Source organism: Chionomys nivalis, chromosome 5, assembly GCF_950005125.1.
Source record: "Chionomys nivalis chromosome 5, mChiNiv1.1, whole genome shotgun sequence".
NCBI classification, from domain to species: Eukaryota; Metazoa; Chordata; class Mammalia; order Rodentia; family Cricetidae; genus Chionomys; species Chionomys nivalis.
The window spans coordinates 20510406-20562822 of record NC_080090.1 but is presented as its reverse complement, the minus strand read 5'-3'; the positions used below and the strand labels follow the sequence as shown (position 1 = coordinate 20562822).

The window sequence follows — 52417 nt, the reverse complement described above, 5'->3', positions numbered from 1 at the left end:
TTGTTCTTTGGCATGCTTGGTCTTTAACATCACACGTGAAACTTGTATTCTATACTTTTGATTTTACAGCAACACTCAAATGGCTAAAAGGTATTCCCAAGGAATCATTTCTTTATCAAAATGTGGTTTTATTTTTAAGTTTTATATGTAAAACTTATAGATTAATAAGTATAAAGATATTGACAGAAAACATAGAACTTAAATCATTAAAGGTGTATAAAGAATAAAAGAAATCACCATTTCCTAGAATTAAGGGCAGACCTGCTGATGGTGGTCCAGGCCTTTAATCCTGGAACTCAGGAGGCTAAGGCAGGTAGATCTCTGAGTTCATGGCCAGAATGGTCTACAAAGTGATTTCCAGGAGAACAATGACTAAACAGAGAAATCCTGTCTTGAAAAATCAAAACAAAAAGAGCTGGATTTCAAAGGTATGGTATTACAACAGTTCATGTATACATGTATTTTCTGGACTTGGATCTTATCTCCATAACCAGTATCTTGACATCCAGGTTTTCTGATCTGAATCAGGCTTGAGTGACTTTCTTTCAAACATTGACAACCTTAAAGAAGAAGATGATGAGGTCAGATCAAGTGAAATTCAAATGGCTCCACTCTCTACATTCATACTGACGAGTCCCTAAGGGTCACATCCCATTTCTCACTGGTCTATCTCCTTAAATGACTCTCTGTCTTTGGGGGTCAGCTTTCTTCCCTTCTTGGGACTATGAGAGTAGCTAGTCACTCCTACAGACTTGAGCACACATCTGGAAAGCCCGGTTATGACACAGAGCTCCAGAGGAGAGGAAAGAGCTGCCATCCCTTAGGTAGAGATTGAGTTGCAGAGTCTCATTGAACGGGCAGGTTGGGAGGAGGGAGAAAGGACTTTGCTGTTGCAGCTGCCATGGGGGAAGGTTTGAAACTTTGCCTGGTGGTGTGAGAACCATGGTGCTGTAAGAGAGTTTCTGTGTGAACTAACATATGATTCCTTCTATTTCTTCTGTTCACATGGTTATAGTGGCCTTTTTTAAAGTATAAAAAGAATCCCACACAATGTGTAAGTATGACAAGGATTGTGGATTTTAGCACATTGTGGTCTGATTTGCCCAGGGCATCCTTGGGAACTTATGATTTCTGTTCATCATGCTCTGCAACAGACAGTATTTGAATATTATAGATGAAGATTCCAAGGCTCTTCGTGTTTTAGTCTTTGCTCAATTTGAAAAATCAAAGAGTGAGAATATGAAACGAACATCTTAATTAACCTGAGTTTTCTCAAATTATCTCTCTGCTTTGATAAATGAGATTCTTCTTTGTCATTTAGCTAAACTTATAACAACTTTTGAATTTATATTCTTTATTATGATTTAGAAATATTTACTTAAAAGATACTAGAAGAAATTTTATTATTAAATGTGAAAAGTTTAATTTTTATTCTCATGTTGGATTGTCTATGTAATGCCAACAGTCAAGTACATTATATATGTATATATGAAATCATATATATGAATGATTCTTAATAATATTAAATTCCAGAGCACACACCTGCATGTTACTGTGTCTTACAGACTTCAGCTGCCATTTATCTTTGCTTGAGGACAATTCAAAACAGATGACTCGAAGTTTTTGGCCTGGCTCACACTTTATATCGGTCAGTCTTCCATAGACCACCACTTCCATTTTCCCTGTATCATCTTTAATTCCATAGTAAATGAAGGGATTCCTCTCAGTTTTCTGAAAAGCAAGTTAACTAACATTCATCTTTTAGGAAATGTGTCAAAGCTTGTCACCTCTATGAGGAATAAAGAGTGTTGGCACAAACCTGTCCCTGCCAAGGCAAGGATGGCTCTTAGGTTTAGAATCACAGGCACAAGGGCCAGTGAGATGGCTCAGTGGTGAAGGGGGCTTGCTGACAATCCTGATTACCTGGGCTCAATGAGCAGGAATCATGGTAGAAAGAAAGAACTCATTTGTGGAGCTTCTCTCCTGACTTACACAATACTTTAAAAGGTTTTGTGTTTCTTCCCATTCCACAAGACAAAATAAATAACTGAAAAAAATGTTATCAGGAACAAGAAAGTTTAAGGTGTTTAAGTGAACAAATCTTTTCTTTGAACTCCCTCTTGCAGCCTTGTGGGCCTAGCCTTAATGATTGAGTCATCACTGCGGCCCTTGGAAGCCACTCTTACGTGTCACCTAATTGATGATTTCTGCTGGGTGTTTTTAGAAAAAATGAGTATATTTCTAAGTACTACGGTAACATATAAGAGTATCTGAGATTTCTTAAGGGACAATAAATGAAAACAAGAATAAACAGCAAGAACCGTTTAGTTACCATTGCAGGTTTCTTAGGTATCTGCAGGAGGCCTGAGAAGAAGGCTACTTGTGGCTCATTGTCAACAATGTCTGAAAAACACTATTCTAAGTATTTTTTATTTAATTTATTTTAATTTTTATGGAAAATAAACTTATTTTAATGAAACCTAATCTGATCATAGTTTTTCCTTCCTTACTCCTCCTAGATTATCCTCACTTCCCTACCTTTCCAACTCCACAGCTTCTCTCTCTCTCTTAAGATAACAAACAGGTGAATAAAGAAGAAAACCAATAAGAATGAAACAAAACAACACACTAACAGAAATAATAAATAGTATGAGAAACAAATACAGAGGCATACAAATAGGGACTAACAGTCAGACAGAAAGAAAGACTGATAACCTCACTCACCACACACACACACACACACACACACACACACACACACACATACACCCTCCTTCTAAATGGATCACATTTGCTCAGTGCACACATTGTTCACTCTACTCCTTCCTAACCCCGTATGGGTTGAATCTACAGCTTTTAGTTCTGGCATTTAAGTTTATGTTCCACTTAGTTTACTTAGTAACCAAATTCACCAGCACAGTCAACGACAGCGTAGATAAAAGTAAAAGCCATGACTGATTCATAAACATTGAGTTATGAAATCATACACTTACAAGAATACTAACAAATTGGTGCATCAGCACTCAAAGAAACACTAGAAAGTCTTAGATTTCCTAGAGTTTTCTCACTTCCATTGTGCCTACTTATAAACTGTGAAATTAAACTAGACTGTTAAACTCCTCTTCCTTTCATTATTTAAAACATTAGTCACCCTATCAAAAGAGCTTGATACAATGTAAAGAATATTATAATAAGAACACATTAAAGAAATAATCTTGGCTTGTTGGTCATGCTTCAATCTGGAGCAGAATAGTGTTTTGTTTTTTATTCTCATCATCTCAAACTGTATGTAGGCTTTGAGTTTGGATGTTTTGACAACTGAGTTGCCAATAATATTGGTATGGAAGCTATCAAAGAAATAGAATCTAAAAGAAAAGTGTGCTATAAACTGAACATTGTCTAGGAATAAGATTGATATAATTGATTGTCATAGCCAGGAAAATGCCTAAGTTATTGATGAAACAATTTCTAAAGATTTTTCATGGTTTTGCCTTGTGGAGAAGAATAAGAGACTCTCCCAATCTTTAAATGAGAAAAACGTACTCATCTCTTTCTGATATGAAGAGCAGTTACTTCCTGTGTTAAATAAGTTGAGCAAATTCCAGTGACAAGTTAAAACTTTAAATCCCAGACTGCAAAAGGAATTTCCCAAGTATCACAATGGCTTACCTTGTACACCACAAATTCTCCATTCACATATGTCCCCTGTGCCTGTGAGAAAAGATCCCTAATTTTAGGAGTTGCATTAGCTCTTTGCCTCAGTGTTTTTGAGATATCCATTGATCTGCTCTTGTCTACATCAGACACACAAGAAGCTTTGTATATTTCCAGAAAGCCATTTAAGCCAAAATAATTTGATATGGCAATGATCTTATTTGGAATGAACTTGTTCTTTAGAACTGGGTCAAAAATCTTCACTCTGTAGAATTCATTCTCAGTCGCCACTGTGGCATGGAACATCCTTTTGTCATCAACCAAATCATAAGTAAATGGTTCTGTTACTTTCAAAACCATCACTTCTTTGGGTTCTCGATGATAACCTTCTTCCTTAGCAGGTTCGTTTGGTATGTTTCCCCTCCTTGGTTTCTACATAAAACACACAGGATAAACATGCATAATTCAGACAGATCATAAGGCACAATTCCACTGAGTACAGTGGAGAACATCTAAACAATGATTGCCATACTATAATCTAAATAAAGGGAGAAACGGATATTTACCTGAATTATTATCTAGTTATTCTAGTTAATATAAATGTTACTTGGTAGGTAAAGAGTTTATACTTATATTTGTGGGGACAGAATCCAAAGGCTCCAAACTCTAGTTAAGTTTTTATTCTAGGAACATTTGGAAGTGTTTGATTACAAAACCTGGACTAAATATTAGAGCTTTCTTGTAATAGGGATAGGTAGGCAGTCTAGGAAGATACCCTGAAATATTTCTACTCAGAAAGGGTTCATGCTAGTACCACTTCTTTTTCTATACAGGCATGGAGGAAAATCCTGGGACCAGAAAATGTTCATGAGGTCATTTTACTTTGATCACCTGCCTTCTCAGTATCCTAATCCATTTCTGAGCATCAGGAGAGCACTTCGAAATGGAGGCAACACTGTAGAACTGGCAGAGGAAGCATGAGGACAGTCAACGCCGACCTGGGTACCAGCAAAGGGAGGCAGCTGTAACTGAAGCATTCTCTGACCCTTGACTTGGAAACATGCAGACTTCACTCTGTGGGTGATGGGGCTTAACTGTTATTACCAACTGATGTGTTCTAACATCAGGAAGTACATTTCCAATATAATTGCAGCAGCGATTCACAATCTGAAAACAACACCTTGAATAAAAAGTATAATGTGCAAAATTAAATACGCACGTGACTCAGCATACTCTTTACAGAGTAGGCATGATCAGGTGATCACTGAGTCAGATTTTCTTAAGGGAATAGAATATAAAAAGTATTCTAAAATTGAATGTAGGGAAGGATCAGTAACTATTCACAAATACACAATAAAAATAGTGATTATTTAAGTAAAAGATTATGTGTCCATATAGATTAATGAAGAATCTTGCAAACCTGTGCTAGTCTTCGTCATTATACTGTGCGAGTAGGAAGCCATTACCTCGCATGAACTGCTGCTGGTAGTTGCTGGAGACACCATTGGAGTCAGGAGACTTTTGGATGTTGTTGGTGGAGCTAGGAGACTTTCAGATGTTGTTGCTGAAGGAATCTGGGGAGCCAGGGCACACCTAGGTACTTCTACTTTAGGACAGGGAAGAGCCTGACCAGTACTGGATGCTACTCCTTGATTTTCTTGAGTGGGGCACACACTTCTGGGCATTGTCAGTGGAGGAGCATGAGGAGCCTGGATGAAGCTGGATGCTGCTGCTGCATGCATTTGAGTGGTCTGGACTCTACTTGTCGCTATTGGTCTAGGCACCCAAGGATCTGGAAGACTGTTGGATGTTGTTAGTGGAAGTACCTGGAGACTACTAGATGCTGTTGCTGGAGATGGCAAAGAAGTCAGAAAATAAACAGGTACTGTTGCTAAAGGACCTGGGACCTGAGCATTCCTGGCTACATTTTCTCTAGCAGGGTTAAGAGTCTGAATGCTACTGCCTGTTGTTCTTTGAGGCACCAGAGTAGTGCTGACATTTCTGGGCACTGCTCCTGGAAGAGTGTGGGGCACCTGAACACTGCTGGATTCTGTTGCTGGAGGCGTCTTTATGAACTGGTCTTTGCTTTTCAATGTGGCAGGTGCACTAGGGCTTTGGGCACTTCCAGATCCTGTTTGAGGATTGTGAAGAGTCTGTATGCTATTGGATGCTGCTTCTGTAGGTAGGTGAAGGCTCTGGGCACTGATGGACCCTGATACGGGAGACATTTGAGGAGCACTGAGAGAACTGGACACCATTTCTGAACACACACTGGGGACCCAGACATTACTGGTTGCTGTTGATGAAGGTACATATGGAGTTTGGACAGGATTGGATTGTGTAAGGGTCACGGGAGAGTTCAGATGGATGCTAGAGTTTGATACTGGAGATACTAGAAAACTTTGGCAGGGTGGTGCTGGAGACCCTTGAGCCGTTTTTAAAGAGTCACATGTTCCTGAAGACGTCTGGGGAGTGTTGAGTCTGCTAGAAGCTGTTGCCGCGAGCCCCTGAAGAGTCTGGCCTTCCCATGCAGCTGAGGAGTTGCTGGTTGCTGACAATCCTAGAAGCTGGTGTTTGTTCTGCCAATCGTCTGTCTTTAGAGTACTCTGTTTTTGGTTGTTTGTGGTTTTCTGTTTCTAAAAAAAAAATAGGATTGAGATACTTTTAATACGGTTTACTGGTTTTTTGAAAATGAGACCAAGTGCTTCTATTCACTTTCCCTTCTGTAACGGGAACTTTTACCCTGCCAGCTTGCTCCTGGGGTGACGGAATTATTTAGAACATACTTCTAACCTTAGCCTTCACTCTTACTATTAGATATTACAGCTTCTCTTAAAAGTCCGGTATTGAATTTTCTCTGGTTTGGGATGGAATACTAGCTCAAAGTATCTTACAAAACTGGCCAAATATTTCTTGGTCAATTCTCAGTATCATTTCATGGGAAACTAAGCATGTTGTAAAATTGGCTATTTCTATACTTTTCTTCATGTAGACTTTCCAATCCATCAAATATTTGATCCTTATTGAGCACACAGGAAGCCAACCCCCACATACCTTCTGATGATGTGATGGAAATTGTGTGACAGGTATGCTAAAAATTGATTCATTTAGATGGATTTATTGAATTATGATGAAGCTCAGTTGACAGAGTAACTAAGATGCCTGAAGACCATCTGGACTCATTGAAACCTCTGTTTAGGTCTTTAAAATGACCATGACTCCAGTTAAATACAACTTCTACATATGTGAGAACTACTTTTAATTCAGGCAACAGATCTGATTAGAGCATTCACTACGCTTTCATAGTCTTAGCTGTATAAAACTGCAGCATGATTAATAAAAAAAACCCAGAGACGGAAACGGGTTCAACACGAAGGCCAGTAAAACAAAACAGCCAGTCACTGACTCTTACCTCTACCTCAGCTGAAATGGTGATCCTGCCTCCAGGAATCTCAGAATGAGACTGTCAGAGAGCTGTCTCCTCCTGTTTTATAGTCTTCTCCAGTGCTGGGATTAAAAAAGGAATGCACCACTACTGCCCACACTAGTGTGGCTACTGGGATTAAAGGTATGTGTCACCACTGCCTGATCTTTAGGACTAATCAGTGTGGCTGTTTTACTCTCTGAACTTCAGGCAACTTTATTTATTAAAATACAATGAAATATGACGACAAAAAATTTTAAAGACTATAATTTTGCTTTAAAAGCGAAGGGAAGTTCGTATTCAAATACCTTCGTATAACTGTAAAGGTCGCTTTTTACTGGTTTCTCTTTATGGTTTTGATCATACAAGGTAAAATAATTCTAAAATTCAACAATTGCTGTGAAGCTGATGCCATTCCAGCCAAAACGTTTACTAGCTGTATCCTATTTCCTAGACTTGTGTACATATCAATTGTATTGCTGTCATCATCTACAAACACAGCTAATTAGATGTGCCTAAGGAGTTCCCATGCTAAGTAACTCTATCATTTAAAAAGATCCAATGTTGGTCATAGCAAGGGTTCAGAACAATTGTACCATGCAAGAAAATAAGGACATTTCTGTAAATTGCAGTCATGATCTCAAAACACATGCATGATGAATAGACGACATATACAATAAAGTACATGATTAAGAGGTTAGTTCTTTCAAGGCTATGATTGTTGCTATTATATTAATAAGGCATCAAACTGGGAACAGGATTCCATTCCCTTTGATGAGGAATGTCTGGGAGAGTTTAGTGTATGCCTGGCAGGGGTCTGAATCTGACTCGTAGCAAAAATGACCACTTCAGTTCTACTGGTTAGTGATGGACAGGGATAAAGACTTCAAGGCAGGGAAACAGCATGCATCAAAAAAACATGCTAAGAGGAACACAGAATGACAAGAATAACCCCTGAAATTGGATCACCAGCAAAGGGAAAAGGGCTGAGAAGAAAGTAGGCACTGGGGATTGATATATTCCAGTGTTCATCTCCATCTGTCTCCTCTATACTTCCTTCTGAACCCTAAGCAGAAAGTTGGTTGACAGCCGTAGAAATCATTTCATAAGTACTTACCTTTTCAATACCACAGAGGCTCTGATACATAATGAGATAATGAGCTATTTACTAACATGAGGGAAATCTTTATAGTATGGGGTCAGTGAGACATTTTTCCAAGGCTGTGGTGAGTCCAGTGATAAGCTTCGGGAAGGGGCAAGCACTGGGAAGAGGAAAGTGGTACCTTGTTGGAGGAATTGCTGGATGGTGTTGGAGGCTTCTGAAAAGTCTGGAGACAACCTTCATCTTTCTGTGTGTTGCTCCCTGAAGGTTCTAGAGGCTGAGTCTGCTCTTGGTTAAGCTTCCTTTTCTTGCCATTTTCAGTTTCTGCAGTTTGTTTTTCCTTTTTCAGAAAGAAAAATGTTTTTTCTTTATTGATTTTCCCATGTACTGAAAATTGAACCCCAAGCTTTGTACATGCTAAAGTGTGCTTTTCTATACAGTTTTATCCCCAGTCTGTAGTAATGGCTTTAGTATAAGGAAACACATAATATCCTCAGAACCATAAGAATCTTTTGCTTATTATGGAGTTCTAAATATATTTTTTGTCATTGTGCATACCTCATCCTTAAAAGATGGACTGTATAGTGTGGTGGGTTGAGTAAGAATGGCCCCATAGACTCACAGATTTCAATGCTTCATCACCAGGGATTGTCAGTACTAGGAAGTATGGCCTTGTTGGGGTAGGTGTACTTTGTTGGAGAAAGTGTGTCACTGAGCTTTCAGATGATCAAGCCAGGCCCAGTGTCATTCTCTGTTGCTGCTACCTATGAAGATGTAGAACTCTCAGATAGCTCTCCAGCACAATATCTGCCTGCATACTGCCATGCTTCCCACCATGATATTAATGGACTAACGCTCTGAATGTAAGCAAGCCCCAAATAAATGTGTCCTTTTATAAAATAAATAGTAAGAATGTCTGTAGTTATGACATCTCTTCAGAGTAATGGGAACCCTAGGTAAGACATATAATGGTGTCTCATAGAGGAGTAGAAAAATTTCATTAATCTCACCCCATTTATCCTTGTGGTATCAGAAGAGTATTGGGTGCAGAAATACATAACCCGTATTTAGGATGAATCTTTTTAAGAGCTACATCTCAAAGCAACTGCTATTTCAGTAAGTGTTCTTTAAAAAGCCAGATAGTGATTTTTTGTTTGCATCCTCTGGTGTGTGTGTGTGGGGGTCATACTGCAACAGTTAGAGCTTGTTGTAAATATGACACACAGTGAGTGAGAGGTCACGATGAATTTGTTGACTTCAAACCTCGTTCTCACAGAGCCTTGGACGAGATAGGGACAGTCCTACATATTCCTAAAGAATTAAAAAGGGGTGGTACCTGAGTGGAAACATTGTTGGGCAATCAGCTACCTTACCTCTGAAGAGGGTGCATTACTGGAGCAAAGACCATGGGCACTGCTGGGCTGCCCTTGCTTTCCTTCCACTGCAGTTCTGTTCTTTCCTCTCTTTTGTTTTTCAACTATACGGATAAAGAAATCTCAGTAAATCCATGGAAATGGGTGAAAATGGCTGAATTTCAATAAAAATTATTTTCCTTTCAGTTTTCAAAACTGAAATGGATAGTTTATTCTACTTTTATTAAAGATTTTACAGAAAGACAACGAATTCATGTTGTTTTTAACAAAACCTCAACCATTCAGTTTTACCAATAAAGACTCAGGAGTCAGATGTTGGGGTGAAAGCCTGCTAGCTCACAGAAACAGAGAAAGGATCCAGCTGATCTTCCTAGTCTACTGCCATGCCATGGTCTCCCTTTTCCTGTATCAACTCAAACTAAAACCTCTCAACCTCAATTTCCCTCACTTCTACAGCCCGTGCTTCTCTCTAACCATCATGCTAACTCTCTCTTACTCTTGATTTTTTTTTCTTAAAAAATCTATGTATGCTTCCTGTCAACTGGTTGCTTGCTCTGACTCTTGACCTCTGGTTGACTTTATTTAATCCTGTTTAAAATATTCAAGCAGAAAGCTCTTGGATTAAAAGTGTGTGCTAGGGTTGAGCCACAACAAACCTGGAAATAGTTTTGTTTTTGTTTTAAGAAATAAAAACAGTAAATAACACAATTTCCAGGTGGAAAGTTTGATCAAATATTGTTTAACAATAACAAGAACTATTTCATCTCTATTTGTGTCTGTGCTTTTTCTTTCTTCTGCTGCAGAGACTCTACATAGACAAAAGGCCACCAGTGGTACCAAGTCAGATATATTCACACCTCAGGGGATTTTTGTGCATCCCAGGTGTAGTGGAATCAGCTCTTCCATCTTGGGAACTTCTGTTGATATCAGTATAACCCTCTCCCAACCCTCTCATCTCACAGGTTGATTTTAAAAGCATGAAACTTTTATGATAATACCAATAGGTTATGTTCTAAAGAAGATAATTACAAATCATAGAAAAAGAGAAAGAATTATGATTTGATATTTGATATAACAAAGTAGTAATATTGGATTTTGACTTCTATTTTGGGGATATATATTTCTATGTAACTCAGAGTACTTTTTCTATGTAAGTCAATCTGCAGGACTTTTTGACTGAGCTTCCTTATGCTAAATTCTTGGGTCAGAGTTATGTAGCATTATTTCCAATATTTTTTTAAACCTAGTGACTTTATAAAGAGAAACTATTTCACATCTATAAAATGAAGGCATCTACTTAAATATTAAATCACATTTCTTACAGAAAAGGAAAAAATTAGAGGGTATGTACTGTTATTCAAGTACTAAATTTTCTCTATTTAAATGCTTTAAATGAGTTTTTTTCAATTTTTACTCTATCATTTTCTTGTCTTTCTATCATTTTGGGTACACTAATCTATCTCAACAACTGCTTTTTGGTTCAGTTTCCTCCAAAGCAAGAGATGTTTACCCAGAAATATATCAAGTTTCTTGGTAAGAAAGGATTTTTCAAAATCATTGACTTGCTGACGTCAGAACAGATTCTACCCCCATAGTTTCTAAGGCACACAATGGGAAAGGGACATATCAACTCTGATCACTGCAGGGAGCTAGACATTTGAGAAGGATGGGGGAAGGATGAGTGTCCAGGGAGCTTCCCCTTGTTACCTTTTGCTTTCTCTGCTTTAAGATCTTCAACAAGGTATTTAAAATCTTTATTTTCTTGACAAAATTCTATCAGTATGCCGAGTCCAGCATCTTTTGGGAATGTATCCTCCATCAGGTCAGCAATCTGAATTCTGTCATAATCATTTTGCTTCCTTTCAGACAGGTGTAGATCTCTTCTTAGTAAGGACTTAATTATTCTAAAGTGGTAGTCTTCCATACGCTCTAATCCTTTTAGAAGAACAATTTTTTTGTATTCACTCATTATTCCTAATATTATGGACAGTACAAAAACATAAAAATGGACAAAGAATTACATACATATCCAGACAATTTCAAAACAGTCTTATTCCTGTGTGAGTGAATGACCAAAATTGATAATGTCCATAATTGCTTGTGTGAGAAAAACAGAGTTAAATACAAGCTGTACCACTGTGCAAAAATGGATATAGACCTTCTGTATTAATAAACAACTTTAGGAAATCCTTCCTCAGTAGCCATGTTAGGTGACTTAGGCCAATAACAGTTGTGGGGGAATAAAAGTGTTGAACACAATCATTGCTGCAGTGTTTAGAGTTTGCGTTATGAGTGTTAAAATCCTGTGTTCTTTTTCCATTCTTCTTTGGTGTCCACACAAGGACACATGAGAGGAAAAAATGATGAGTATGAAGAAAAGACATACTCTGTAAGCCCTAATGTAATGGATTAATAAAAATTGCTGCAGGGTATTAAAAAATTGATCATCTACATATTCAAGGAGAAGATGAAAACTGGTCTCAACAGTAAAACTCCCTTCTTCAGCATTCTAATTTTTACACAATACTGTTCTCCAGACCCCAGCGAAAATTACAATAGAAAGGTTTTTTGGGGGGTTGGTACTTGTGAAAACACAACTGTTTCAAACACAACCAGATAAATGATGGCAAAGATTATGTGTAATTTTTATGGATCCCATGTATATGAGAACATTCATTTTGATATTGAAGTGTTATTGCTTTTGAATTTGGACTAATCCCAACCTCAAAAGAATTTCCATACTACACAATACCATATATTTGTGTCACTGTGAATCTATGCTCACTAAATCCTGTATCAATATGTGTTCAGCCTCACTGCTAAAATGCTAAACACTTGAAATGTTCAGTCTCTTTCAAACACCTAAAATCTCTTCCAGATTTCAAAGCCTCTCTAAAATACCCAATGTCTTAATGAAATATCAAAGGATCTCAACTGTAAGCTCTTACAAAATAAAAAAATAATAAGTTAGCTACCTTGTCTTTCCAAGAGGGGAAAACCATGTCATAATTCCATTAAAATCAAAAGAAAATTAAAATTCTACAATATAAAAAGATTTTCTGATCTCCAATGAGCCTTGGCAACTCCGTTTCTTTTGCTCTTCCATCCATACACACACAGTGATTCTCCTACGCTTAGGACACCTCTCTCCACACCTGTTGCTATCCCTGTTGGTCATCGCACAGTACTGTCAGCTCAAAATACTGGGTTCCCCATTGTAGCTGGGTTATACCTTCATAAAGGGCTCTTCATGGCCTTTCACAGAAGTAAGCCACAGCTATTCCCTATGACTCCAGCAAGCCTCCAAAACCAGTACCATCTGGGTGAGTCTTTCACACTACAAAGTTTGTCAGCAAAAGTACAAGCTTTTCCTGCTCCGGACCACAACTTCAGTTCTGTGTACTGAGAGTGAGAAGATACTTCCCAGATTATTCCTCAATAATGCTGATCTCTTCTTAATCACAGCCAATTCTTCAGTATCAGCTGACAAGAATCACAGATTTGTAATTCAAAGTATTGAGTCGCCTTAGTAGTTTCTTTGTAGGACACTTATCCTTCCTTCTGATGTTCCCAAGCCAGGCCTCCAGCATCTGCACTGCCCCCTGCATTATGTTATAAGTTCCCACAGTAGTCCATTAATTTCTAAACACTCAATAGTTTTATATCCCAGAGTCACTAAGTTCATTCATAATCCTTCCTAAAACACAGTCAGGTGTGTCACAATAGTATTCCACATGACCAGTACTAATTTCTCTCTTAGTTACTTGTTCTATTGCTTAGATAAAACACCATGATCAAAGTCAACATGGGATGAAAAGGGTTTATGTCATTTTATATTTATACATCACAGTCCTTTATTGAAAGAAGCCAGAGCATTAATTCAAGGCTATAACCCAGAGGTAGGAACCGAAGCAGAAGCCATGAGGAACATTGATTCCTTGCTTGATCCTCATGGCTTGCTGAGCACTCAGGACCGCCTGCAGAGAAGGGGCAATGTTTCCAAAGGGTTAAACACTCACATCAATCACTAATCAAGAATATGACTTCCATACATTCTTACAAACAATTTTAAAGGAAGAACTTTCTGAACTCAGGTATCTCTTTCCAGATAATTTTGTCTAGTGTCAGGTTGACAGAAATCAACCAAAACATACCCTTCAAAAGAGATAATACCTTAAATTTTTAATTTATATACCAATAATAATGTATCGTATTTCTAAGCACTTTATGTCTCCTGATAGGAACACAATAAGTAGCCACACTGAATATCTTTTATCAAAATGACAAGATGCACACATCCTCTTCATGTGCATGTGAAAGAGCCTATTAATCTGTGAGTTTGAAAAATCACAAAATACTTTGATAGATACAGCAATATATTTCTCAATTACTAAATTAATAAGGTATAAATATCTGCAAAATTATTTAGAATACTTGAGAAACATAAGTGACTCATCAAGAGAGATAACTTTACATATATACATGTCTGAAATCAACTTCTAAAGTACCCTGTTCAAGTACATATTAAGAACTCCAAAGGGTACATGGAAAGCATTTGAAAGATTCTAAAAATAGGCAATAGAGATATATTTCTAATTAAGTTTCTCTCAATCATCCATATTTTCTACTAGACAATTAAACAGCAAATTCAAATTATCTAAAACTAAAGATAACAAATAATGTTCAAGATGACTGAAACTAACTCACTGATTGAGACACTGCTGATGTAAAAGATAATAAGTATTTTGGTGGATGATTAAAAACAGGGTTGAGGAGGACGGGAGAAGCAGGGAGGGGAGTAGAGAAAAATGTAGAGCTCAATAAAAATCAATAAAAAACAGATATATTTGAATAACTGTGAATCTGTACTTCATACTATACACATCCGTTGTCTCCCATGTCATGCATTAACAGAATACTAGAGTGCAGCTCCATTTCCTGATATATTTTCATTAAGTATTATTTCACTTAATGAAATAAGTATTCTTTGATGTCGCTAGCTTATTGTTTCTCTAGTCAATCACCACAGCCACCAAGTTACTGTTACTCTCCAGCAAGATATCTAAAGTCTTTTATTATTTTCTATTTTCTCATACTTATACTTAGAAAGTTATTTTATTATCTGCCATAATCAAAATGCCTTTGTGCTGTCTCAGGCCCCAGTAAGGGTGGAATAAAGATGCTTACCATCTTTCCTAGTGAAGCATCCAGAACCTAGCTGCTGTGGATTCATGGCCTTGAAAGCAGCCCTGATTTCCACCCTGCCCTTGTGGGTTCTATAGAGCTTTACATAACAAGTGCAGGACTCACCTTCTTAGAAATTTCTTCAGCAGTGTCCAGATCCTAGCTTGTCTCCCAGGCAAGATGCAAGGCTAGGTTTATTTGATTAAGACTACAAAACTCTCAGAGATCGGGTTGGGATGTTGCAATCCCCCAAGTGCCAAGAACATGAAGTATTTTTTAAAGATGGGAAGTATGACAATGGTCTGAGTCATTTCACTTCACTTCAAGTTTAGCAAATTGAATGTCTTGAACTCTGCTATTCCCGGAAGAGGAGGATTGCAAAAGTGAGGCCTCCCAATGTTCTTAGCTTTCGATTTCCCTGGTTAGCAAGACTGGATTGTCTTCTAAAGGATACACTTTACTTACCAAAACAAGCAAAAGTCTCCTGTGCTCAGTTGATTTTCTTCACAAATGGATATTCTAAACTTAGCATTTCATGTCCAACAGCCTTATCCATGGGTCACAAAGAAACATATTCCTCTGAATAAAGTTAACATCTGAAAGGGAAAGGGTGAGTCACTCAGACACTTCTCCCTCCTCTCCATTCAGGCAGGAAGTGGCAAGAGGTGAATTCAGCAGATGTCTACTGCCACTAAGAACTGAATGTGTTTCCTGGACAGAAGAAGATAGGCAGTGTAGTGTAGGGTGAATTCTAAATGATCTTAATAATAACAACTGGATCAGACATCGGCGTAAATGCTGAAAGAGCAGAGAGACAAAGGAGTGAGCCACAGCCACTTCTTAACTCTCCAACTCTTCAGCCTGAAATGGGTTAGCTCCTGTCTCCACTAGCTTTCCATTCCTCTTTCTGTCCAGCCACCTGATTTCCTGTTTTCTCCTCCATAGAGCTGAGAATAAAGGTGTGTGCCAACACTGCCTGACCTCTATGATTAGCTAGTAGCTAGCTCCGCACTCTGATCTCCAGGCAAGTTTTACTTGTTAAAGCACAATATAATATCACTACATTTCCTGTGTTTTTGTCTAAAGTAAAAAGAATGATATAACTAATATAAGAAAAACTATATATTGTAAGTACAATAACTTTATACAATATATCCAGTCAATAATGCATCACTAATAGGTAGTCAATTAATAACTGACACATTCAGAGAAAATACTCTACATCTTCTCTATTTTGGTGAGTACAAAAGTTGTACAGAATTCACTATCTAGTCTAACTTGCATTACCAACACTATCTTTTAATGTCTCTCAAATTTATACTCTTTAAAAAATTATACTCTTTTTAAAATCTATTTTTTAAATAATGTTTTCTCATTTTACATACCTATCCCTGGTCCCATTCCTCCCCTCTTCCCACTCCGCCACCTTACCTGCACTCAACACCCCATCCATCCCTCAAAGAGAGTAAGACTTCCCATGGAGAGTCAACAAATCTGACACATTTCTTTTAACCAGGACAAAGGCCCTGAATCTGGTATCGAGCAAAAGTATAACTATAAAGTTTTCAATTCCATCAGAGACCTGAGAAGGAAATCATATTACCTGAGTAAGCAGGAAGTACAATAAAGCAACTTCCAAAAACTGTGAGAAATGAAAGAAGCAACTGGCTGCCTGGAAAGTCATCAAGGTTCCTCTGGAATGCTTGAGCACTGGTCTTCAGCCTACCAGTCTAATGTCTGTCAGACTTCTCTCTCAAGCATGATATTCCGAAGTTCTCTCCTACCTGAATGATTGGTGAGTGTTATTTATAATATATTGTAAAATTTTTCGAGAAACATATATTAATGTATGGTTTGTTTCTAAGATTGGGGAAATGTTAATCTGAATATTCCATTGCTATAACACATCACATCCCTGCAAATTCATTGCTATGTTAGCAACATACGTCTTTCATTTTCCCTTCTGTCTTTCTGGCCTTATACATTCAACCCATATCACGTTCTGTTTTCCTTGCGATAAAATCCCAATCCGTAAATTATTGTTACATCTGCACCAGACCTTCAATGACAACATCATTCTTTTCTAGTTTTTAGTTTTGATCTTTGTTCATTTATACAGGCTTGCCCAAACACCCACTTTATGGTTTCTCCTGAATTTTTGTTCTCTCTTTTATAACTCTTTTATTATCCAGATAGTATTGTTTCTTACCATAGGCTTTACGTTTTTTTATTTGCCCTGGAAAGGAGTTTCCTCTATGATTACTATAAATGCCTTTGCCACACCATATGCATACGCAGAAATAAGGGACATTCTGTTTGGATTATGATTAGAAAAACACATTTTTTCTAGGAACTCCCTGTTTACAATCCCTTTTTAGGTGACCACGTTTGCCACAATTATAATCCTTAACATTTTGAATTTTCCTCAAAGCTTTGGATATCACTTCCTATCTAAGCATCATCACGATCTTGAGATTCAGTATTAACTGTATCTCAGATCCATTCTACCAAGGGTGTTGTCCTTGCCTTTAAAGGCCCAATTATACTTTTGCATTGAGACAGAATTTTCAGAACCAGAGATTCAATTATTATTTTCTAGTTTCTAAACTTTGTATTATTCCATTTACTGCTGATGTCAATTTTTGTGAGAAATCTGTGAAGGCTTCCTTTGGGTCTTGTATAACTTTAGTAAATGACTCAATTCTCTTTTTAATTATTATAAAGAATTATTTTTTAAAAAAGAAAACAGACTACCTTTTTCATTTTACATACCAATCCCAGTTTTCTATCCCTCCCCTCCTCCTATAGCCTTTACCTATACCCCCATTTCACCCCCCATCCACTCCTCAGAGAGGGTAAGGCAAATTGATTGGAGGATGTTCCAAGGCCCTCTCTCCTTACTATATCTAGAATAAACAAGGTATCCATCCAAAGAATATGGGTTTTCAAAGAGCCAGTACAAACAATAGGGATAAACCTTGGTGCTGCAGCCAGAGGTCCTGCAGTCTGTTCCAACCATACAATTGTCACCCACATTCAGAGGGTCTAGTTTGGTCCTATGCTAATTGCCTCCCTGTACAACTGGAGTTGGTGAGCTCCCATTAGCTTAGGTAAACTGCTTCAGTCGGTGTCCCCATCATGGTCTTGACCTATTTGTTCATATTCTTATTCTCCCAGTCTTCAACTGGACTTTGGGAGCTCATTACAGTGCTCCACTGTGGGTCTCTGCCTCTGTTTCCATCAGTTGAGGATGAATGTTCTATGGTGATATTTAAGATATTCATCAATCTGACAAATCCAGTTCAGACACCCTCTCCACTTTTGCTTAGGGTCTTAACAGAGGTTATCCTTGTAAATTCCTGGCCATTTCTCAAACACCAGGTTTCTTGCTAGCCCCATGATGACTCACTCAATAAAAATATTTTTTCCTTGCTCTCTTCTCTGTCCTTCCTGCATCTCGTCTATCCCATTCTTTCAAGTTCTCCTCGCTGCTCTCCTTTTCCCCCTTTTTCTTCTGCCTTCCCTTCTCTCTCCATCCCTCATACTCCCAATTTTGTTAGGAAGTCTTACCTATTTCTTCTTTCCAGGTGAATCTGTGTATGCTTTTCTTAGGATTCACCTTGTTACTTAGCTTCTCTAGAATCATAGGCTATTGGCTTGTTATCCTTTCTTTTGCTTTACAGATAGCACCCACTTATGAGTGAGTACATAGCATGTTCATCTTTCTGGGTCTGAATTAGCTTACTCATGATTTTTTTTCTCGTTCCATCCATTTGTGTGCAAATTTTAAGATGTCATTGTTTTTTACCTCTGAGTAGTACTCCATTTTGTAAATTTACTACATTTTCCCCATTCATTCTTTGGTTAAGGGACATCTAGGTTGTTTCCAAGTTCTGGCTATTACAAATAATGCTGCTATGAACATACTTGAAGAAATGCCCTTGTAGTATGATTGAGCATCCTTTGGGTATATGCACAAGAGTGATATTGCTGGATCCTGAGGTAGGTTGATTCCCCATTTTCTGAGAAACTGCCATACTGATTTCCAAAGTGTTTGTACAAGTTTGCATTCCTACTAGATGAAGGAATGTTTCCCTTATTCTACATTCTCTCCAGCATAAGGTATCCCTGGTGTTTTTGATCTCAGCCATTCTGACTGGTGTGATATGGTATCTCAAAATAATTTTGATTTGCATTTCCCTGATGGTTAAGAATGCTGAACATTTTCTTAAGCATTTTTTGGCAATTTGAGATTCTTCTAATGAGAATTCTCTGTTTAGTGTTGTTGGAGGTTTCTGTCCAGCCAGGTCCCACAGCCATTCAGTCCCAAAGAAACACACAGAGCCCTACATTAATTATTAACTGGTTGTCCTAGTAGCTCAGGCTTTCTTGTTAACTAATTCTTACTTCTTAAATGAGCCCATAATGTTGTCTGTGTTAATCACATGGCTTGGTACTTTTTTATCAGCAAAGCATTCCCACCTTGCTTCATTTGTGTCTGGATGAACTGCAGATTGAGTCTTTCCTCTTCCCAGAATTCTCTTATTCTTGTTGTCCCACCTCTACTTCCTGCCTTGTTGTCCCACCAATACTTCCTGCCTGGCTACTGGCCAATCAGTGTTTTGTTAAAACAATGCAAGTGACAGTTTATAAGACATTGTCCCACAGCAGCTTATTTCTGTATTTTTTAATTGGATCATTTGCAGTTTTGATGTCTAATTTCTTGAGTTCTTTGTGTGTTTTGAAGATTGGTCCTCTGTCTGATATGGGGTTGGTGAAGATCTTTTCCCATTCAGGAGGTTTTCTATTTGTCTTATGGACTGCGTCCTTTGCTTTACAGTACTTTCTCAGTTTCAGGAGGTCCCATTTATTTACTGTTGCTCTCAATGTCTGTGTTACTGGGGTTATATTTAGAAAGTGATCTCCTGTGCCCATGCATTGAAGGCTACTTCCCACTTTTTCTTCTCTCAGGTTCAGTGTGGTCATATTTATATTGAGGTCTTTAATCCATATGTCTTGAATTTCATGTATGGGGATTGATATGGATCTATTTGCATTCTTCTACATGTTGACATCCAGTTAAGCCCACACCATTTGTTGAAGATACTTTCTTTATTTCATTTTGTAGTTTTAGCTTCTTTGATAAAAATCAGGTATTTGTAGGGGTGTGGATTAGTATCCGTGTCTTTGATTTGATTCTTTTGGTCAATTTGTCTGCTTCTATGCCAATACCAAGCTGTTTTCATTACTGTAGCTTTATAATAAAGCTTCATATCAGGGATGGTGATGCCTCTGGAAGTTCCTTTTTTGTGTGTACAGGATTGTTTTGGATATCCTGGGCTTTTTGTTTTTCCATATGAGGCTAAGTATTGTTCTTTCAAGGTCTGTCATGAATTGCGTTCAGAGATTGATGGAGATAGCATTGAATCTATAGATTGCTTTTGTTTTTAATTAACAGTAGTCAGAATGGATGCAGGGTATTACTTCAGTTTTTCTATTTCTGATAAGACTTTCTATGTATCCAATATGTGGTAAACTTTGGAGAAAGTTCCATGGACTTCTGAACAAGTAGTATATTCTTTTGTGTTTGGGTGCAATGTTCTATAGATGTCTGTTAGGTTCATTTGCTTTAGAAGGTTATTTTACTCCAAATTTTCTCTGCTATTTTGTTTTCTTGATGACCTGTGCATTAGTGAGAGTGGCATACTGAAGTCACCTACTTTCACTGTGCTAAACTTAATATATGATTTTAACTGAACTAGTGTTTCTTTTGTGAAATTGAATGCCATCATGTCTGTTGCATAAATGTTAAAAGGTGTCATTTTCTTGCTGTATTATTTTTCTTTAATGATTTTTCAGTGCCCTTACTTTTTACTTTTGGTTAGTTTTGGCACAAACTCTGTTTTATCAAATATTAAAATAACTACTCTTCCTTGCTTACTTCTTACTTCTATTTACTTAAAATACATTTCTCCATTTTCTACCCTAAATTGATATTTGTCTTGACAGTTGGAGAATGTTTATTGAATGAAGCAGAAAGATAGATCCTGATTTCTAATCTAGTCTGTTACTTGTGTCATTTTATTAGAAAAATAGAGACCATTAATTATTCATTAATTCTTCTTATTTCATTATTGTGGATTTCCCTCTTCTTTTGATTAACTGTTTTAGTATTATTAATTCCTTGTACCCTTTTTCATGTGTTGACCCTTTATATCGTAATTTTTCCTTTTCATGTATCTTGATCTTCATATTGCATATTTTATTCTAGTGTCTTTTGTAGAGCTGGATTAGTACAGAGAAATTGTTAAAATGTGTATTTTCCTATCATGAGATATTTGCTTTCTCTGTAGATTGTGAAAATGCTTTTGTTGCATATCGTATTCTAGGATGACATCTGTGGCCTTTCAGAATGCATAAAACATTTGACCAGACCCTTATTTTCAGAGTATTTATTGGAAATCAGTGTTATTCTAAAAATTCTACATTTATAAGTGATGTGGTCTTTTTATCTCCCAGCTTTTAATAGCCTTTCTTTATTGTTTACTTCTCATGTTTGAATTACTGTATCTAACAGAGATTTCCTTTTCTGATCATATCAATTTGATGTTCTCTATGCTTACTGCACATTGATAAGCATCTCTTTTTTTACATCAGTAATTTATCTAAGATTGTGTTACATTATTTTCTATGCCTTTAAGCCAGTTTCTTCTCCTTCCTCTATATCTATTATTCATATAGGTTTTTTTTTTCTGGTCATAATACCCAAGTTTTCCTAAATGATTGGTTCCTGCATTCCTTTAGATTTAACATTTATTTTGACAGCAATATCCATTGCTTCCACCTTCAAGACCTGAAGTTATTCTTCCTTATGAATTCTCATCCTTAACTTGGCCTGTTCCTAGCCAGTTTTTCATTATCCCATCCACCTTTTGTATCCGGTCTTTTATCTTTCCTTGTTCTATATTCCTTTTTATTTCTTATTCTGTGGCTTGCTGTGTAGTTGGGTGGCTGGCCCATGGTGTCCTCTTTCCTTCTTTTCTTGGTCACTTTCTTGATCCTCCTACCCCCCCCCAGAATTCTCCTTCTGTTTATTCTCTCTGCCTGCTAGTCCCTCCTAATCTTTCTCCTGATAGTTATTGGACATTCTGCTCTTTATTAGATCTATCATGTGATTAAATTGGCAAAATCAGATAACTTCTCAGAGTTAAGCAAGTACAACATAAATAATGCAACATACCTTTGCGTTGTTAAAGAAATGTTCCACAGCATAATTAAATGTAACACATCTTCAACTAATATATCACAACACCAACTATTTGTGCATACACAGTTTTTAATGAGGAACTTAATAATATCATCTTTATTGTCCTTAAGCATGTTCATAGTTGCTATTTTGAAATATTTGTCATTTATTGCTACTAAACTACTTTTCTCAGGGCTTATTACAATAGCATTTGAAGGGAAACTAGCCCATTAGAGCATGTGGCTAGGGCAAGCCTTGTCATTCTTCCCCATTTCCTTTGACTTGTTAAAAACAATATTAGATTATAAAGCTTGCCTCCAAGGTCTATTCTCTTATTCAGACAATTTTTTTATTTTGAGGCTGACTACCAAACTCCAGCAATCAGAAGACCACTTTGGCTCACCTAATTGATGTGTCTTCCCCACTTAATAAAAGATCTTTCTGTGAAAACAGGCATTTGGGTGTGATTTTTTTCTTAATCCAGGATCTGGTAGGGAGCATTCACTATGGAACCCTCCCATCCTAGGTTGCTCGATTGTTTAGAGATGAGGTATATTGTCTTAATTACTTGTTTTGGTTTTTGTACTAGCAATTAAGATTATCTAGTCATGAAAATGCAAGCTTATTTTTGGTGTGGATATCTGTAAAACCATTCTGGATGGATGTTCAGTTTTTTGGTCACTATTGCCCCCATCTGACAGTTAGATGAGGAAAATAATGCTTAGATTTCAGTCTTGGGGTCACTGTGGGTTTAATGTTCACACTGCAGTTATACCCAGCTTTTAAATTCTAGTTGGAATTCTGGGTTCAGATTCCAAATAGTCCCAAATTGGTGCGGTTTCCTATTGATTTTTGTTGAGCTCTCCCTACCTCTGCCCTCCACTTCAACCTTCTCCCAAAGTCTCCATGCTTCCAATTTATTCAGGAAGTCTTGTTTTTTTCTACTACCCATGTATATTAGATATATATATATCTCTCTTAGGGTCCTCATTGTTGTCTAGGTTCTCTGGGATTGTGATTTGTGGTCTGGTTTTCTTTGCTTTGTTTCAAAACCACCTATGAGTGAGTATATGTGATAATTGTCTTTCTGGGTCTGGGTTACCTCACTCAAAATGATGTTTTCTAACTCCACCATTTTCTTGCAAAATTCAAGATGTTATTTTTTTCTGCTGTGTAGTACTCCATTGTGTAAATGTACCACATCTTTCTTATTCATTCTTTGTCTGAAAGGCATTTAGGTTGTTTCCAGGTTCTGGCTATGACAAACAATGCTGCTATGAACATAGATGAACACATGTCCTTGTGGCATGATTGAGCATCCTTTGGATATATACCCAAAAGTGGTACTGCTGGGTCTTGAGGAAGGTCGTTTCCTTATTTTCCGAGAAATCGTCACACTGACATTCAAAGGGGCTGTACCAGGTTGCATTCCCACAGCAATGCAGGAATGTTCCCTTTTCCCCACAACCTCTCCAGCATAAGTTTTCATCAGTAAATTTGATCTTGGTCATTCTTACTGGTACAGATTTTTGACGTCAGGTTAGCACAGTGGTTCTCAACCTTCCTAATACTGTATCCTTTTATAATTTATTAAAAATTTCCACCTCCTTCCATCCCCCAATTCGCTATCACAACCCCTACTCCCCCTACCCCTTCCTCTTCAGTCCTAAGAGAAGTCAGGGTGCCCTGCCCTGTGGGAAGTCCACGGCCCTTCCCCCTACATCCAGGTCTAGGAATGTGTGCATCCAAACAGACTAGGCTCTCAAAAAGCCAGTACATGCAGTAGGATCAAAACCCAGTGTCATTATTATTGGCTTCTCAGTCTGCCCTCATTGTCAGTCACATTCAGAGAGTCCAGTTTTATCACATGCTCATTCAGTCCCAGTCCAGCTGGACTTTTAATACAGTTTCTCATGTTGTGGTGACCTTGACCATATAATGCTTTTCATTGCTACTCCATAACTGCAATTTTGCGACCACTATGAATCCTAAAGTAAATGGTCTTATGTGACTGCTATGAAAGTGTCATTAAAGCTCTAAAGGAGTTGCAACCCACGGGTTCAGATCTGCTGGGAGGTAGAAAGAAAGGGAAGAGCTGGCTCCATAGAGAATAATGGGAAGAGGAAAGCTTGGTCCCCAGTCATGACCCAGCCACAGAAGAAGCAAGATGTCTGCCTCGCTGGAAAAGGTACCAAGCCACATGGCTAACATAGACAAGAATAATGGTCTAATATAAACTGTAAGAGTTAACAAGAAGTCTGAGCTAATGTCCCAATCAGTTTATAACTAATGTAGACCTCTGTGTGATTTCTTTGGGACTTAATGACTGCAGGACCAGGCTGAACAGAAAACCTCTGACAATAAGCAGCCACTTTAACTTCTCTTTCCTGCTTAATAAGGAATCTCCCTCTGAAAACAAGCATTGGATATGGTTTGTGCCTAATCCAGAATCTAGAAGGGAGCCCCCACTGTGCATAAATCCTCCTAAGGGTTGGGGGCTTACTTATGACACAGATATATTGTCTTGATTGTTTATGATTTGGTGTTGTCCTGCGAACCATGCATCTCTAGTAAATATCTGAACACCTCTCCTGAGTTGATGTTCAGTTTTTGGTCTATTGTCCCCATCTGATAGGTTAGACCAGGAAAATAATGCTTAGATTTTAGTCCTGTTGTCAGTCTGAGTGTTACTGTTCAGGCTCCAACTACTCTCAGATCTCAAGCTCTACTTTGAGTTCTGGATTCAGATTCAAAGTAGTCCCAGATTGATGCAGTGGGTGGTCTTGATGTTAGGTTAGCACACTCATTCTAACCTTTTTAATGCTGTATGCCTTTAATACATTCTCATGTGTTGACTCCATTAATAAAATTATTTTCATTACTACTTCATAACTGTAATCTTTCTACATTTATGTCATAATGCAGATGATCTTAGGTGACCCTGTGACAGGGTTGTTTAAGCCCCAAAGGGGTTATAACCTACAGGTTCAGAAACACTGGGAAGTAAAAAGGGAAGGGCTGGCTCCAAAGTTCTGATAAACAGGTCTTAGAGTCCAGCTCTAGGAAGACCAATAGAGGAATAACAGGAGTTAGCTTGGCTATGGCCATGGAAATCAGTGAGTTGAATATGGATGGAGGTGGCTTATGTGCAGGGGCTGAAGTAAGAAGGCAGCAGATGCTCTAAGAGTACTCTGGAGAGAGCAGAATGGATGAGGCAAAGGAGGGCACAGGTAAGTAGGTGGGTAACATGGGTTCCTGTCAAGTTTGATCACTCCAAGGCCTGTTGTAGAGAATCACAAAGGGATGAAGCTAGACCAGTAGAAATGACTGAATGGGTGTTCATTTTTTCATGTTACCAGCTTGACCTTCACTGTTAAAATAATAACAATAATAATAATAATAATAATAATAATAATAATAATAATAAATAACAACAGCATAGGAGTCTTATATTAAGACTAATTTTGAGCTTCTGTAAGGGTTTCCAGAGGACAGCTGTTTGATGATAGCAGAGAAGGATTTCTGAAGACTCGATACAGAGTTCATCACATACAAGGGAAATTTCCTATTTGCACCAATCATATTAGTATTTCTATTAGGTGTTAAAGAAGTCCTCTGCCTCTAGCTTAGATAGAAAAGATTCCCAGATAATGTGGATTCCTCAAGTTTTATAGCACAAGAAGCAAAGCCTTATTGAAAGCATTTGAAAAAGCATCACTGAAACTGCATCTTTGAGAGGAAAGCCATGAGCTAAAATACATAGTTTTCTCAGGGTATCTGTACATTGTTCTAAACAGTCAGAGTTGATCTAAGGGTCATCTGACTAGCTGTGTGACAGACAATTTTTTTCCTAAGGAAGTCACATTTAAATAGGAGAGCCCAAAACTTGGTAATAAAGTTACCAATTGCCCAGTCACCAAGCTTGTTCCTTGTCTAGTTGAGCTGACTTGTTCAAATATCCCTGAAAGTAGATTGAGGATTGAGAAAGAGACAAAAGACGGAAGACAGAATTGGGAGGCCTCTCAATGACTACGGAAAAACCCCAAGTTTATTAATCATAGTCCTTAATACCCCAAGCAAAAGGAGAGTGCATAAAAACTTCCATACCAATGATACAAGGAACAAACAATCATAATAACCTCCTTAACACTATACACATCTAGTAAGCACAATGTTAGTTAAACATCCTGTTTTTTGGCCTTCACAAACATTAACTCTCCGTCCATGAGTCTAGGGAGAAATGGAGTCACTGTGGGCCCCTGCAATTCCTACATCTGCATCTCAGTAATTAAAAGCATCTCCCTGCAAAAAGAAATCAAAATCCTTCACTGTAGAGGAAAGATTGTTAAAACACAGGGAGTTAGCAAAAGGATGAAGAATAGCAGGATATTTTAATAATGGGTGGACACTCGCATTCTGCAAGTAAAATCATTAGGTTAAGAAATAAACAACTTAGGGGTTTCAGGAAGCCCTGAAACCGGATATAATTTTGTCCTCCTTCCTTTAGAATAAATAGGATGTTGCTAGGTATGCTCAACAAGCTTTTTCCAAGCATATTATGTGGAAAAAGTAGAGATCAGCCAAGTTATGCAGAAGGGGCTCAGACCACCTGAACTACCTGAAAAGGACACTCTCCAAAGCGTTGTACTGTCTACAGTCTGTCAAGGGTGCTCCAGATTTCTGACTATTGTGAGCTGATGCTCATTTTGGGAAGAACTGATGACATAGCTATCTTTGAGGCATTTCTGCTTCTGTAAGTAACACTTCATCAATATTCCTATAAGAAACACAATAAAAATCAATCCTATTGTTTCAACAAATTGAACTTATTTGGATCTGATCTTTGGTGTGGGGTGAGTAGATACTTGTTTACACCTCCTGAGGAAAATTTTCATACAAAACAATCAGAGAATGGTTCCAGCACACTCTATGTAGGTGGATTTGTTACTGTTACCCTCATCTTTGTTGCATAGCATTTGTGGATTATACAAATTGAAACTTTAGGTCTGTATAAGATACAATTCCCCGTCTCTTTCTCATATGTAAAGTCATCATTTTCTTCTCTCTGAGTCTGTTCTTTGGTGTGTCAGGACACTACTGATAAAGTGTTATATGAGGAAGATAAATGAAACACTCACAGATCTGCAAGTTTGGGAATTCAAGACATAACTTTCAGCATTTGGTGTGGTTTCTTCTTGTATCTTTGTTACAGTATACGGGGGTAGTCAGAATCTAAGCCAAATGTTTCCAAAATCTTGCCCTTTAATTCAAAGACTTATGTAAAGGCTCATACAGATTATAAAGAAGCCTTGAAACTTTTCTCAAAGCACAGTGACAGTACAGAGCAGACAGGAATATGTGTGAAGAGCAACAGTGGTCACATGAGGAAAGGTGTTCAAGGGCTCCAGTTTTTGTTTGGAGCCATTTTCATGATGTTCAAGAGAAGGAGTTTGGGTGCTGTGGGGGTGTGACACAGGTGGATCTTCATTTCAACTGACAGAATTAGATTAGGTAGGCAGGCATTTACTTCCAGTGCAGGTCCTTTCAACACAGTATTTTATGTGATTATATACTCACAATTATACATAGGAGGAAGGTGGTCAACATGATAGTCATTATAAAAGTTCCCTTTAAGGATACAGTTTGTCTTGCTGTGCATGTACCTGAACTAGTCTGGATCAGATCCTCTTTCTTTGTGAAGTATTTGAATATGAATAATTCATGAAAGTATTTCTAAGGGCAGCAATCATTTTCATTGTTTCATATATATATATAGACCTGATTTATGTGGGTGCCCATGTGGTCAACAGGCTTCAGATATTTTGGTAGAAGAATATAAGTACACAGGAGATGCAGGTAATGATCTCTGGCTGGAAAGTGCAACTGTGGTTTTCAAGCAAGTGGAGCCTGAATTCAAGGCAGAATTCAACCTTCTCCTGTGTCTTTTATTAATGCCTTGAGTTTTCTGTGGTAGACACACTACTTGTTCTTTGGCATGCTTGGTCTTTAACATCACACGTGGAGTTTGTATTCTATACTTTTGATTTTACAGCAACTCTCAAATGGCTAAAAGATATTCACAAGGAATCACTTCTTTATCAAAATGTGGTTTCATTTTTAAGTTTTATATGTAAAACTTATAGATTAACATGTATAAAGTCATTGATAGAAAACATAGAACTTAAATCATTATAGGTGTATAAAGAATAAAAGAAATCATCATTTCCTAGAATTAAGAGCAGGTCTGGTGGTGGTGGTGCAGGCCTTTAATCCTGGAAGGAGGCTGAGGAAGGTAGATCTGAGTTCAAGGCCAGCCTGGTCTACAAAATGTTTTCCAGGACAGCAAGGACAAAACATAGATATCCTGTCTTGGAAAACCATTAAAAAAGGAGCTGGCTTTCATTGATTTGGTATTTCAACAGTTCCATGTATTTTCTGGACTTGGATCTTATCTCCATAACCAGTATCTTGGCATCCAGGTTTTCTGATTTGAATCAGGCTTGAGTGACTTTCTTTCTGACATTGACAACCTTAAAAAATAAGATGATGAGGTCAGATCAAGTGAAATTCAAATGGCTCCAAACACTCTCTACATTCATACTGACGAGACCCTATGGGTCACATCCCATTTCTCTCTGGTCTATCTCCTTAAATGACTCTCTCTCTTTGGAGTCAGCTTTCTTCCCTTCTTGGAACTATGAGAGTAGCTATCACTCCAACAGACTTGAGCACACAGCTGGAAGGCCCGGTTATGACACAGAGCTCCAGAGAAGAGGAAAGAGCTGTCATCCCTGAGGTAGAGATTGAGTTGCAGAGTCTCATTGAACGGGCAGGTTGGGAGGAGGGAGAAAGGACTTTGCTGTTGCAGCTGCCATGGGGGAAGGTTTGAAACTTTGCCTGGTGGTGTGAGAACCATGGTGCTGTAAGAGAGTTTCTATGTGAACGAACATGTGACCCCATCTATTTCTTCTGTACACATGGTTATAGTGGCCTTTTTTAAAGTGTGAAATGAATCCCACACAATATGTTAAGTATGACAAAGATTGTGGGTTTTAGCACATTGTGGTCTGATTATCCCAGGGCATCCTTGGGAACTTATGATTTCTGTTCATCATGCTCTGCAACAGACAGTATTTGAATATTATAGATGAAGACTCCAAGATTCTTTGTGCTTTAGTCTTTGCTCAATTTGAAAAATCAAAGAGTCAGAATATGAACAAAAATCTTAATTAACCTGAGTCCTCTCATATTATCTCTCTGCTTTGATAAAAGAGATACTTTTTGTCATTTAGCTAAACATATAACAACTTTTGAATTTATTTTCTTTCTTATGATTTAGAAATATTTACTTAAAAGATATTAGAAGGTCGGGCAGTGGTGGCGCACACCTTTAATCCCAGCACTCGGGAGGCAGAGGCAGGCGGATCTCTGTGAGTTCGAGGCCAGCCTGGTCTACAAGAGCTAATTCCAGGACAGGAACCAAAAGCTACGGAGAAACCCTGCCTAGAAAAATCAAAAAAAAAAAAAAAAAAAAAAAAAAAAAAAAAAAAAGATACTAGAAGGAATTTTACTATTAAATGTGAAAAGTTTAATTTTTATTCTCATGTTGGATTGTCTATGTAATGCCAACATTCAAGTGCACTATATATGTATTTATGAAATCATATATATGAATGATTCTTAATAATATTAAATTCCAGAGCACACACCTTCATGTAACTGTGTCTTACAGACTTCAGCTGCCATTTATCTTTGCTTGAGGACAATTCAAAACAGATGAGTCGAAGTTTTTGGCCTGGCTCACACTTTATACTGGTCAGTCTTCCATAGACCACCACTTGCATTTTTCCTGTATCATCTTCAATTCCATAGTAAATGAAGGGATTCCTCTCAGTTTTCTGAAAAGCAAGTTAACATTTATCTTTTAGAAAACGTGTCAAAGCTTGTCACCTCTTTGAGAAATAAAGAGTATCAGCATAAACCTGTCCCTGCCAAGGCATGGATGGCTCGTAGGTTTAGAATCACAGGCACAAGGGTCAGTGAGATGGCTCAGTGCATAATGGGGCTTGCTGACAAGCCTGATTACCTGGGCTCAGTGAACAGTTCTCATGGTAGAAAGAGAGAACTCATTTGTTGAGCTTCTCTTCTGACTACCCACTACTTTAAAAGTTTTTGTGTTTCTTCCCATCCTTCACAGACAAAATAAATAATGAAAAAATGTTTTCAGGAATCAGAGAGTTTAAGATGTTTTAGTGAACAAATCTTTTCTTTGAAATCCCTCTTGAAGCCTTGTGGGCTTGGCCTTAATGATTGGGTCATTGGAAGCCACTCGTATGTTTTACTTACTTGATCATTACATCTGCTGGGTGTTTTTAGGAAAAAATGAGTATATTTCTAAGTATTATAGTAACATATAAGAGTATCTGAGATTTTTTAAGGGACTATAAATGAAAATAAGAATAAACAGCAAGAACCGTTTAGTTACCATTGCAGGTTTCTTAGGTATCTCCAGGAGGCCTGAGAACAAAGGCTACTTGTGGCTCATTGTCAGTCTGAGAAACACAACTATAGTCTTTTATTATTTTATTTATTTTAATTTTTATTGAAAATAAATTTATTTTCATGAAACCTAATCTGATTATAATTTTTCCTTCGCTGCTCCTAGATTTTCCTCACTTCCCTACTTTTCCAACTCCACAGCTTCTATTCACAAATAGGTGAATAAAGAAGAAAATGAACAAGAATGAAACCAAAAGAACACACTAACAGAAATAAGAAATAGGATGTGAAACAAATACACAGACATACAAATAGCATTCATACAGACATAAAGACTGATACACTCACTCGCCACACACACACACACACACAAAGAGACACTCACCTCCTTTTTAAATGGATCACATTTGTTCAGTGCACACATCGTTCACTCTACTCCTTCCTCTCATGGATTAAATCTACAGCTCTTTTAGTTCTGGCGTTTAAGTTCATGCCCCACTTAATTTACCATTAATTGTGTAACCAAATGCACCAGAGCAGTCAAAAACAGCATATAGATAAAAGTAAAAAGCCATGACTGATTCATAAACAATGAATTATGAAATCATACACTTAACAAGCATACTAATGAATTGGTACATTGGCACTTAAAAAAAATACTAGAAAGTCACAGATTTCCTTGAATTTCCTCACTTTTGTTGTGCCTAGTTATAAACTGTGATATTAAACTAGACTGTTAACCTGTTCTCCTTTCATTATTTAAACATTAATCACCCTATCAAAAGATCTTAATACAATGTAAAGAATATTATAATGAGAACACATTAAAGAAATAATCGTGGCTTGTTGGTCATGGCTTCAATTTGGAGCAGAGTAGTCTCTTGCTTTTTATTCTCATCATCTCAAACTGTATGTAGGCTTTCAGTTTGGCTCTTTTCACAGCTGAGTTGCCAATAATATGGGCATGGAAGCTATCAAAGATATAGAATCTAACAGGAAAGTGTGCTATAAACTGAACAGTGTCTAGGAATAAGATGGATATAATTGATTGTCACAGCCAGGAAAATGCCAAAGTTATTGATGAATCGATTTCTAAAGATTTTTTTCATGGTTTTACCTTGTGGAGAAGAATGATAAGAGCTTCCCACAAACCCTAATAAGGAAACCGTTCACATATCTTTCTGGTATGAAGTGCAGTTATTTCCTATGTTAAATAAGTTGAGCAAATTCCAGTGACAAGTTAAAACTTAAAATCCCAGACTGCAAAAGGAATTTCCCAAGTACTGGAATGGCTTACCTTATATACCACAAACTCTCCATTCACATATGTCCCCTGTGCCTGTGAGAAAAGATCCCTAATTTTAGGAGTTGCATTAGCTCTTTGCCTCAGTGTTTTTGAGATATTCATTGTTCTGGTATTGTCTACATCAGACACACAGGAAGTTTCGTGTATTTCCAGAAAGCCATTTAAGCCAAAATAATTTGATATGGCAATAATCTTATTTGGAATGAACTCATTCCTTAGCACTGGGTCAAATATCTTCACTCTGAAGAATTCATTCTCAGTCGCCACTGTGGCATGGAACATCCTTTTGTCATCAATCAAATCATAAGTAAATGGTTCTGTTACTTTCAAAACCATCACTTCTTTGGGTTCTCGATGATAACCTTCTTCCTTAGCAGGCTCCTTTGGTATGTTTCCCCTCCTTGGTGTCTAAATAAAACACACAGAGGATAAACATGCATAATTCAGACAGATCATAAGGCACAATTCCACTGAATACAGTGGAGACATCTAAACAATGATTACCATACTATAATCTAGATAAAGTGAAAAATGGATATTTACCTGAATTATTATCTAGTTATTCTAGTTAAAATAAATGTTACTTGGTAGGTAAAGAGTTTATACTTATATTTGTGGGGACAGAACCCAAAGGCACCAAACTCTAATTGAGTTTCTATTCTAGGAACATTTGGAAGCGTTTGATTACAAAACTTGGACTAAATATTAGAGCTTTCTTGTAATAGAGATAGGTAGGCAGTCTAGGAAGATACCCTGAAATATTTCTACTCAGAAGGGGTTTATGCTAGTACCACTTCTTTTTCTATACAGGCATGGAGGAAAATCCTGGGACCAGAAAATGTTCACGAGGTCATTTTACTTTGATCACCTGCCTTCCCAGTATCCTAATCCATTTCTGAGCATCAGGAGAGCACTTTGAAATGGAGGCAACACTGTAGAACTGGCAGAGGAAGCATGAGGACAGTCAACGCCGACCTGGGTACCAGCAAAGGGAGGCAGCTATAGCTGAAGCACTCTCTGACCCTTGACTTGTAAACATGCAGACTTCACTCTGTGGGTGATGGGGCTTAACTGTTATTACCAACTGATGTGTTCTAACATCAGGAAGTACATTTCCAATATAATTGCAGCAGCGATACACAATCTGAAAACAACACCTTGAATAAAAAGTATAATGTGCAATATTAAATATGCACGTGACTCAGCATACTCTTTGCAGAGTAGGCATGATCAGGTGATCACTGAGTCAGATTTTCTTAATGGAATAGAATATAAAAAGTATTCTAAAATTGAATGTAGGGAAGGATCAGTAACTATTCACAAATACACAATAATAATAGTGATTATTTAAGTAAAAGATTATGTGTCCATATAGATTAATGAAGAATTCTTGCAAACCTGTGCTAGTCTTCGTTATTATACTGTGAGAGTAGGAAGCCATTACCTCACATGAACTGCTGCTGGTAGTTGCTGGAGACACCATTGGAGTCAGGAGACTTTTGGATGTTGTTGGTGGAGCTAGGAGACTTTCAGATGTTGTTGCTGAAGGCATCTGGAGAGCCAGGGCACACCTAGGTGCTTCTACTTTAGGACAGGGAAGAGCCTGACCAGTACTGGATGCTACTCCTTGATGTTCTTGAGTAGGGCACACACTTCTGGGCATTGTCAGTGGAAGAGCATGAGGAGCCTGGATGAAGCTGGATGCTGCTGCTGCATGCATTTGAGTGGTCTGGACTCTACTTGTCGCTATTGGTCTAGGCACCCAAGGATCTGGAAGACTGTTGGATGTTGTTAGTGGAAGTACCTGGAGACTACTAGATGCTGTTGCTGGAGATGGCAAAGAAGTCAGAAAATAAACAGGTACTGTTGCTAAAGGACCTGGGACCTGAGCATTCCTGGCTACATTTACCCTAGCAGGGTTAAGAGTCTGAATTCTACTATCTGTTGTTCTTTGAGGCACCTGAGTGGTGCTGACATTTCTGGGCACTGCTCCTGGAAGAGTGTGGGGCACCTGAACACTGCTGGATCCTGTTGCTGGAGGCGTCTCTATGACCTGGTCTTTGCTTTTCAATATTGCAGGTGCACTAGGGCTTTGGTCACTTCCAGATCCTGTTTGAGGATTGTGAAGAGGCTGTATGCTATTGAATGCTGCTTCTGTAGGTAGGTGAAGGCTCTGGGCACTGATGGACCCTGATACTGGAGACATCTGAGGAGCACTGAGAGAACTGGACACCGTTTCTGAATGCACACTAGGGACCCAGACATTACTGGTTGCTGTTGATGAAGGTACATATGGAGTTTGGACAGGATTGGATCGTCTTAGAGTCACGGGAGAGTTCAGATGGATGCTAGAGTTTGATACTGGAGATATTAGAAAACTTTGGCAGGATGGTGCTGGAGAGCCTTGAGCCATTTTTAAAGAGTCACATGTTTCTGGAGATATCTGGGGAGTGTTGAGGCTGCTAGAAGCTGTTGCCGCGAGCCCCTGAAGAGTCTGGCCTTCCCATGCAGCTGAGGAGTTGCTGGTTGCTGACAATCCTAGAAGCTGGTGTTTTTCCTGCCAATCATCTGTCTTTAGAGTACTCTGTTTTTTGGTGTTTGTGGTTTTCTGTTTCTAAAGAAAAATAGGATTGAGATACTTTTAATACTGTTTACTGGTTTTTTGAAAATGAGACCAAGTGTTTCTATTCACTTTCCCTTCTGTAACGGGAACTTTTCCCCTGCCAGCTTGCTCCTGGGCTGACGGAATTGTTTAGAATATACTTCTAACCTTAGCCTTAACTCTTACTATTAGATATTACAGCTTCTCTTAAAAGTCCGATATTGAATTTTCTCTGGCTCAAGGTATCTTACAAAACTGGCCAAATATTTCTTGGTCTGGTTCAATTCTCAGTATCATTTCATGGGAAACTAAGCATGTAGTAAAATTGGCTATTTCTATACTTTTCTTCATGTAGACTTTCCAATCCATCAAATATTTGATCCTTATTGAACACACAGGAAGCCAACCCCCACATACCTTCAGATGATGTGATGGAAATTGTGTGACAGGTATGCTAAAAATTGATTCATTTAGATGGATTTATTGAATTATGATGAAGCTCAGTTGACAGAGTAACTAAGATGCCTGAAGACCATCTTGACTCATTGAAACCTGTGTTTAGGTCTTTAAAATGACCATGACTCCAGTTAAATACAACTTCTACATATGTGAGAACTACTTGTAGTTCAGGCCACAGATCTGGTTAGAGCATTCACTACGCTTTCATAATCTTAGCGGTATAAAACTGCAGCATGATTAATAAAAAAACCAGAGACTGAAACGGGTTCAACACGAAGGCCAGAAAAACAAAAGAGTCAGTCATTGACTCTTACCTCTACCTCAGCCAAAATGGTGATCCTGCCTCCAGGAATCTCAGAATGAGACTGTCAGAGAGCTGTCTCCTCCTGTTTTATAGTCTTCTCCAGTGCTGTGATTAAAGGCATGCACCACTACTACCTACACTAGTGTGGCTACTGGGATTAAAGGTATGTGTCACCACTGCCTGATCTTTAAGACTAATCAGTGTGGCTGTTTTACTCTCTGAACTTCAGGCAACTTTATCTATTAAAATACAATGAAATATCACTACAAAAAAATTTAAAGACTATAAATTTTGCTTTAAAGCGAAGGGAAGTTTGTATGCAAATACCTTCGTATAACTGTAAAGGTCACTTTTTACTGGTTTCTCTTTATGGTTTTGATCATCCAACGTAAAAGTCTTCTAAAATTCAACAATTGCTGTGAAGCTGATGCCATTCTAGCCAAAATGTTTACTAGCTGTATCCTATTTCCTGGACTTGTGTACATATCAATTGTATTGCTGTCATCATGTACAAACACAGCTAATTAGATGTGCCTAAGGAGTTCCCATGCTAAGTAACAGGACTCTATCATTTAAAAAGATCAAATGTTGGTCATATCAAGGGTTCAGTACAATTGTACCATGCAAGAAAATAAGGACATTTCTGTAAATTGCAGTCATGATCTCAAAATACATGCATGATGAATAGGCGACATATACAATAAAGTACATGATTAAGAGGTTAGTTCTTTCAAGGCTATGGTTGTTGCAATTATATTAAGAAGGCATCAAACTGGGAACAGGATTCCATTCCCTTTGATGAGGAATGTCTGGGAGAGTTGAGTGTATGCCTGGGAGGGGTCTGAATCTGACTCGTAGCAAAAATGACCACTTCAGTTCTACTGGTTAGTGATGGACAGGGATAAAGACTTCAAGGCAGGGAAACAGCATGCATCAAAAAAACATGCTAAGAGGAACACAGAATGACAAGAATAACCCCTGAAATTGGATCACCAGCAAAGGGAAAAGGGCTGAGAAGAAAGTAGGCACTGGGGATTGATATATTCCTGTTCATCTCCATCTGTCTCCTCCATACTTCCTTCTGAACCCTAAACAGAAAGTTGGTTGACAGCCATAGAAATCATTTCATAAGTACTTACCTTTTCAATACCACAGAGGCTCTGATACATAATGAGATAATGAGCTATTTACTAACATGAGGGAAATCTTTGTAGTATGGGGTCAGTGAGACATTTTTCCAAGGCTGTGGTGAGTCCAGTGATAAGTTTCGGGAAGGGGCAAGTACTGGGAAGAGGAAAGTGGTACCTTGTTGGAGGAATTGCTGGATGGTGTTGGAGGCTTCTGAAAAGTCTGGAGACAACCTTCATCTTTCTGTGTGTTGCTCCCTGAAGGTTCTAGAGGCTGAGTCTGCTCTTGGTTAAGCTTCCTTTTCTTGCCATTTTCAGTTTCTGCAGTTTGTTTTTCCTTTTTCAGAAAGAAAAATGTTTTTTCTTTATTGATTTTCCCATGTACTGAAAATTGAACTCCAAGCTTTGTACATGCTAAAGTGTGCTTTTCTATACAGTTTTATCCCCAGTCTGTAGTAATGGCTTTAGTATAAGGTAACACATAATATCCTCAGAACCATAAGAATCTTTTGCTTATTATGGATGTTCTAATTATATTTTTTTGTCATTGTGCATACCTCATCCTTAAAAGATGGACTCTATAGTGTGGTGGGTTTAGTAAGAATGGCCCCATAGACTCACAGATTTCAATGCTTCATCACCAGGGATTGTCAGTACTAGGAAGTATGGCCTTGTTGGGGTAGGTGTACTTTGTTGGAGAAAGTGTGTCACTGAGCTTTCAGATGATCAAGCCAGGCCCAGTGTCACTCTCTGTTGCTGCTACCTATGAAGATGTAGAACTCTCGGATAGCTCTCCAGCACAATGTCTGCCTGCATACTGCCATGCTTCCCACCATGATATTAATGGACTAACGCTCTGAATGTAAGCAAGCCCCAAATAAATGTGTCCTTTTATAAAAAAATAGTAAGAATGTCTGTAGTTATGACATCTCTTCAGAGTAATGGGAACCCTAGGTAAGACATATAATGGTGTCTCATAGAGGAGTAGAAAAATTTCATTAATCTCACCCCATTTATCCTTGTGGTATCAGAAGAGTGTTGGGTGCAGAAATACATAGCCCATATTTAGGATGAATGTTTTTAAGAGCTACATCTCAAAGCAACTGCTATTTCAGTAAGTGGTCTTTAAAAAGCCAGATAGTGATTTTTTGTTTGCATCCTTGGGTGTGTGTGGGGGTTCATACTGCCCCAGTTAGAGCATGTGGTAAATATGACACACAGTAAGAGGTCACGATGAATTTGTCGACTTCAAACCTCGTTCTTACAGAGCCTTGGACGAGATAGGTACAGTCCTACATATTCCTAAAGAATTAAAAAGGGGTGGTACCTGAGTGGAAACATTGTTGGGCAATCAGCCACCTTACCTCTGAAGAGGGTGCATTACTGAAGCAAAGACCATGGGCACTGCTGGGCTCCCCTTGCTTTCCTTCCACTGCAGTTTTGTTCTTTCCTTTCTTTTGTTCTTCAACTATACGGATAAAGAAATCAAAGTAAATCCATGAAATGGGTAAAAATGGCTGAATCTCATTAAGAATTATTTATTTTCCTTTCAGTTTTCAAAACTGAAATGAATAGTTTATTCTACTTTTATTAAAGATTTTACAGAAAGACAATGAATTCATGTTGTTTTTAACAAAAGCTCAACGATTCAGTTTTACCAATAAAGACTCAGGAGCCAGATGTTGGGGTGAAAGCCTGCTAGCTCACAGAAACAGAGAAAGGATCCAGCTGATCTTCCTAGTCCACTGGCATCCCATGGTCCCCCTATTCCTGTATCAACTCAAACTAAAACCTCTCAACCTCAATTTCCCTCACTTCTACAGCCCGTGCTTCTCTCTACCATAATGCTAACTCTCTCTTACTCTTGTTTTTTTTTTTCTTAAAAAAATCTATGTATGCTTCCTGTCAACTGGTTGCTTGCTCTGACTCTTGACCTCTGGTTGACTTTATTTAATCCTGTTTAAAATATTCAAGCAGAAAGCTCTTGGATTAAAAGTGTGTGCTAGGGTTGAGCCACAACAAACCTGGAAATAGTTTTGTTTTTGTTTTAAGAAAAAAAAAACAGTAAATAACACAATTTCCAGGTGGAAAGTTTGATCAAATATTGTTTAACAATAACAAGAACTATTTCATCTCTATTTGTTATCTGTGCTTTTTCTTCCTTCCACTTCAGAGACTTTACCTAGACAGAAAACCATCAGTGGTACCAAATCAGATATATTCACACCTCAGGGGATTTTTGTGCATCCCAGGTGTAATGGAATCAGCTCTTCCATCTTGGGAACTTCTGTTGATATCAGTATAACCCTCTCCCAACCCTCTTATTCCACAGATTTATTTTTAAAGCATTAAACTTTTATGATAATACCAATAAGTTATGTTCTAAAGAAGATAATTACAAATCATAGAAAAAGAGAAAGAATTATGATTTGATATTTGATACAACAAAGTAGTAATATTGGATTTTGACTTCTATGTTGGAGATAGATTTTTCTATGTAACTCAGTATTTTTTCTATGTAAGTCAATCTGCAGGTCTTTTTGACTGAGCTTCCTTATGCTAAATTCTTGGGTCAGAGTTATGTAACACTATTTCCAATATTTTTTTAAATAGTGACTTTATAAGGAGAAACTATTTCACACCTTTAAAATGTGGGCATCTACTTAAATATTAAATCACATTTGTTAATGAAAAGGAATAAATTAGAAGGTATGCTTTGTTAATCAAGTATTAAATTTTCTCTATTTAAATGCTTTAAATGAGTTTTTTCAATTTTTACTCTATCATTTTCTTGTTTTTCTATCATGTTGGGTACACTAATCTATCTCAACAACTGCATTTTGGTTCAGTTTCCTCCAAAGCAAAAGATGTCTACCCAGAAATATATCAAGTTTCTTGGTAAGAAAGGATTTTTCAAAATCGTTAACTTGCTGACGTCAGAACAGATTCTACTCCCATAGTTTCTAAGGCACACAATGGGAAAGGGACATATCAACTCTGATCACTGCAGGGAGCTAGACATTTAGGAAGGATGGGGGAGGGATGAGTGTCCAGGGAGCTTCCCCTTGTTACCTTTTGCTTTCTCTGCTTTAAGATCTTCAACAAGGTATTCAAGATCTTCATTTTCTTGACAAAATTCTATCAGTATGCCGAGTCCAGCATCTTTTGGGAATGTATCCTCCATCAGGTCAGCAATCTGAATTCTGTCATAATCATTTTGCGTCCTTTCAGACAGGTGTAGATCTCTTCTTAGTAAGGACTTAATTATTCTAAAGTGGTAGTCTTCCATACACTCTAATCCTTTTAGAACAATTTTTTTGTGTTCACTCATTACTCCTAATATTATAGACAGTACAAAAACATAAAAATGGACAAAGAATTACATACATATCCAGACAATTTCAAAACAGTGTTATTCCCATGTGAATGAATGACCAAAATTGATAATGTCCATAATTGCTTGTGCAAGAAAAACAGAGTTAAATACAAGCTGTACCACTGTGCAAAAATGGATATAGACCTTCTGTATTAATAAACAACTTTAGGAAATCCTTCCTCAGTAGCCATGTTAGGTGACTTAGGCCAGTGACAGTTGTGGGGGAATAAAAGTGTTGGACACAATCATTGCTGCAGTGTTTAGAGTTTGCGCTATGAGTGTTAAAATCCTGTGTTCTTTTTCCATTCTTCTTTGGTGTCCACACAAGGACACATGAGAGGAAAAAATGACGAGCATGAAGAAAAGACATACTCTGTAAGCCCTAATGTAATGGATTAATAAAAATTGCTGCAGGGTATTAAAAAATTGATCATCTACATATTCAAGGAGAAGATGAAAACTGGTCTCAACAGTAAAACTCCCTTCTTCAGCATTCTAATTTTTACACAATACTGTTCTCCAGACCCCAGCGAAAATTACAATAGAAAGGTTTTTTGGGGGGTTGGTACTTGTGAAAACACAACTGTTTCAAACACAACCAGATAAATGATGGCAAAGATTATGTGTAATTTTTATGGATCCCATGTATATGAGAACATTCATTTTGATATTGAAGTGTTATTGCTTTTGAATTTGGACTAATCCCAACCTCAAAAGAATTTCCATATTACACAATACCATATATCTGTGTCACTGTGAATCTATGCCCACTAGATCCTGTATCAATATGTGTTCAGCCTCACTGCTAAAATGCTAAACACTTGAAATGTTCAGTCTCTTTCAAACACCTAAAATCTCTTCCAGATTTCAAAGCCTCTCTAAAATACCCAATGTCTTAATGAAATATCAAAGGATCTCAACTGTAAGCTCTTACAAAGTAAAAAAAAAAAAAGTTACCTACCTTGTCATTCCAAGAGGGGAAAACCATGTCATAATTCCATTAAAATCAAAAGAAAATTAAAATTCTACAGTATAAAAGAATTTTCTGATCTCTAATGGGCCTTGGCAACTCCATTTCTTTTGCTCTTCCATCCAAACACACACAGTGATTCTCCTACACTTAGGAGACCTCTCTCCACACCTGTTGCTATCCCTGTTGGTCATCGCACAGTACTGTCAGCTCAAAATACTGGGTTCCCCATTGCACCTGGGTTATCTCTTCATAAAGGGCCCTTCATGGCCTTTCACAGAAGCATGCCTCTGCTATTCCCTATGACTCCAGCAAGCCTCCAAAACCAGTACCATCTGGGTGAGTCTTTCACACTACAAAGTTTGTCAGCAAAAGTACAAGCTTTTCCTGCTCTGGACCACAACTTCAGTTCTGTGTACTGAGAGTGAGAAGATACTTCCCAGATTATTCCTCAATAATGCTAATCTCTTCTTAATCACAGCCAATTCTTCAGTATCAGCTGACAAGAATCACAGATTTGTAATTCAAAGTATTGAGTCGCCTTAGTAGTTTCTTTGTAGGACACTTATCCTTCCTTCTGATGTTCCCAAGCCAGGCCTCCAGCATCTGCACTGCCCTCTGCATTACGTTATAAGTTCCCACAGTAGTCCATTAATTTCTAAACACTCAATAGTTTTATATCCCAGAGTCACTAAGTTCATTCATAATCCTTCCTAAAACACAGTCAGGTGTGTCACAATAGTATTCCACATGACCAGTACCAATTTCTCTCTTAGTTACTTGTTCTATTGCTTAGATAAAACACCATGATCAAAGTCAACATGGCATGAAAAGGGTTTATGTCATTTTATATTTATACATCATAATCCTTTATTGAAAGAAGTCAGAGCATTAATTCAAGGCTATAACCCAGAGGTAGGAACCGAAGCAGAAGCCATGAGGAACATTGATTCCTTGCTTGATCCTCATGGCTTGCTGAGCACTCAGGACTGCCTGCAGAGAAGGGGCAATGCTTCCAAAGGGTTAAACACTCACATCAATCACTAATCAAGAATATGACTTCCATACATTCTTACAAACAATTTTAAAGGAAGAACTTTCTGAACTCAGGTATTTCTTTCTAGATAATTTTGTCCTGTGTCAGGTTGACAGAAATCAACCAAAACATACCATTAGAAAGAGATAATACCTTAAATTTTTGATTTATATACAAATAATAATGTATCGTATTTTTAAGCACTTTATGTCTCTTGATAGGACCACAAAGTAGCCACACTGAATATCTTTTATCCAAATGACAAAATGCACACATATCCTCTTCATGTGCATGTGAAAGAGCCTACTAATATGTGAGTTTGAAAAACCACAAAATACTTTGATAGATACAGCAATATATTTCTCAGTTACTAAATTGATAAGGTATAAACATCTGCAAAATTATTTAGAATACTTGAGAAACATAAGTGACTCACCAAAAGAGATAACTTTACATATATACATGTCTGAAATCAACTTGTAAAATTCCCTGTTCAAGTACATATTAAGAACTCCAAAGGGTACATGGAAAGCATTTAAAAGATTCTAAAAATAGGCAATAGAGATATATTTCTAATTAAGTTTCTCTCAATCATCTATATTTTCTACCAACAATTAAACAGCAAATTCAAATTATCTAAAACTAAAGATAACAAATAATGTTCAAGATGACTGAAACTAACTCACTGATTGAGACACTGCTGATGTAAAAGATAATAAGTATTTTGATGGATGATTAAAACAGGGTTGAGGGGGACGGGAGAGGCAGGGAGGGGAGTAGAGAAAAATGTAGAGCTCAATTAAAATAAATAAAAAACAGATGTACTTGAATAACTGTGAATCTGTACTTCATACTATACACATCCGTTGTCTCCCATGTCATGCATTAACAGAATACTAGATTGCAGCTCCATTTCCTGATATATTTTCTTTAAGTATTATTTCACAGTAATTCTTTGATGTCGCTAGCTTATTTTTTCTTTGTCAATCACCACAGCCACCAAGTTACTGTTACTCTCCAGCAAGATATCTAAAGTCTTTTATTATTTTCCTTTTTCTCATACTTATACTTAGAAAGTTATTTTATTATCTGCCATAATCAAAATGCCTTAGTGCTGGCTCAGGCCCCAGTAAGGGTGGAATAAAGATGCTTACCATCTTTCCTAGTGAAGCATCCAGAACCTAGCTGCTGTGGATTCATGGCCTTGAAAGCAGCCCTGATTTCCACCCTGCCCTTGTGGGTTCTATAGAGCTTTACATAACAAGTGCAGGACTCACCTTCTTAGGAATTTCTTCAGCAGTGTCCAGATCCTAGCTTGTCCCCCAGGCAAGATGCAAGGCTAGTTTTATTTGATTAAGATGACAAAACTCTCAGAGATCGGGTTGGGATGTTGCAATCCCCCAAGTGCCAAGAACATGAAGTATTTTTTAAAGATGCGAAGTATGACAATGGTCTGAGTCATTTCACTTCACTTCAAGTTTAGCAAATTGAATGTCTTGAACTCTGCTATTCCCGGAAGAGGAGGATTGCAAAAGTGAGGCCACCCAATGTTCTTAGCTTTCGATTTCCCTGGTTAGTAAGACTGGATTGTCTTCTAAAGGATACACTTTAATTACCAAAACAAGCAAAAGTCTCCTGTGCTCAGTTGATTTTCTTCACAAATGGATATTCTAAACTTAGCATTTCATGTCCAACAGCCTTATCCATGGGTCACAAAGAAACACATTCCTCTGAATAAAGTTGACATCTGAAAGGGAAAGGGTGAGTCACTCAGACACTTCTCCCTCCTCTCCATTCAGGCAGGAAGTGGCAAGAGGTGAATTCAGCAGATGTCTACTGCCACTAAGAACTGAATGTGTTTCCTGGACAGAAGAAGATAGGCAGTGTAGTGTAGGGTGAATTCTAAATGATCTTAATAAGAATAAAAAAACTGGATCAGATTTCGGTGTAAATGCTGAAAGAGCAGAGAGACAAAGGAGTGAGCCACAGCCACTTCTTAACTCTCCAACTCTTCAGCCTGAAATGGGTTAGCTCCTGTCTCCACTAGCTTTCCATTCCTCTTTCTGTCCAGCCACATGATTTCCTGTTTCCTCCTCCATAGAGCTGAGAATAAAGGTGTGTGCCAACACTGCCTGACCTCTATGATTAGCTAGTAGCTAGCTCCGCACTCTGATCTCCAGGCAAGTTTTACTTGTTAAAGCACAATATAATATCACTACATTTCCTGTGTTTTTGTCTAAAGTAAAATGAATGATATAACTAATATAAGAAAAACTATATATTGTAAGTATAATAACTTTATACAATATATCCAGTCAATAATGCATCACTAATAGGTAGTCAATTAATAACTGACACATTCAGAGAAAATACTGAACATCTTCTCTATTTTGGTGAGTACAAAAGTTGTACAGAATTCACTATCTAGTCTAACTTGCATTACCAACACTATCTTTTAATGTCTCTCAAATTTATACTCTTTAAAAAATTACATTCTTTTTAAAATATATTTTTTAAATAATGTTTTCCATTTTACATACCTATCCCTGGTCCCATTCCTCCCCTCTTCCCACTCCACCACCTTACCTGCACTCCATACCCCATCCATTCCTCAAAGAGAGTAAAACTTTCCATGGAGAGTCAACAAATCTGACACATTTCCTTTAACCAGGACAAAGGCCCTGAATCTGGTATCGAGCAAAAGTATAACTATAAAGTTTTCAACTCCATCAGAGACCTGAGAAGGAAATCATATTATCTGAGTAAGCAGGAAGTGCAATAAAGCAACTTCCAAAAACTGTGAGAAATGAAAGAAGCAACTGGCTGCCTGGACAATCATCAAGGTTCTTCTCGAATGCTGGAACATCTTCAGCCTACCAGTCTCATGTCTCTCAGACTTCTCTGTGAAGCATGATATTCTGAAGTTCTCTCCTACCTCAATGGTTGGTGAGTGTTATTTATAATATATTGTAAAATTTTTCCCAAAAACATACGTTAATGTATGGTTTGTTTTTAAGATTGGGGAAATGTTAATCTGAATATTCCACTGCTATAACACATCACATCCATGCAAATTCATTGCTATGTTAGCAACATACGTCTTTCATTTTCCCTTCTGTCTTTCTAGCCCTATACATTCAACCCATATCACGCTCTGTTTTCCTTGAGATAAAGGAAATCCATAAATTATTGTTACATCTGCACCAGACCTTCAATGACAACATCATTTTTTTCTAGATTTTAGTTTTGCTCTTTGTTCATTTATACAGGCTTGCCCAAACATCCACTTTATGGTTTCTCCTGAACTTTTGTTCTCTCTTTTATAACTCTTTTATTATCCAGATAGTATTATTTCATACCATAGGCATTAAGTTTTTTTTATTTGCCCTGTGAAGGAGTTTCCTCTATGATTACTGTAAATGCCTTTGCCATACCTTCTGCATATACAGAAATGAGGGACATTCTGTTTGGATTATGATTAGAAAAACACATTGTTTCTAGGAATACCCTGTTTACAATCCTTTCTTAGGTGACCAGGTTTGCCACAATTATAATCCTTGACATTTTGAGTTTTCCTCAAAGCTTTTGATATCACTTCTTATCTAAAAATCATCACGATCTTGAGATTCAGTATTAATTGTATCTCAGATCCATTCTACCAAGGGTGTTGTCCTTGCCTTTAAAGACCCAATTATACTTTTGTATTGAGACAGAATTTTCAGAACCAAAGATTCAATTATTATTTTCTAGTTTCTAAACTTTGTATTATACCATTTACTGCTGATGTCAATTTTTGCGAAAAATCTGTGAAGGCTTCCTTTGGGTCTTGTATAACTTTAGTAAAAGACTCAATTCTCTTTTTAATTATTATAAAGAATTATTTTTTTATAAAGAATACAGACTACCTTTTTCATTTTACATACCATTCCCAGTTTTCTATCCCTCCCCTCCTCCTATACCCTTTACCTATACCCCCATTTCACCCCATATCCACTCCTCAGAGACAGTAAGGCAAATTGTTTGGGGGATGTTCCAAGGCCCTCTCTCCTTACTATATCTAGAATAAACAAGGTATCCATCCAAAGAATATGGGTTTTCAAAGAGCCAGTAAAAACAATAGGGATAAACCTTGGTGATGCAGCCAGAGGTCCTGCAGTCTGTTCCAACCATACAATTGTCACCCACAAGCAGAGGGTCTAGTTTGGTCCTATGCTAATTGCCTCCCTGTACTACTGGAGTTGGTGAGCTCCCATTAGCTTAGGTAAACTGCTTCAGTCGGTGTCCCCATCATGGTCTTGACCTATTTGTTCATATTCTTATTCTCCCAGTCTTCAACTGGACTTTGGGAACTCATTACAGTGCTCCACTGTGGGTCTCTGCCTCTGTTTCCATCAGTTGAGGATGAATGTTCTATAGTGATACTTAAGATATTCATAAATCTGACAAGTCCAGTTCAGACACCCTCTCCTCTTTTGCTTAGGGTCTTAACAGAGGTTATCCTTGTAAATTCCTGGCCATTTCTCAAACACCAGGCTTCTTGCTAGCCCCCTGATGACTCACTCAATAAAAATATTTTTTCCTTGCTCTCTTCTCTGTCCTTCCTGCATCTCGTCTATCCCATTCTTTCAAGTTCTCCTCGCTGCTCTCCTTTTCCCCCTTTTTCTTCTGCCTTCCCTTCTCTCTCTATTCCTCGTACTCCCAATTTTCTTAGGAAGTCTTACCTATTTCTTCTTTCCAGGTGAATCTGTGTATGCTTTTCTTAGGATTCACCTTGTTACTTAGCTTCTCTAGAATCATAGGCTATTGGCTTGTTATCTTTTCTTTTGCTTTACAGATAGCACCCACTTATGAGTGAGTACATAGCATGTTCATCTTTCTGGTTCTGAATTAGCTTACTCATGATTTTTTTTCTAGTTCCATCCATTTGTGTGCCAATTTTAAGATGTCATTGTTTTTTACCTCTGAGTAGTACTTCATTTTGTAAATTTACTACATTTTCCCCATTCATTCTTTGGTTAAGGGACATCTAGGTTGTTTCCAGGTTCTGGCTATTACAAATAATGCTGCTATGAACATAGTTGAAGAAATGCCCTTGTAGTATGATTGAGCATCCTTTGGGTATATGCCCAAGAGTGGTATTGCTGGATCCTGAGGTTGATTCCCTATTTTCTGAGAAACTGCCATACTGATTTCCAGAGTGTTTGTACAAGTTTGCATTCCTACTAGATGGAGGAATGTTTCCCTTATTCTACATTCTCTCCAGCATGAGCTATCACTGGAGTTTTTGATCTCAGCCATTCTGACTGGTGTGATATGGTATATCAAAGTAATTTTGATTTGCATTTCCCTGATGGTTATGAATGCTGAACATTTTCTTAAGCATTTTTCGGCAATTTGAGATCCTTCTAATGAGAATTCTCTGTTTAGTGTTGTTGGAGGTTTCTGTCCAGCCAGGTCCCACAGCTATTCAGTCCCAAAGAAACACACAGAGCCCTACATTAATTATTAACTGGTTGTCCTAGTAGCTCAGGCTTTTTTGTTAACTAATTCTTACATCTTAAATTAGCCCATAATGTTGTCTGTGTTAATCACATGGCTTGGTACCTTTTATCAGCAAAGCATTCCCACCTTGTTTCCTTTGTGTCTGGATTAATTGCCGATTGAGTCTTTCCTCTTCCCAGAATTCTCTTATTCTTGTTGTCCCACCTCTACTTCCTGCCTGGCTACTGGCCAATCAGTGTTTTGTTAAAACAATACAAGTGACAGTCTACAAGACATTGTCCCACAGCAGCTTATTTCTGTATTTTTTAATTGGATCATTTGCAGTTTTGATGTCTAATTTCTTGAGTCCTTTGTGTGTTTCAGAGATTGGTCCTCTCTCTGATATGGGGTTGGTGAAGATCTTTTCCCATTCAGGAGGTTTTCTATTTGTCTTATTGACTGTGTCCTTTGCTTTACAGTAGTTTCTCAGTTTCAGGAGGTCCTATTTATTTATTGTTGCCCTCAATGTCTGTGTTACTATGGTTATATTTAGAAAGTGATCTCCTGTGCCCATGCATTGAAGGCTACTTCCCACTTTTTCTCCTATCATGTTCAGTGTGGTCATATTTATATTGTGGTCTTTAATACATTTGGACTTGAATTTCATGTATGGAAATTGATATGTATCTATTTGCATTCTTCTACATGTTGACATCCAGTTATGCCCACACCATTTGTTGAAGATACTTTCTTTATTCCATTGTGTAGTTTTAGCTTCTTTGATAAAAATCAGGTATTTGTAGGGGTGTGGATTAGTATCCATGTCTTTGGTTTGATTCTTTTGGTCAACTTGTCTGCTTTTATATCAGTACCAAGCTGTTTTCATTACTGTAGCTTTATAATAAAGCTTCATGTCAGGGATGGTGATGCCTCTGGTAGTTCCTTTCTTGTGTGTACAGGATTGTTTTGGATATCTTGGGTTTTTTGTTTTTCCATATGAAGCTAAGTATTGTTCTTTCATGGTCTGTCATGAATTGTGTTGGGATTTTGATGGAGATTGCATTGAATATATAGATTGCTTTTGGTTTTAATTACTAGTAGTCAGATTGGATGCAGGGTATTACTTCAGTTTTCCTATTTCTGATAAGACTTTCTATGTATCCAACATGTGATAATCTTTGGAAAAAGTTCCATGGACTTCTGAAGAAGTAGTACATTCTTTTGTGTTTGGGTGCAATGTTCTATAGATGTCTGTTAGGTTCATTTGCTTTAGAAGGTTATTTTACTCCAAATTTTCTCTGCTATTTTGTTTTCTTGATGACCTGTGCATTAGTGAGAGTGGCATACTGAAGTCACCTACTTTCACTGTGCTAAACTTAATATATGATTTTAACTGAACTAGTGTTTCTTTTGTGAAATTGAATACCATCATGCCTGGTGCATAAATGTTAAAACTTGTAATATTTTCTTGCTGTATTGTTTTCTTTTAATGATTATTCAGTGCCCTACCTTTTTACTTTTGGTTAGTTTTGGCACAAACTCTGTTTTATCAAATATTGAAATAACTACTCTTCCTTGCTTACTTCTTACTTCTATTTACTTAAAATACATTTCTCCATTTTCTACCCAAATTGATGTTTGTCTTTGACAGTTGGAGAATGTTTATTGAATGAAGCAGAAAGATAGATCCTGATTTCTAATCTAGTCTGTTACTTTGTGTCATTTATTAGAGGAGTAGAGACCATTAATTATTCATTAATTCCTCTTATTTTATTATTGTGGATTTCCCCCTTCTTTTGAATAACTGTTTTAGTATTATTAATTCCTTGTATCCTTTTTCATGTGTTGACCCTTCATATTGTAATTTTTCCTGTTTTTGTATATTGATCTTCAAATTGAATATTTTATTCTAGAGTCTTTTGTAGAGCTGGATTAGTACAGAGAAATTGTTAAAATGTGTGTTTTTCTATCATGAGATATTTGCTTTCTCTGTAGACTGTGATAGATACTTTTGTTGCATATAGTAGTCTAGGATGACATCTGTGGTCTTTCAGAATGCATAGAACATTTGACCAGACCCTTATTTTCAGAGTATTCATTGGAAAGTCAGTGTTATTCTAATAAGTCTACCTTTATAAGTGATGTGGTCTTTTTAACTCCCAGCTTTTAATAGACTTTCTTTATTCTTTACCTCTCATGTTTGAATTACTGTATCTCACAGAGATTTCCTTTTCTGATCATATCAATTTGATGTTCTCTATGCTTCTTGCACCTTGATAAGCATCTTTATTTTTACATCAGCAATTTATCTATGATTGTGTTACATTATTTTCTATGCCTTTAAGCCAGTTTCTTCTCCTTCCTCTATATCTATTATTCATATAGGTTTTTTTTTTATCTGGTCATAATACCCAAGTTTTCCTAGATGTTTGGTGTCTGCATTCCTTTAGATTTAACATTTATTTCAACAGAGATATCCATTGCTTCTATCTTCAGGACCTGAAGTTCCTTTTTCCATAGTTTTTAATCTGTTGATAAGACTTTCTCTTTGACTTTGACTTCCCAAACGTTTCATTTAGAGTTTTACTTCAGCTTGATTTTTTAAGGGATTTTATTTCTTTCTTAAATACTTCCTTCATGTCTTCAATTGTCTTCCTTATGTAACTAAACTTACACTTGGTTGGTTTTATTCTTTGCTTTTTCAGGGCCCACGACTCAGTTCCCATTTAAATCTCATGGAGAGTTATTCTTCCTTATGAGTTCCCATCCTTAACTTGGCCTGTTCCTAGACAGTTTTTCATTATCCCATCCACCTTTTGTATCTGGTCTTTTATCTTTCCTTATTCTATATTCCTTTTAATTTCTTACTCTGTGGCTTGCTGTGTAGTTGGGTGGCTGGCCCATGGTGTCCTCTTTCCTTCTTTTCTTGGTCACTTTCTTGATCCTCCTAACCTCCCCAGAATTCTCCTTCTGTTTATTCTCTCTGCCTGCCAGTCCCACTTAATCTTTCTCCTGATAGTTATTGGACATTCAGCTCTTTATTATATCTATCATGTGATTTAGATTGGTAAAGTCAGATAACTTCTCAGAGTTAAACAAGTACAACATAAAGAATCCAACATACCTTTGTATTGTTAAAGAAATGCTCCACAGCATAATTAAATGTAACATATCTTCCAATAATATACCACAACACCAACTATTTGGGCATACATGGTTTTTAATGAGGAACTTATTAATATCATCTTTATTGTCCTTAAGCATGTTCGTTGTTGCTATTTTGAAGTGTTTGTCATGTATTGCTACTAAACTGCTTTTCTCAGGGCTTATTACAATAGCATTTGAAGGGAAACTAGCCCATTAGAGCATGTGGCTAGGACAAGCCTTGTCATTCTTTCCCATTTCCTCTGACTTGTTAAAAACAGTATTAGATTATAAAGCTAGCCTCCAAGGTCTATTCTCTTGCTTGGACACTTTTTTATTTTGAGGCTGACTACCAAATCCAGCAATCAGAAGGCCACTTTGGGTCACCTAATTGATGTGTCTTCCCCACTTAATAAAGAATCTTTCTGTGAAAATGGACATTTTGGTGTGATTTTTTTTTTCTTAATCCAGGATCTGGAAAGGAGTCTTCACTGTGGAGGAATCCCATCCTGGGTTGCTGTATTATTTAGGGATGAGGTATATTGTCTTAATTACTTGTTTTGGATTTTATACTGATAATTAAGATTATCGAGTTATGAAAATGCAAGGTTACTTTTGGTGTGGATATCTGTAAAACCATTCTCGATGAATGTTCAATTTTTTGGTCACTATTATCCCTATCTGACAGTTAGATGAGGAAAATAATGCTTAGATTTCAGTCCTGGGGTCACTGTGGGGGTGTTAATGTTCAGACTGCAGTTATTCCCAGCTTTTAAATTCTAGTTGGAATTCTGGGTTCAGAGTCCAAATAGTCCCAAATGGGTGCAGTTTTTTTTTTTTAATTGATTTTTGTTGAGCTCTACATTTTTCTCTACTTGCCTCCCTAACTCTCCCTTCCCCTTCAACCCTCTCCCAAGGTCTCCATGCTTCCATTTTACTCAGGAGATCTTGTCTTTTTCTACTACCCATGTAGATTCTATCTATATATGTCTTTCTTAGGGTCCTCATTGTTGTCTAGGTTCTCTGGGATTGTGATTTGTGGTCTAGTTTTCTTTGCTTTATGTTTCAAAACCACCTATGAGTGAGTACATGTGATAATTGTCTTTATGGGTCTGGGTTACATCACTCAAAATGATGCTTTCTAGCTCCACCCATTTTCTTGCAAAATTCAAGATGTCGTTATTTTCTTTCTGCTGTGTAGTACTCCATTTCTTTCTTATTCATTCTTTGATTGAAGGTCATTTAGGTTGTTTCCAGGTTCTGGCTATGACAAACAAAGCTGTTATGAACATAGCTGAGCACATGTCCTGTCCTTGTGGCACAATTGAGCAACCTTTGGATATATACCAAAAAGTGGTACTGCTAGGTCTTGAGGAAGGTTGTTTTGTAATTTCCTGAGAAATCGCCACACTGACATTCAAAGGGGCTGTACCAGCTTGCACTCCCACCAGCAATGCAGGAGTGTTTTCTTTTCCCTACAACCTTTCCAGCATAAGTTGTCATCAGTAATTTTGATCTTGATCATTTTTACCGGTACAGAATTTTGACATCAGGTTAGCACAGTAGTATAGAAGGAGCTGTGGGCTGCATTCCTGCCACCCGGCTCCCAGCTTATGCCCCAAAATAACAACATACAAACTGTATTCATTGAAACACTGCCTGGCCCATTATATCTAACCTCTTCTTGGCTAACTCTCATATCTTGACTAGCCCATTTCTAATAATCTGTGTAGCACCACGAGGTGGTGTCTTACCGGGAAAGATTCAGCATGTCTGACCTGCATCCATCTTGGGCCAGAGCTTCATTGCATCTGGCTCAGAGAGGAGAGGCATGGCGATTGCCTCACTTCCTCCCAACATTCTGCTTTGTTTATTCCACCTACCTAATTTTCTGTCCTATCAAGGGCCAAGGCAGTTTCTTAATTAACCAATGAAATCAACTCAAAACAGAAGACCCTTCCACATCACAGTGGTTCTCAACCTTCCTAATACTGTATCCTTTTCTTATTTATTAAACATTTCCACCTCCTCCCATCCACCTATTTCCCTACCACTGCCCCCACATCCCCTCCCCCTCCCTCCTCAGTCCTAAGAGAAGTCAGGGTGCCCTGCCCTGTGGGAAGTCCACGG

At 37.6% G+C, this 52417-nt stretch overlaps 1 protein-coding gene across 1 annotated transcript; it reads right to left on the bottom strand.

Moving 5' to 3' along the window:
• Positions 1–314: 314 nt before the first annotated feature.
• LOC130874557 (gamma-interferon-inducible protein 16-like) lies at positions 315–39611 on the bottom strand. Its single transcript, XM_057769934.1, has 11 exons — positions 39353–39611; positions 37645–37748; positions 36459–36617; positions 33233–34402; positions 31780–32196; positions 29693–29881; positions 8362–8520; positions 5121–6284; positions 3670–4086; positions 1543–1731; positions 315–560 (listed from the first exon to the last, which is right to left on the bottom strand). The coding sequence occupies exons 1-11, from the start codon at positions 39609–39611 to the stop codon at positions 546–548; spliced, it is 4242 nt and encodes a 1413-aa protein (XP_057625917.1). The 3' UTR covers positions 315–545.
• Between the last annotated feature and the right edge of the window lie 12806 nt (positions 39612–52417).

What these genes read in the sequence shown, in the direction of transcription:
- LOC130874557 (XM_057769934.1), bottom strand. Translation starts at nt 39,611, where the DNA reads ATGAGTGAACACAAAAAAATTGTTCTAAAAGGATTAGAGTGTATGGAA. An exon ending in GTAATGCACCCTCTTCAGAG is followed by an intron (nt 36,618 to 37,644) that starts GTAAGGTGGCTG and finishes TTTCTGAAAAAG; the next exon opens with GAAAAACAAACTGCAGAAAC. An exon ending in CCAGCAATTCCTCCAACAAG is followed by an intron (nt 34,403 to 36,458) that starts GTACCACTTTCC and finishes ATTTTTCTTTAG; the next exon opens with AAACAGAAAACCACAAACAC.